Source organism: Benincasa hispida, chromosome 9 (genome assembly GCF_009727055.1).
Source record: "Benincasa hispida cultivar B227 chromosome 9, ASM972705v1, whole genome shotgun sequence".
NCBI classification, from domain to species: domain Eukaryota; kingdom Viridiplantae; phylum Streptophyta; class Magnoliopsida; order Cucurbitales; family Cucurbitaceae; genus Benincasa; species Benincasa hispida.
In genome coordinates, this window is record NC_052357.1 from 20,069,461 (window position 1) to 20,129,849 (window position 60,389).

Sequence of the window (60,389 nt, forward strand, 5' to 3'; positions counted from 1 at the left end):
TGGGCCCTTTGATGGTCTGAGTATATCTATAAAAGGTTGGGTTGGAATAGTGGAATGAATTTGACACGAAGACATCACAACTGGTGGGACGGGAGCAGGTGGGGTTGGAACATGGATGTAAGGTGTTGAAGAAGTATGTGGTCCTAAATATTGTCCATATCTATGTTCAGTATCAAAACAGTAAACATCTGGGTTCACTGTTGCGACCAAACTAAGCTTCACTTCGATCATCCCCCAAGGTACATGGCTCAATATGATCATTCAATGAAGACATGGTGTGAATATTACGTGTTAGAATGACTGCAAACCCAAAGTTTTGACTGGTTGAAATGGGTTGATTGGTTAGATCGTAATGTTGGTACATATCTTCTGTGCATTCCATGACTTTTGTAAGGTGTAACTGATACACATAATGGCATCCGGGATGCATCACTTCCTTCTAAAAAAAGCTAAGGTCTTCATCATCGATTATGTCAATCGGGGGAGCTGGGACCAATAAATTGTAACAACATTTGATGTGTATATCAAACATATCCGGATTTATATTTAGTCGGTGATGCATAATACTCACTAATTCACTAACTATTATATCATTTTTTTTACTTTCAGACCTTTCATATGACCTCCAACATAATTTCTTCCGAACTCATCCCAATTCTCACCAAATCATACAAAGATGCGAAGTAGCATCATTAATCTGCAATGAGATAAGCAAATTTTAAGCAATGTCCCATAGAAGTTTAAAAAATCGCCCAGTAATTGATAAGTGATTGCCCAACTATTTATAAGTGTTCACTTAGTATTGTATATGCGATCGTATATAAACTTTTGAACCATCGTTTATACAGTACTGTACGATCTTTTATTGATTACTACACGATCGTTTATAACTTCTACACGATCGTCTAGTAATTCATGAACGATCATTTATATTGTAATGAACGATTGTGTATGTTTACTATACGATCGTTCATTTAATGCTAAACTACACTTATTATGAAAGCGATCTGGGATAAGAAATATTGTAGAATATCACTTACATTCTCTTTGTTTTTGAATCTGACGATAAAAGCGATTGACAGGATGTTGAACTGAAACTCTAAGAGAACACTCCAAAAGAACAATGGGAGAATTTCGTGGGGAAGTTGGACAGAAAGTGAATACTGAGAGTGACCTTCCATTCTATTCATACGAATATTATTTGATGCTATTGGTAAAATATTAGTTGGGAATAAATGTTTTGGTGGAATGTTAGTATTGCATTGAATACATATTAAATGAATGCTTGAGAAATGGTTGAAGGAAGAAAATGAAAGACTTTGGTCTGAAGACTTTTTAAAATTGGAGGTAATTTTGAAATTTCGCAAGGGCAAAATGTCAATGGTAAAAGTTTTTAAGAAGAGGTTATCGGTAGAAAATTTTTTGGTTTTTGGGTCATTTTGTGAAATTTTTCATGAATCTCGTCGTTTTTAGCACACTGCCAATTGAGCTATGCTATGTTGACAACTTTTTAAATAAGTTGTTAGCGTAAAAATTACTTCTATATATGAAATATTTCTTTGTTTTATTATTTACTTGGAAGGAAACATCACCTTCAAAATCTGGGCCCCATTTTGAAAAAAAAACATTTTTGTTTTTTAAAATCCACGGTAAAATAAAAGTAGAAAAACAATCACAATTTTTTTTTTGAAAGGTATTGTAATTAAATTGGGTGTGGGGAAACTGAACCTCAAACTTCGAGATCGATAGTATGAACACTATGCCAGTTGAATTACACTCTTGTTGGCAAAACAATCAACAATCAATCAATTCAATTGAATTGGTCCTTGAAAACAATCACAAATCTCAAAAACAAAATAAGTAGTGATTTATTAAAAAGAGAAGAAAATAAAAAATAATTTAATGTTCATCCAATAACATGATTACGTTACAAGCACTAATTATTCATGTACTATTCTCCCTCCAGCGTCGTGCGAGCAATTATTCAAATCCAACTCATAAACTTGAACCTTTCTCTCTCTCTATAAAACCCTCAGAGAAATATAACACTATCCAGAGCAGCGCCAGAAATATTATAATATAAAGATAAAGAAAATATGGCTCTCGCGAGGCAGCTGATCTCTGCAATTCCGGTGCTGCTGCTGTGGCTGTTGGCTGCGGCTGCTGCCGTTTCTTCTGTGGCGGACTACGACTATCACTTTCCCGACGTCCAAGATTATGAAGGATTGCCAATCTACGAGAAATCGCTCCCGTCGTATGGAGGTGAAGTGACGGCGTCGCTCCTCATCGCTGTTGAAGGAGTTGTTTCTTGTAAAAATGGCACTAAATACCATCCTCTTAAAGGTAAACTCACTCATTCCGCAATTATTAGAAAAATTATTTTAAATAACAAAACTGTTAAAAATATCTATAAATAATAATAAAATATCACATTCTATTACATTAAATCTCGATAGATTGCGATAGATTATTATCTGTATATTATTTGTGTCTATACAAAGATAGTAATTTATCGCGATCTATCGTAGATAGACAGTGAACATTTGATATATTTATAAATATCATGGTTCATTTTTCTATATTTGAAAATATATTTAATTATTATTTGTTTTTTTCATATAAAAAAAGTATAACTCAACTTACATATATCATATAATTGACGATTAAAATATTCATGGTTTTAACTATTATCAAAAGACGTATGTGTTTTTTTTTTCTCTAAAACAGAACATAGTTGTTTTTATCTTAGAACTTGATTATGAATTAAGTTTTTTTTTTTTTTTTTTTTTAATGTGAAAATCACAGAAAACAAGTATGAATTTCAAAAACACAAAATTAAAAACGAAGTTGCTATTAGATGAGTCTTAAACTAATTTTTAGATTTTCAAATTTAACTTGGTTTTTAGAAGTAACCTTAATTTTTTTCAACCAAATAGTTATTAATAGTTTACATTTCATGCTTATTAATATATATAAAACCTAAACAATATAGTTAGGTGCCAACATGAGCACAACAATAATTTTGTCACATACTTTTTTCTTTTAAGGCGAGAGAAATCTCTCATGTTTCATGTCTAATTAGAGTTCAAATTCATACAAAAATAGTTTTTTTTTTAAACAATATGTGAATGCTTTTGTTAATTAGTTGAAAATATTTACTCATAGGTATTGTAGCAAGAATCACATGTATGGCTTTGAATGAAAATGGCAAAGAAATGGCTCCTTTTTCATTCTCAAGCCTCCCAAGTGATGACCATGGCTATTTCTTAGCCACATTGTCACCTTCCAAGCTCAAAGGCAAAGCCAAAGTGACACAATGCAAAGCCTTCCTTCCTCCTTATTCCCCATGTGAGGACTGCAAATACCTTACCAACGTTAACAATGGCGTTATCGGTGCTCTCTTTCGTTCTTTTCGCATTCTCACACACAAGAAGATGAAGTTGTACTCTCTTGGATCTTTCTTCTATTCCTCACAACCAACTATAGTGCCTTAGTTTTTTTTTTTTTTTTTTTATCTATATACAATTTCAATTCATGTTTATGTAACTTTGTTGTTGTTTTCTTGTTCTTTTCCCTTTGTTTTCTTTTTCGGGTTATTTGTTTTGTTTCATTTAGTTATTTCAATGGACATGGAGTGTGAAATTAGAAGAAATGGTTAGATGTAAGCTATTATGTATTCTCATTCTTATCAAGAAATTTATGTGTATTCTTTAAATTTCTCTCATTTTGAACAATTGTATTAACCATTATAATAAATAAATGGTATGAACTCTTAAGGAAGTAATAACTTTAGTTTGTAATGGTTCAATCCACTAATTTTATAATTGGTAGCAATTTAGTCTTTTATTGTGTTTAATTAATTCGAACTGGTATGTTGAGGTGGACTAGAGCGTATGTTGCTATGATGTATATGAAGGGTGGGACTCTGTTTTTTATACATGGAAGATTACATGCATTGTTCTGCCACTTACACCTTCTAGTGGTTTAGCTTTTCACCTCTTGGTGTGTTCGAGCTAAACAAGAACACATTTTCTTCAACGAGCAACATTTAAGTTGCTACTAAATTTTTTTTTTTTTTTTTTTTTTTTTTTTTTAAAAAAAAAAAAACAACAATAATATATATTTTTTAAATTATCACATGGCAATCATTGGGTGAAGGGCTACACAATAGATAGATGAAATAACCCCAATTTTTTTTTTCTTCCTCAACAATTGGACCACATGGCAAGTCTTAATGATTTGACTCCCTGACATATAAACTTCAACGATTAATAGGTTTATTTATCGATACTTAAAATTTTAATGAAAAATTTTATGATAATTTGTTATAAATTTTAAACTACAACCATCCATTTGTTACATACTATACTTTAGATACCAAACGGTTAGAAAATTGAAAATATGATTATTAAATCCTTATTTTTGAATGAGAAATTTTGGAACAATCACAAGTTGCCACGCCATTTACTAAATTAATGACAAAATTTCAAATCATTAAATTTGAGCTCAATTAGAAGTTGACATATATCCCAATAGAAGTTAAAGACAAATTTCGATAACGCCATGTGGTTTTATCATGACCGTTGAATCAGATAGGATTAATTTGGTTCAATTTGATATTATTATTTGGGTCAAAGTCCAACTAATTGGGCCCAAAGGCCAAGCCCATGGATCAACCAAGTCCAAGCCCAAGCCCACCTGTGAACTCTATAAATAGAGAAGCTCTTCCTCATTTGGAGGGGTGGCGATTCTATACTCCAGAGAGCTTGTAGGGAATTCTCTACAATCATAAGACTCCTGACTCTTAAGCTGACCATGCTTGAAGACCGAATTCCTTTGAAGATATAAGTTTTCTGAAGAGTGGAGTCCTTTGAAGATACAAGCAATTCTACATTCAAAGAGCCAGAGAGAATTCATCAACAAGCAAAAGACTCCAAGACTCCTAAAGCTGACTCCTAGAAGACAGAAGACCCTTGAAGACACAAAACTCTTCCAAGACTTCTACTTTATGAATGTTTGGTGTTTTCTTCTTCAAGTCAAGCACATCCACCCAACCGAGAGATAATCGGGGGATGAAGTCCTAAAGATCGAACCAACATCGCATCAAATCAACCTCAACCTCAACACCAACTCAAGTTTCAACCTCACGAAAACAAGTTCTCTGGAAAGCCTCGTGCGTAACACTAATCATCCAAGAAGATGATCAATAAGCCCAAAGGTCGATCGTCTAAAGAAGATCATCAAGCCAAAAGTCGATCATCCAAGAAGATCATTAAGCCCAAAGGTCGATCGTCTAAGAAGATCATCAAGCCCAAAAGTCGATCATCCAAGAAGATCAATAAGCTCAAAGGCTGATTATCCAAGAAAATCAACAAGCCCAAAGGCCAATCACTCAAGGAGATCAACAAGCCCAAGGGTCGAGAAGATCACCAGCTTAAAGATTATAATTTATTTTGAAAGCATCAAAATACCATGTATTAGAGATTGTACTCACTTTCCACAAAATTAATACAAATACAAAGTTCAAGTTCCACGAAATAAATTTCTCTTGAAATCTCGTGCGAACAAATTGGCACGCCTAGTGGGACCTCTCTACCTCTCATCTCTCTCTTGTCATCCAAGTTAACAAATCTACAAATGGCACCTAAGAAAGCTACATCCAAAGCTACCGTCATAAGCAACACTTACATAAGCTCTGTCATTATGGAGGAAATCTGGGACCAACTGATGGAATCTCCTAAAGCCGGGATTGTCATCAGAGAAAATCTCTTGTTCGACAACTATGCTTCTGCTACTAATCTATCAGAGAAAAAATCACATGTTGATGTAGTGCCTGTCATGATTCGTAACAACTGAGTCGACCATGGTAGAGATGGAGATAAAAATAAATCTCCTGATGAAAGCGGTAGAAGAGCGAGATCATGAAATCATTGCTTTAAGAGATGAAATACAGGCTCGAGAAATTGCTGAGTCGAGTCAATCTTTAGCTATGAAAGCCAATGACAAAGTAAAGACTATCTTGTAGGAAGACCACCCACAACAATCTACCTCTGTCGCCACCCTGTCAATTCAACAACTGCAGGATATGATTACAAACTCCTTAAGGGCTCAGTACGGAAGACCATCACAGTCCTTCTTTATGTACTCCAAGCCGTACACCAAGAGAATCGACAACCTGAGAATGCCAGTTGGGTATCAACCTCCAAAGTTCCAGCAGTTCAATGGAAAGGGCAATCCAACACAACATGTTGCAGACTTCATTGAAACCTGCGAAAATGCATGAACCAGAGGACACCAGCTAGTCAAGCAGTTCGTCCGTACCTTGAAAGAAAATGCTTTCGATTGGTATACTGATTTGGTGCCAGAAATTAGTGACAATTGGGAACAACTAGAAAGGGAGTTCCTGAACGGCTTCTACAGTACAAGGCACACCGCATGATGGAGCTGACGAACACAAAACAGTAGAAAGAAGAGTCGGTCATCGACTACATCAACTGATGGAGAGTTTTGAGTCTGGATTGTAAAGATAGACTTACTGAATTATCTACAGTGAAGATCTGCACTCAAGGCATGCACTAGAAGCTTCTGTACATCCTACAAGGGATAAAACCTCGTACGTCGGAGGAGTTGGCAACACATGCTCATGATATGAAGCTGAGCATCGCCAACAGGGGAACTAAAGATTTCCTAGCCCTGATGGGAGAAAATACAAAAATGAATCCAAGAGCACTGAAAAGACCGTGGATAGTGCCACAAAAGAATCTATGGTCGTTTATGTGACCTCGCTGAAATTTTTCTCCAAAGGAAAACAAACAAAATTTGAAAGAAAGCACAATGAGGGCGAGAAGCGTTGTATAACTCTTAAAGAAAGACAAGAGAAAGTTTATCCATTCCTTGACTCTGATGTGGCAGATATGTTGGAGCAACTGCTAGAGAAGCAACTTATTCAGCTACCGGAATGTAAGCGGCCAGAACAAATAGGAAAAGTAGATGATCCTAACTACTATAAGTATCATCGGGTCATTAGTCACCCAGTTGAAAGGTGCTTCGTGCTGAAGGAACGAATTCTGAAGTTGGCTTGTGAAAAGAAGATTGAGCTAGATTTGGATGAAGTAGCTCAGACAAATCACACTACAGTGCCGACGACTTTAAGTATTCCAACACTGTCTGTGTCCCATGCTCAAAGAAAAAGACTGATCAGTTTTGGAGCCTTCGAGCCTATAGTTGTTAGGTTCCAGCAAGAGATTCAAACAACAAATTCCAAAAAGAAAGATGAGTTCGTTGAAGATGACAACGAAGGGTGGATAGTTGTGACTCGTCGAAAAAGAACACAGCCAAACTCCACCCAAAAAGAGTCACATTCCTATTGAAGCTATAGAAGAAGGAACAAGACTCATAACAAGAAAGGCAAAAAGATGACATGGAAGCCTAAGCCTGCTAAGAAAGAAGACAAGAACTTCCCTCAATTTCGATGGCCAGAAACTTCGACAGAATTTCTCCCAATAAGCTTTCTCAATAATCATCCAGAGAAAGTATCAGAAGTTATTGCATGTCACACTGTCGGCATAGTGGAAGTCGACAACAATCATATAACTGTCGAAGAAGTCAAGGACTCAGAAGAAATGAAGCAAAGAACTTCTGTTTTCGATCGTATTAAGCCTTCAAGTGCTCGATATTTAGTCTTTCAAAGATTGAGTATGGCCACGGTAGGAGAAGAAGACCAATGTCCAACAACTACTTCTACTCGAACTTCAGCCTTCAAAAGGCTAAGTATATCCACATCAAAGAAAGATCGACCTTCAGCATCTGCTTTTGATTGTTTCAAGACAACAAGCAATCAACATAAAGGAAGGATGACAATCTTGAAGGCGACGTCATTCCATGAAGAAAAAATTCGCAGTCGTGTCTCTTCAGCATGAAGAGGAAATTTTCTGTTGACATAAGTACAGAAGGTTCCTTGATAGTGAAGCCAAAACTCATCATATTGACAAATCCTACAAATGAAGATGTTGATCAAAACCATGATGAAATAAGAGCTTTTGAAGTTTAAATGAAGAAGCGCCTCATCGCAAGAGCCTAAACTGCATGATGTCCTTAGCTCGCATGAGCTTAAAATGTGAATCCTCTCCCTTCTCCCCCTAATAAAAAAAAAAAAAAATCTTTTGTACGAACTACGTTACGGAACTTGATTTCTATCATTATGAAGGGTACGTAGGCAGCTTGAAGAAACTTCAAGTTCAGCCCCGTTAAAAAAAAATAAAAAAAACATTAAACTACGTTATGATTTGATCCCTTTCTTTAAGGGTACGAAGGAAATTTAAAGAAATTTAAAATTTTGTCCATCAGAAAGGGTACCATAACCACCTAAGTATGAATACTACAAGATTGATGTTGATCATTCCCAAAAAAGAATGACACTCCAGATTGAAAATTGTTCATCCCTATTGGTGGGCAACACAACAGATTGAAGAAGTTCATCTCTAGTAAGAAGCTAGCATAGTAATAAAAGGCACACACTTGGAATGCACTCTGCTTCCTCTTCGAAGTTCAAACTTGGATGCTCTTCCATCTTCCAAATGCAGAAGTTTCATCGGATACTTCATGTTCATGCTCAAGTCTAGAGCTTTGCAATGCCATCTTCATGCTCAAAGTCGTGAAGTCAGCTCAATGCAAATTCATTGATGCTTCGTCAAACTCAAGTGCGGAGGATTCGCCGATGCTTCAAGCTCAAGTGCGGAGAAGTCGCCGATACTTCATCAAGCTCAAATGCGGAAGATTCGTCGATAATCCAAACCCAAATGCAGTGGATTCACCGATTCTTTTAAGTGTAGAGGATTCGCCGATGCTTTGTCAAACTCAATTGCGGAGGATTTGCTGATGCTTTGTCAAACTCAAATGCGAAGGTCTAGTCGATGCTTCTCCATCTTCAAGTTCAGAGGCTCCATCGATGCTGCTCCATTTTCAAGTTCAAGATTGACATGCATGGCCCTACTTCCATTTTCAAGTCCAAGATTGGTGTGCATGGCTCTACTTCCATCTTCAAGTTTAAGATCGGTGTGCATGGATCCACTTCCATCTTCAAGTTTAAGGTCGGCGTGCATGGCTCCTCTCCATCTTCAAGTTCAGTATGCATGACTCCACTCCATCTTCAAGTTCAAAGTTGGTGTGCATGGCTCCACTTCATCTTCAAATTCATGGTCGGTTAGCATGACTCGACTCCATCTTCAATGTCTCCGTCTACAAAATCATGACGCGACTTCGCTTCATCTCTAAAGTCTGGCGTGGTTCACTTCATCTTCAAACTGATGGCATGGTTTCGTTTCATCTTCAAAAGCATGACTCACTTCATCTCCAAAGTCTAGCATGGCTCGCTTCATCTCCAAAGTCTGGCATGGCTTGTTTCATCTCCAAATTCTGGCGTGACTCGCTTCATCTCCAAAGTCTGGCGTGGCTCGCTTCATCTCCAAAGTCTGGCGTGGCTCACTTCATCTCCAAAGTCTAGTGTGGCTCACTTCATCTCCAAAATCTGGCGTGGCTTCGCTTTATCTCCATAAGTCTGGCGTGGCTTCGCTTTATCTCCACAAGTCTGGCGTGGATTCACTTCATCTCCACAAGTCTGGCATAAAGGCGACTTGACTTTATCTCCACAAGTCAAGTGCGGCTTCGCTTCATCTCCAAAAGTCAAGTGTGGCTTTGCTTCATCTCCAAAAGTCAAGTGTGACTTTGCTTCATCTCCAAAAGTCAAGTGTGGCTTCGCTTCATCTCCAAAATTCGAGTGTAATTTCGCTTGGAAGAAAAAAAAAGGAAGTAAAAAAAAATTAATAAAAATAAAACAGAAAAGATCAACAAACAAAAAAAGGAGAAAAAAAACTTTGAAAAAAATAGTGGAAAAAGAAAGAATGAAAAAAAAAAAAAACGTTGGAAGAAAAGAGGAAAAAGAGAGAAAGGAAAGATTAGAAGAAGAGGAGGGGGTGAGAATAATGAAGGGGTTTAGGGTAATAGAGGTTCCCTAGGTTCTATAACAAATTAGGAAATCCAAATTAAATAAAGATTTGATTTAAAATTTTAGATTTTTTTAGATTTCCTAATTTGATTATATGCTAATGTCAAATTAAATGAAACAAATTCCTTATCTAATTTGATTTTATTAGATTTTGTCCTTAAATTTACCTTTAACTAAGATTTGGACATATTCCAAATTTTATTCAATTTAAATTGTGGATAAAATCACCCAAATTTTATTCAAAATCAAATTGTTCAACATTGAGATTAAATTGTAAATAAAATCTCAAATTAAAATTTGGACATATTCCAAATTTTATCCCAAATCTAAATCACCAAATCATCCGACTTTTATCCTTAAACCAAATTATTAAGGATAAAATCTCAAATTAAAATTTGGGTATATTCCAAATTTTATCCTAAATCCAAATCATCAGACTTTTATCCTCAAGCCAAATTATTAAGGATAAAATCTCAAATTAAAATTTGGGTATATTCCAAATTTTATCCCAAATCCAAATCATAGACTTTTATCCTCAAGCTTAATTTGGGCATATTCCAAATTTTATCCCAAATCTAAATCATCAAACTTTTATCTTTAAGCCAAATTATTAAGATAAAATCTCAAATTAAAATTTGGGCATATTCAAAATTTATCCAAAATCTAAATCACCAAATCTTACTTTTATCTTCAAGCTAAATTAAAATTTGGGCAAATTCCAAATTTTATCCCAAATTTAAATCACCAAATTACCAGACTTTTATCCTCAAGCCAAATTAATAAGAACAAAATTTCAAATTAAAATTTGGGCATCTTCCAAATTTTATATCAAATTCATTCAAATTTAGGTTCTTATCTCTATTTCCAAATAAAGTTTTGGTAAAAATCTAAAATTCACCCCCACAAAATAAATTGCGGATAAGAAAAAAAAACTCAATTGATCTTGTATTGAAATATGGGTATATCCCAAATTTTATCTTAAATCCAAATCAAATTGGGGTAAAATCTCAAATTAAAATTTGATCATATTCCAAAATTTATTCCAAATTCAAGTTTTCTAACATTGAGTTATTTTTTATCTTCAAATAAATTGTGGATAAGAAAAAAAATCTCAATGGATCTTTTATTAAAATCTTGGCATATCCTAAATTGTATCTTAAACCCAAATCAAATTAAATTGGGACAAAGCTCAAATTTTTTTGTAAATTTGACAATATTCAAAATTTTATCCCAAATTCAAGTTAAACTTATGTACTAAATTCATAGTTTGACTGACACATCAATTGAAGTCAAATTCAATAACAAATATATTTGGATTTTGATTCCAACCTTATATTTTTCGAGATTTATCCACCATAAATCTCGAAAAGGGCATTTGTTGAATGAGAAATTTTGGAACAATCACAAGTTGCCACGTCATTTACTAAATTAATGACGAAATTCCAAATCATTAAATTTGGGCTCAATTAGAAGTTGACATATGTCCCGAATAGAAGTTGAAAACAAATTCCGATGACGCCACGTGGTTTTATCATGACCGTTGAATCAGATAGGATTAATTTGACACAATTTGATATTATTTTTTGGGTCAAAGTCCAACTAACTGGGCCCAAAGGTCGAACCCATAGATCAACCAAGCCAAACCCACCTGTGAACTCTATAGATAGAGAAGCTCTCTTCATTTGGAGGGGTCAACAAGTTTGTAGGGAATTCTCTACAATCAGAAGACTCCTTGACTCTTGAAGCTGACCATGCTTGAAGACTGAAGAAGACTCATTTGAAGATACAAGCATTCTGAAGAGTAGAGTCCTTTGAAGATACAAGCAATTATAAATTCAGAGAGCTAGAGAGAATTCATCAACAAGCAGAATACTCCCAAGACTCCTAAAGTTGCACTCATAGAAGACGAAAGACCCTTGAAGACACAAACACTCTTCCAAGACTTCTACTTCAACAACGTTTGGTGCTTTTTTTCTTCAAGTCAAACATATCCACCCAACTAAGAGAGAATCGGAGGATCAAATACTAGAGATCGAACCACATCACATCAAATCAACCTCAACCTCAACATCAACTCAAGTTCAATCCCATGAAACAAGTTTTTTCGGAAGCCTTGTGCAAACACTAATCATCCAACAAGATCAACAAGCCCAAAGGCCGATCGTCCATGAAGATTATCAAACCCAAGAGTCGATCATCCAAGAAGATCAATAAGCCCAAAGGCCGATCATCCAAGAAGATCAACAAGCCCAAAGGCCGATCACTCAAGGAGATCATCAAGCCCAAGGGTTGATCGTTCAAGAAGATGAACCAGCTTAAAGATTATAATTTATTTTGAAAGCATCAAAATACTATGTATTATAGATTATACTCATTTTCCACAAAATTAATACAAATACAAAGTTCAAGTTCCACGAAATAAATTTCTCTTAGAATTTCATGCGAACACTTATAAAATAAAATTCAGAGACTAAGTTGCCTTCATTATAGTGTAGAGACAATGTTTTCTAACCTAAAACTTACTATTGTGGGCTTTATTAATATTAAGTATTATTACCACTTTATCTATTTTTCTTTTAACTAGAGAGGTAGATAGATTTGACCTATAGACCTCTTGGTCACAAACATATTTACATGTTAGTTGAATAATGTCCATTTTAGCAGCAACCTAAACTAATTTAAAGCTCACAAATATATCTAAACACAAATAATAATTAAAAATCCATATGTATACAAGAATGAAAAAAATATGTATAAAAAAATGAAAAAAATATTTAGATACAATTGAATTTGTAACAAACATTTAAACAAATAGAAAGTTAATTAGAAAAAAATCAAATTTTATAATAAAAGATAAATTTAAATATAAATTGGAGAAAAAAATCAGGAAAATTTTGTTTATTGTGATTAACTAGATAAGCAATTAGATCAAATCTAATTTGATAATAAAATATAAATTTAAATGTAATTTGGGGGAGAGAAATCAGGAAAGAAGCTCATATATTTACAATTATACTATATTCGTAATTTTATTTTCATTTAAGATTCAACAATTACGCTGTATTTATAACACCATCAACCACAAAACCTACGAAAGAAGCCTAACATGTTGTAGAGGCATAACAAAAATAGCAAGATTGCAAAAGCGAATACTTATTTGTTTGTCAAAAAGACAAATTAATGGTATAACAATATAATAAGATGATAATGAATAAAAGGTGGTTAAAAGATACAAAAAAATGATAAATTTTAAATGAAATATATAGTTTGTTTGATGATAATTGTATAAAATATTACCTAAAATCCTAATCAAGATAAAAAAAATTTAATCCGAATTTAAAATAATAAAAACCAATAAAATAATGTAAAATTTAAAGATATATTATAAATTAAAATCAAAATGGTGATAAACAAATTAAAAATTGATTAATTCTAAATATTTTCAAAAAGTGGTTAAACCAAATCAAAACAGATATGAAACCTCCAATTCAAATTTTAAAATGGGAAAAAAATCGACACTTTTATCTCTTGAATCTATTAGATTGGTGTCTTATAACCGATGATTCCATTTACACGATATTTCTATTGAGAGTTGATATACAGTTTCATAATAGACGATTCCATTTACACTGTATTTCTATTGAAAATTTATATACAGTATAGCAATTTCGAAATAACTGTTAATCGACCATACTAGGGGAATTTTTGGGATTAAAAAAAATATATCATGTGTGCAGCATGCTTTTGTCAAATATCTTATTATTTTCATTTTTTTTGACAAAAATCAAAAGGTACCTTCGATTTTGCTATTTCTTCCAATTTTCCTTTTTTTTTTCTTTTTATTTCTTTTTAACAATAAAGATAGAGAGATTTGAATCATAGACCTCTTGATCACAAACACATTTATATGTAGTTGAACTATATCCGCAATAACAACACTTTTATCTAATAATGAGCCTAAACTAATTAAAAGCCCATAAGTATATCTAAACACAAATATTTAAAAATCCCCATAGTGAATGAGTGTTATATATATTATATTATATTATATTTAAAAAAAGCCCTATATTAAATCTTAAAAAGTTATTTTTATAATTATATGCACCAAACAAAGGCCATGAATTCAAAGAAAGAATTATACAATTGCGTCAAAGTTTTTTTTAATAATACTACCAATTCTTATAATAATAAATAAAAAAAAAAGGATTTGATATATTTTATTTGCATTAGCCCTCAACACTTGAGCCACTAAAGTCCCATAATGTTTGTTCCCATCGTGCATCCAATAAAGTTTTCAACCATAAAATATATAAAAATAAAAAATGTCATTATAAAATGTAGATACATGCAATAATGTAGCTCAACCATGCAACATATTATATATTTATATAATATTAAGATACAAATTTGATTTATAAAGCTAAGGCTTCTAAGGCTCAAACCCAAATCAATTCTTCCTTCTTCTGTTTCATCCTCTCCAATGAAAATGGCTTCTATACATGCAATTTTCTTGTCACTTTCGGTCATTATTGCTTCAGCTAATGGTGATGACAATGGTGGTAGGTCTAATTATGTTCTTATGACACCCAAAATTGGTAAGGAAGAAAGGCTTCTCTCTACCATGATTGGTATTGAAGGAATTATTCTTTATAAATTTGGCTCAACAATTGCCCCTCTTCCAGGTAACTTAGTGTTTGGTTTTTGACTTTTAAAAATTAAGTCTATTTTCTCTCATTTCTTATAGTAATTTACAACAGTTGATCCTCCCATTTCTTGTAGTAATTTACAACAGTTGATCAATCCTTAGCCAAATTTCAAAAACAAAAACAAGTTTTAAAAAACTATTTTTTCTTAGTTTTCAAAATCTGACTTAGTGTTTTAAACCATTTGGTAAAAACCATATAATAAAGAAAGAATTTTCGAGGAGGAAGTAATGTTTATAGGCTTAATTTTAAAAAATAAAAACAAAAAATAAATGGTTATCAAATGGGATCTAAATGATCATATGAATGAATATTAAAAGAGAATTAGTAGGGTTTGATTAAATTTTTAACGAGGAGATTTTTTAATCCATTAAGAGTATTTGACTTTTTTTTTAATTTCAAATTACTTTTCTCGAATACCTTGGATTTATTATTATTATTTTTTTAATATTTATGAGTGTATAGGTCAAACATATCACTTGACTACATGATGATTGAGATAAACTTATCATGGAGTATTTTTTTTATTGATTATCACTTAATGCATTTTGAATAATATATGAGAATATATTAAGTGAATGCACCATTGAATCATTTAAAAATACAACATACATATTTATCACTTTTGAAAATTAAGGTCTCGTTGGATAACACAATTTAGATCTTATTTTAAAATTATACTTTCTTCATTTGGGGCTCTCCTCTCGCCACTCCCTTGTTATCTCTCTTTTTTAGCTATCCAACAGTATCCTTTGTTCTTGATTGATCTAGGATATGATGATGGTGTTAAGAGTGTGTCAAATTTGGTTGAGCTATCCTTATGCACCTACTAACCCACTTATTTGTCGTATCTTTCTCTAGAAAAAAAGAAAAGAAAAAACAGTTTAATTTTTTTAACTAAATAAAGAAAGAAAAATTTAAAACAAAAAATAAGCCTAACTTAGCTGACATAAATTTGTACTATATATCAATCTCGATTTTTGAAGTTTAAATTCACTATCTCACATATTATAAAAAAAATATATATTTTTTTAAAAAAAAATTATGTGATTATCAAACGAGACATGCCAGATATGCAGGAAGAATGTTGAGTTCTAATTAGGGTTTGTTTCATATGTAGGAGGTTTAGCAAGAATCACATGTGAAGCAGTGGATGAATATGGCTATGAGGCAGCTTCTTACACATTTTTAAGTGATTCAAGTGATGCAAATGGCTACTTCTTGGCAACATTATCTCCTTCAGAGGTAGAAGACAAGAGGGAGTTGAAGGAATGCAAAGCTTTTTTAGAGGTCTCGCCATTAGAGAACTGTCAATCTCCTTCTGACCTCAACAATGGAGTCTCTGGTGCTCTTCTTCATTCTTACAAACTTTTGGTCCATAACAACATGAAACTCTTCTCTGTTGGGCCTTTCCTTTTCACTTGCCAAAGTTAAAAGACAGAAGATATATATAATAATTATGTAATAATTATCCAAAATTTGAGGTGTAATTTGATGGAGTTGAAAGTTGTGAAAATTCAACTTCACTGTGCATAGGTTACAATGAGATTAAATTTAATTTCCATCTATATTTTCATGTATTCATGAATTCGACATCGACATAAAAGATTAATGAGTAGTTTCATTATATTATAAAAAAATTATTGAAACATACCAAGAAGAAAAAAAACAAAAAAGTATCACTAATATATGAATATAATATAAGCAATAAAGATTTTGACCCTTTAATAAACCGTAAAATGTTTATTTGTTAAATTGAATATTTTTTTCCTTTATAATTTTTTTAAAAAATATTTATCGAGATTTCTATGGACATTTTCGTTTAATTGATATCTCATTTCTATCGACATCTACATTTTAGAGTTTTTTGTATGGATTGATGACATATTCTCGCCCTAAATAATTATTGACCTACCCAAAAAACAAATGAAAACCTCGTCAGAGCCCACTACTGCATTCAATACAGTATCATGTTAGGGATGACCATATCTATTGTTGTCCTAATGCAATAACCATGTCTATCACGATTTTCATTTTTCTCCCCTCCACTGTAATATTTGTGGGGCAAGCGTAATAAAGTGTAAGAAAAATGAAGATTGCGATAGATATGACCATTGCGTTAGGGCTATGATAGACATGATCATCCATTCTTAGCAGGATATTGTTTAAAACGTGGTAGTGCGCTTTAATGTAAACATAAAGTTAGATTTTAATTATTTTGAAGGATGTATTATTAATAATTTAGGGAGCTGGGAATGAGTCATCCATACAAAAGTGTCATATTTTAAACATTCTTTAATTTATTTCCAAAAGAAAAAAGAATGAAATTTTAGAATTGATGAAGTCGATTAGAAAATAATGGAAAATTGTCATTGTTCGCACGGGGTTTCCAAAAAAACTTGTTTCGTGGAGTTGAACTTGAGTTGGTGTTATTGTTGATGTTAATTTGATGCGATGTGGTTCGATCTTTAGTACTTGATCCTCATATTCTCTCTCAGTTGATTGCGGACGCTTGACTTGAAGAAGCAAAGCACGTGATTTACTTGAAATTGAAGTCTTGGAAAAGTCCTTGTATCTTCAGGAGACTTGTGTCTTCAAAACGTGTGCAACTTCAGGAGTCTAGGAGTCTTCTGATTGTTGGGAGAATTCTCTCTGGACTCTTTGAAAATATATAATCCTCCCCTCCAAATGAAGAGAGCTCCTTGGTTGATCCATGGGTTGGGCTTGGCCGATCCATGGGTCTGGCCCTTGAGCCCAATTAGTTAGACCACTACTATAGAAATTCGATTACTTGACGTTTTTCAGTGTTAAGTAAAGGATATACTTGACACTCATAAAAGCGTCAACTATTCGAGTGTCAAGTATATTGTGATAATTTGACTTCGAAAAAACGTCAAGTAATATGTTTCTTGATACAATTTTCGTGTCAAGTAAGATAATATACTTGACATTGGTGGTATGTTAAGTTTATTCGAGTGTTAAGTATAGTGTTATACTCTTTGACGTTTTTTATGTGTCAAGTATATGTCTTTTTGTTTTCAAATTAAATGCCCCAATCGATATTCTCATTTTCTACCTTGTATTCCAACAATACAATTACATCAAATAAATAAACATTATACATTTAAGATCTATCAACTCAATATATTCATTACAAATCCATATGTTCAACTATGAATACTCCTCACAAATTACAACAATATTTCTCTTTCACATGTACATGCACAAAATAAAATCTCAACTATTGCTTTTGTATACAAAACTCAACTTTTAATAAACACAAAAGTGACAAATTGTTTAATAAATAACATCTCAACAAAGTACATTATTTAATCTATACATTGAGCTTTGAAGTCTAAAGATCGAGAACTAAGGGTCAGGCAAGCCATGTTTAAGCAAGTCAACCTGCAAAATAGAATAAAAGGCGATAACATCAAATTTTAAAATATATAAATAAGTGTTAAAATACAACAACGTAATCCAATCTACGAAAAGTTCAATAATAATGGTTACAAAACGCAATTCCAGCAACTATGTAATAATTCCAAAAGAGTTTCAAGGCCTTAATACCTTTCAAAACGTCCAAACATCGTTAACTTTGTTGGATAGTGGCTCCAATTCCTTGAAATCTTTGAATTGAACATCAAAAATTGAAAATAAGTCAATTATTAGACCAATACTTCAATGGGTAACAAAGAACTATTAATACTAACCTCCAAACTTACCAAAACCTTGCCAAGATCAGTCTGAAACCTATTGGACAGCAACTCAATTCCTTCCAACACTTCCATCTAACACCAAAAAAGTGATAGGTATTACTAAGCTAATGTCAAAACTCATTGAGTGTTCAAAAATTTTCAAGTAAAACCATCAACAACGACCAAAATATTGTGGGCAACAATGGAATCAACCCAATATCCAACAACAAACAAAATATACTCATATACTTATCGAAAATCTTACCGAAATCAATATCAACCTGTTGGACAGCACATTAATGTTCTCCGAATCTTTAATCTAAAGCCAAATCACAAAGAGCATCAATCAATTTGGGTAAAAAATACTTATGGGTATTCAAAAATTTTCAAGAAACCCACTAAAGTAATCAAAACTCACCAAACTTACCAAAACCTTACCCAAAAATACAAGATTCCAACGAGATGGAGTATAGATCTGTGCGTGGCTGAAGCGACGGATGCAATTAGGACGTTCAGCTACAAATCTGGGTGGGGCTGAAAACTCGCGAACGACGTGCACAGCTGGCCGGCTGGTGTGGCTGAGCAAACGACGAGGGAGCTGAGCAGACAACGAGGGAGAGGGCTGGCGCGAGTGAGCAGAAGACGGAATGAAAAACTCAATAACAGTGGCGTGAACGAAGGCAGGGGAGAATGAAGGCTGACGACAGCTAGGGCTCTCAGGCACACAGAAGAAGAAAAAAAAATTGGGGGGAAGGGGAAGGTCATGAGTGAGACGGTGAAGGAGAAGAGAAAAAGTTTTTAATTTGAGAGAGAGAAATGAAAATGGGAGAGGGAAATATTATTTTATTTGATGATTTTGGTAGGAGGGAAACCAAATTTGAAGGGAAATGAAAATAGGAGAGGGAGGGAAACAAAAAATAAAGTCTCTACACGATCGTTGAGTAAAGTAAAGGAGGAGAGAAAGAGTTTTTAATTTGAAAAGGAAATGAAAAATAAAGTCTCTACACGATCGTTGAGTAAAAAATAAAGTCTCTACACAATCGTTGAGTAAAAAATAAAGTCTCTACACGATCGTTGAGCTCGACTACACGATCACTGAGTAACAAAATGCTATATGATCGCCTACTAAATGCTATACGATCGACAACCAAATGCTACACGATCACTGAGCTCGGCTACACAATCGCTGAGTAACAAAATGCTATACGATCGTCTACCAAATGCTACATGATCGCTGAGCTCGGCTATACGATCGCTTAGCTCTGCTACATGNCCAAATGCTACATGATCGCTGAGCTCGGCTATACGATCGCTTAGCTCTGCTACATGATCGCTGACTAACAAAATGCTATACGATCGCCTAACAAATGTTACATGATTGCTTAGCTCTGCTACACGATCGCTAAGTAACAAAATTTTATACGATCGCCTACCCAATGCTATATGATCGCCTACCAAATACTACACAATCTCCAAGCTCGGCTACACGATTGCTTAGCTTTGCTACACGATCGCTGAGCAACAAAATGCTATACGATCACCTACCCAATGTTATACAATTGCCTACCAAATTCTACACGATTGCTGATAAACACTAGATGACCGCCTATCAAATGCTACACGATTGTTGAGCTCGGCTACATGATCGCTTAGCTCTGCTACACGATCGCTAAGTAACAAAATACTACACGATCGCTGAGCTCGTCTACACGATCACTGAGTAAAACTAGATGATAGCCCATAAACACCCTGCGATCACTTACCCGGAACTACACGATCGCTTACAAAACATTACACGATCGCTTATCACTTTCTATACGATCGCCAACTAAATGCTATATGATCGCCTATCAAATTGGACGCCTATCAAATATCCGAAATATTCTGTCAATCTCCGCTTTTTTAACCCTTTTACTTGACAAGAAAAAAATGTCAAGTAAGAGCTTCTTATACTTGACACGTGAAACGTGCCAAGTAAGACTTTATATTACTTGACATGAAAATCATGTCAAGTAAAGGTTCGCGTGAAAATATCTGAAATATTCCATCAATCTCCATTTCCTTAACATTTTTACTTGATACGAAAAAAAATGTCAAGTAAGAGCTTCTTATACTTGACACGTGAAGCGTGTCAAGTAAGACCTTATATTTCTTGACACGAAAATTGTGTCAAGTAAAGGTTCGCGTGAAAATATCTGAAATATTCTGTTAATCACCACTTTTTTAACCCTTTTACTTGAAATTTTTTTGTCCAAAATCATATTACTTGACATTTTTTCCACAGAAACATCAAGTAATTAAAAACTACAAGTGTCAAGTAATGTAGATTTTGTAGTTGTGGACTTGGACTTGATTGATCCATGAGCCTGGCCTTTGGACTCAATTAGGTGGTTTTAGGTCTGATTTGACATTTGGGTCTAATTCAGTCTATTTTTGGGCTTAGTTAGACTTTAACCTAAATAATAATATCAAATTAGGTCAAATTAATTTTATCCAATTCAACGGTCATGATAAAAACACATGGTATCATCAGAATTTATCTTCAACTTCAATTTGGGACACATAACAACTCCTAATTGGTCCCAAATTTAATGATTTGGAATTTTGTTATTAATTTAATAACTGACGTGACAATTTGTTACTGGTCCAAAATTTTTCCTTCAACGAATGTCCCATTTTTTAGATTTATGCACGAATATCGGTGGATGAATCTCGAAAAGGGTGAAGTAGGAATCTGAATACAAGTAATTCATTCTTGAATTCGATATATCAAATTAATCAATGATGAAATTTAAAAATTGAGACGAAATTTGGAATATGGCCAAATTTTTAATTTAAGAAAAACTTAAGTTTTATCCCCCAATTTAATTTGATTTGGGGATAAAAATTTAAGAATTAAGATGAAATTTGGAATATGACCAATTTTTTAATTCTTGTAAAAGAAATTCAATTTTTATCTCTAATTTAATTTGACTTAGAGATAAAGACTTAAAAATTTCAAATTTCAATTGAAGTTTGGAATATTACCCTTTTTTAAATTTGAGATTTTAACCAAAATTTGAACTTGGTTTTGAATAAAATTTTGAATATGCTCGAATCTTGCTTAAAATTAAAACTTGGGGGTAGAACTGAATAAAATCAAATCCATCAGGGCCTTAAAAAATATATTGAATTTAATTCGAAATTAGGATGAAAATACAATTACAAAATCTAATCATTCAAATCAAATCTTGGATTTCCCTAATATGATCTTGGACTTGGCCGAATCCTCTATAAATAGAACTTGAAACCCCTGCAATTTCATCTCAATCAACCTACAAGGTAAAGAAAATAAATTATGTCTCCCTTTTGTTTTAGCCACCGAGCCGCCAGCCACGAAGCCGCCTACCCAAGCCGTGCACCCACGAAGCACGAGTCGAACCTGCCTGTGCCAGATTCTAGCTGCCTACCTTGCACAAAGCCTAGTCGAACCATCAGCCTAGCCTAGTCGCAAGCGACAGATCCTAGCCGCTAGCTGAGCCACGAGCGTTAGGTTTTAGCTAGCTAGTCGTGCCACGAGGCCGCGAGAGCTATGATGTCGATCTAATGTTGCTCGATCGATGTTGTCGCTCGTTCACCACTGAGTCGCGTCGATAGATCCTCGCTCGCTGCCGCTCGTCGTCGCTCTTGCTCACTGCCTGATGTCGCTCGCTGCTACTTGTGGTTGCTACTCGATGCCACTCGCTGCTACAGGTGCTCGCCATTGACGTCGCTCGCCACTGCACGTGCTGGCTGTTGACGCCACTTGGTACTCGTCAAAGCCTGTCAACGCTTGTCCACCGCCGTTCAGAGGTGAGAAAGGGAAGGCGGCCCTAAGGTTTCCTCCCCCTCTAAACTTTTCCCTTTTTTTCTCTGTTTTTTTCTTTCCTTTTTGTTTTTTCATTCTTTCTTTTTCTTTCTTTCTTTTTTTTTTTTTTCTTTTGTTCCCCTTTCTTCTTTCCTTTCCATTTTTTTTCGTTTCTTTTCTTTCTTTTCCTTTTTCTTTCTAGGGTCAATTCTTTAAGGTTTTTTCCCATCATTTGAAACCTTTTTTTTTTTTTTAAGAATTAAAGCTATTTGCAACTTGCACTCGAGGAGGGTAGCCTTTTTTTTTTTTTTTATCTCGCTAACTCATTATTATTTTATTATTTTTCAAAGGGTGAGGTATTATTTTTATTATTATTTTCCTTTGTTTGCAGCAATGCCCCGATACGTGATTGCCCCCCTAATTCACATAAGGATGACCCCGGAAAGGTCTAAGTAACCCTATTATGTCATCGCTTCTTAATTAATATGGGATGACCCCGAAAAGGTCTAACAACCTCATTTGATCAACATAGGGATGGCCTCGAAAAGGTCTAAACAACCTTATTGTAACGTGACTTCCTGATCAACATAGCGCTGACCCCAAAACGGTCTGACAACCCCATCTGACCAATGTAGAGATGACCTCTGAAAGGTCTAACAACCCCATTATGTTGTTGTTTCTTGACCAACATGGGATGACCTCTAATAACTTGTAGAAATACAAGTTATTGTGGCTCATAAGTTGGAACAATTAGGATTTTTAATGATAAAATCTCATCACTTTTAGAAGAAATGCATGGAATTACTCGAACATTATCAAACTCATGCAAAAGAATATTTATTGCTAAAGTACTGCGGCACTAACACATGACATTGCAGGATCTCAACAAGAGGCTAACGCATGATTAAAAAAAGTGTCGCAGGTAAAGTCTAACGCCTAGGCCATACGTCGGAGGGATTCAACGCAAGGAAGATTCATTGATTCAGGCTGTTTGTGTCAAATCACCACTTGCAAGCATGGGCATCTGCAGCGGGCGGCGTCTGAAAAGCATCTAAGTGTCAGGTGGCTGACCAGGGTATGGACTTTAATGCTGCCCATCATCAAGCTGGAGAAGACCGACGCCTATAAATAGAACAAATCCTACCAGAGTTCAAGGCTTAGAAGTTCCAAGTTCTCACTCTCAGTTTTAGTCTCAGTGTTAGATTAGTCTTATTTTTAGATCTTTAGAGCTGTGCTGTGGTGCCGAAAAGAGCAAGAGGGAAGAGAACCACCACCATCGTCGATCAAGAAGTGGAGGAAGCCGAGCTCGAGAGAGACACTTCTTTTAACTCTTACACAAGTGGTTGTACACAACTAGAATTGACCCAAAGAGGAGAAGAGATTGTACTCTGCGGCTTGACTCATTTCATCTTATTTATCGCTTTCATCCTTTCATCTGATTAAATATTGGTTTTGTAAAGACAATCAGTTTCTTTATAAATTCACATATTTGATCTATCATACTTTGCCATTGTTTATTTCTTGTTTATGTAAGATGCATTTATACTTCATGTAAAATTTCATTTCAAATGCTTAATCCAACTAAATCAATTGGTAAAAGCATCTTTAGCTTAAACTATTCGAGAGAATAAGTAAGCCAGCATCAAGTTAGAATGCCTAGTACATCTAGAGATAGACTCACTGTTGTTTTATTGCATCCAGTGTTTGACGCATACATCCTAAAGATAGGTATTGTATGATATTCGCATTGAGAAGTGTCAAATAGAGTCTAACGCATAAATGGAGATAAATAAATCATCTCATTTGCATCATATTCTTGTTCGTGTACATCCAACTTAGATCGACGCATATCACTTACATCAAAATCCATTTTCACACGACCCATCATTCTCTACTCAACCCTTTTGTATCTTTTTTCACACACACACACAGCACTTTAGTGTAAATAACTCATTTCTCCATACACTTAGGACATCCCTACAACAGTTACAACACATTGTCTACATTAGCTTTAAATCTGAATTCCTGAGTTCGACCCTGAACTTACCAGGAACCTAAGTTGGATTTATACTTAAACGTCAATAGAGAAGTGTCATATGTTCTGTTACACATCTCTAATGCATCAACGCGTTACTAACACATCAACGCATCAGCGCATCAACGCATCATTCATACGTAAAACTTATTTTTCCAAATTATTTTATACAATACACTCCTAAGCTCGAATCACAAAATAAACAGAACAAGTTTTTTGGCCGTTGTTTCCCTATCATATAATACAATCCTATCATAATGGCAAACAATAGTACGCGTCCCATGAGGGAGTTTGCGTCTCCTGTATTGTATAATTTCTCACCAAGGATCATATATCCAACGCCAGATGGGACAAGATTTGAGATGAAATCCGTGATGTTACAAATGCTCCAAACAACTAGACAATTTAGGGGTGCTCGGGGAGAAGATCCTCACACTCACATGAAATGTTTCCTGGAAACGTGCAACTCATTTGTGATTTCTAGAATCACCCCAGAAGCTATCAGGCTATCTTTATTCCCATATTCTCTGTGTGACGGCGCAAAACAATGGGTAAGTTCTTTGAAGCCTGGTGAGATCACAACCTGGGAAAAGTTGGTGGAGAAATTCATGCAGAAATACTTCCCACCCACCACTAACACACGGAGGCAGAGAGAGATCATGAACTTCGAGCAGAAAAAGGTGAAACCTTGAGCGACGCATGTGAGTGTTTCAAAGGATTAGTTAAGAATTGCCCCAATCATGAATTACCGTTAACTATCCAGATGAAGACTTTCTATGGTGAATTAAACAGAGCATCTTAAATGGCAGCCAACGCAGTTGCAGCTGGTGGTATCATGGAAAAATCTTATACTGAAGCTAAGGAAATATTGGACCGCATTGCCAAGCATAATATGGGATGGATGGATGATACTTAAGACCCAAGAGCAGAAAGGAAGAAGCGATCTCAAAATGTGAATTCTATTGATTCTAACGCAATAGCCATGCTCTCTGTACAAGTGGCTACTATGAAAAACCTTTTGCAGAACATGTCACTAGAGAACACATCAAATCAGCAAAAGGTAAATCAGGTAGAAACATTCGTACAACCCATGGTTAGCTGTGTGGGCTGTGGAGATCCCCATTCCTACTCCGATTGCCCACAAAATCCGCAATCAATATACTTCATTAAAAATAACCCATTCGAACATATATAATCCCAGATGGAGGAACCATCCAAATTTCTCTTGGACAGGTAATCAATAGGAGCCACACCACCCAGAGGTGAACCAGCAGCAAAGGCAAGGACCACCGCCTGGATTTCAGCCAATGCAGCAGCCGCACTAGCAACCCTTTAATCGAGGAGGCCATGCGTCGAGTTCAACATCTCTGCTTGAGAACCTCTTAAAGTAGTATATCGCCCAGAACGACACATTGCTAAAAAGTCAGGTGTTTTCCATCAGAACTCTGGAGATACAAGTGGGGCCGATTGCGAATGATTTGAAGAATCGGCAGCCTGGTGTCTTGCCCAGCAGCACGAAAACCCCGGGGAATACCAAAGGAGCAGTAGAGCTGACGCGGGAGGATGACACAAGTACGTTCAAGGTAAATGGGCAAGGAGTGAAGCCTTACTTTGAAGATGGTGTAGAACGATAAAAGTCATCCCTCGTATTACGCGAAGTCAACTGAGGCTTGCGTCAAAGAGATCCTACATTGACATCGACACATATTCCAGGGACGCTTCCTCTATCATTTCTTTTACATTATGTATGTTAGTACTGCATTTGTGTTTACTCATTGTTGCTTGTCTTTGCGTTTTAAGTTGATTGATGAATGTTATTTCTTTCTTAGTTAAGAGATTAATTTGTTTTAATTAATATATATATATATAAAAGATGCATACAATCGGAAGAAGCTTAGGATGGAAATAAAACGGACGTGTTGGACTAAAGTCTAACGCATGGCCTAAATCGAAAGGACGCATCTCGAAAACGCAAAACACTCAAGTGCTGGAAGCCCTAGGCACGTCCTTTCGTCTTCGTAATAAATGCGGACGTCAGGCGCCGCCTGACGTCACCACTCTCTCTCCCCAGACCTATAAAACGCGCAACCCTTAATTTTCTTTCTTCTTCCATCGCCTTCAAAGCTCTCTTCGAAAGAAAAAAAACCCTAGCGCCCGAAGCCTTTACCGCCGCTCGATCAAGCTTGTTACTCCGGTCATTCTTTGGCAGCAATGTCTTAAGCGTCCTACAGCCAAAACCAATCGATGAGCTACGGAGACATGTCGCCGGTTAGCTCTTTCTCTTCTTAGTCTGCTTCAATGTGACCTCCTCCAAACCCTCGCCAAACTTCAAAAACCCCTGTTCCGACCAAGCCTTTGCACTTGGGGCCTTCTTCTACTTCCCAGCGACTATCTCGGTCGAAACCCATCAAAACCACCACAAACCCTTCCTCTAAAACCCACAAAAAACCCAAAACCATTGCAAAACCAAAACCCAAAACTCCTACAAAACCAAGGCAGCAGCGCCCTTCTTCCTCCGCAGCTGCCAAGAAACCTTACACCAAGCTTGCCTCACCACCGTTCATTCCAAATATTACTCTGGTGGGTCCGACGCATGACTCTATCCCTGTTTATCTCCATAATGCGCCATCGCTCGCAGTGCGTCGACCTCCCCCACTATCCATCCAACCCTTAGCCACTATTTACTCTATTGAAGCAGGAGCCAGCCAACCGCCACGTTCACCATTATCATTTCATCCCCTGGGTCGCCACATATCCCATCCGGCACCCTACCAATCACTCCACCAAGGGCCAATTTTGATAGTCCTGTTTCAGAGCGAAACATCGAGGAACTAGCGGAATTGGCTCGAAGAGACGAGCAAGAAGTCTTCGGAGCAATCTTGGCAAGCTTGAATCAGGGCCAAGAAGAAGAACAAGTGATGCATCTTGACCCAACCAACACATCACTTGAAATCGATGAAGCGGAGCGCTATGCAATGATGCTTGAAACTGGGTTGGAAGAAGAAGAAGAAGATGAAGAAAGGGAAGTTGGCCCGGATGCGTCGCAACCTCACCAATCTGATGCGAATGAAGGGCCATCAAAAGCAAAGAGAGTGATGAGAAAAAGAAAATTAATATTGGAGGAAGAAGAAGAGCAGTTCGCATCCGGTCCTGAGGGTGCAACGCATGAGAGCTGCTCAAGGCATATAACTTTAGAAAAGGAATTGGAACAATATCAGCCCACAAGGTAAGGGCAAAGGAAGTTAGCTCTCCAAAGAGAATTGGAAAATGAATTAAGAAAGCTGGCGTGGGAAGCCAAGGCACATGAGGCAGACAAGCGCAAGGTAACTCACGCGTTACCTAAAAAGACCACAAGGAGAAAATGCCAGTTTAGTGACATTCTTACAGAGAAGGGCTTCTTCCCTGAACGCAACCCATTGTCGGCATACATAACTGAAACTGTGGAAGCAATGGGCTGGGGTCAGCTATGGTTGGGCATACAAGAATTTGGCCCAACCTTGTCCGCCAATTTTACATTAGTGAGTTCGACATGGAGAAAAGTACGGCATGTGTTGATGGTGTATTGGTGCGCTTCTCAACCTATAAGATTAATGAAGTGTTCAATATCACAAGTAACCCGGATGCAGAGGGAAATTGCATCTTGGAACATCCGACTTCGAGCCACGTAGAAGATATGTTAAGAGTAGTGGCCAAGCCTGGAAGCAAATGGCAAACATCAAAAAATTGAGTAAAGATGTTAGCTTCCAGGAACCTAAAGCCAGGCGCAAACTTATGGTATTATTTGATTAAGAAAAGCATCATGCCTACAACGCATGATGAGACATTATAAAGAGAACGCATCCTGGCCACTTATTGTATCATGCAGCGCATTCTTCTAGATGTAGGGAGGATAATAAGAGACCTGATCAAAGCCATTAAAACTAAACCACGAGGATAACTTTATTTCCCTTGGCTAATTTGCGCGCTGTGTGAACGTGGGGGCATCCCTCTGGGGGATGATTATGAGGAAATCAATGGTCTGATGGACATCAAGTTGATCAGGCATTTGCTTCGCAGTTTGCCGCACCAGCCTGCCCTACCTCGCAAAGAAGCGATAGCCAGACCTCGACCCTCCAAACACGCCCCCAAAAGAAGACGCGTCTGGGTGATTGAACACAGCGATAAAGCTTTGGAGAATGAAGATTATAAAGCGGAACATGCATTCACTGATGAAGAAGCGCGGCCAGACCTAAACATCACTCTCTAAAACTCACCATTGGCCCCGCAAGAAGGAAGTCTTGATCCAACGCACCAAGAGCCTACCGATGTAGATCAAGAAATCCCTAGTCCCCTTCTTTCGCCCTCACCAATTCCAATTCCAACTTTTGTGCCTCCTTCAGTCATTTTTGAACCAATTAGGTTAGAGTCAAGTAATTCAGAAAATATTAAAGACTCAGTTGGAAGAACTGAAGAGCCAACACCGCCACAACAACGCACTGATATTGACGAGTTGAAAACTTTTATTAGCGATCAACTTAGATCACTGGTCGCGTCCATTGAAAGTCTTCAACAACAAAACAGGGTTCTAACGGATTACTTGTGGCAACAAACAAGAAGAATGCAAGACCAATTTGTCTACACAACACAGTATATTAATCAGGTCTTGGTCGGAATGTTTGCGCTGCCACCACTACCTGCTCACCTTAGGAACCCTCTGCGATTTATGGATGAAGACCCTACAGAAGAACGCAGGGATGATGCGCTAGCACAATAAGTTTCGGTGTGTTGGTTATTTCGTATTTTGTTTTATTTGATAATCTTTTATATTTGTTTGCTTTTTTTTTTTATTCCATTAGTTATCCAATAAAAATGAATGAAAATTTCTCATTTTTTTTATCCTTGCGTTTGTCCTTAGCATACTTTTTTTGTTCTTTAGTTATTTTTCTAGTCTTGTGCATTGCTTTACCTCAATGATATTAGCAATATGAAATTTATAAGTACAGAGTAGGTGTTAGGAAAATCAACAAAGCCTGAACTTTTCTAAAACGACTACATGTTATCTTTCTAACGCATGCAAGCTTTAAATCAAAACTCCTTTCGAAACTCTCAAAGCCTTTTCGAATTTTTGTTTCTCTTTTAGTAATGAAGACTTAGCCTATTTCCAAATTTGGGGATGAGGGAAATCCGAGTTAAGACACATTAATCGATTACATCAAAAAGAAAGGAAAAAAATAGCAAAATGTTAAAAGCAACTTCTCTATCATTACTCTAAAAGAAAAACCTCAAAGTGGTATGAGTTAAAAAGTTGGAACAGGCACTTAGCCGTAGTTGGATGCTCGCATCACACTCGTGGGGGCAAGCCAAAATGAAGTTAAGTCTCCTAGACCAATGCGTCCTAAAAACTCCTCTATTTAATTTAAAGAAGTTGTATCTTGAAATGCATGAATGCTAGATATGAGTTTATTTGTAAAGGGCTCTCACCCATAGTTGGATGCTCGCATGACACCTGTGGGGGCAAGCCAAAACGAAAGTGGGACACCTGGAACAACGCACGGGTAATCGAAAATTTATACTTTTTCTTTTTAACTGACATCTATTTTAAAAAGCATCTAACGCATTGCTGGTTTAGAAAAACGGGAATGTTTTGAGAAACGAAAAAGAGTTGTTGACGAAAGGCTTGCTACACCTGAAATAAACCATTATTCCTTTTAGAAAAGAATCGACCTGCGTTACATTTTCCAAACTCTTGTCTCAAGCTTATAAGTGAATATGATGAAAGGTGAACACTGTACACTAAAGACAAGGGAGATAACAAAAAATTATTTATGGAATGCTTGAGGACAAGCATTGTTCAACCTCAGAAAGGTCTAAACAACCCTATTGTAACGTGGCTTGCTGATCCACATAAGGATGACCTCGGAAAGGTCTAACAACCCTATCTGACCAATGTAGGGATGACCCTAGAAAGGTCTAACACCCCTATTATGCTGCTTCTTGATCAACATGGGATGACCCCGAAAAGGTTTAACAACCCCATTTTGTCCACATAGTGATAACCCCATAAAGTTCTGAAGAACCCTATTATAATATGGCTTCCTGATCCACATAGGGATGACCACGGAAAGGTCTAACAACCCTATTTGACCAATGTAGGGATAACCCCTGAAAGGTTTAACACCCCTATTTGTTGCCATTTCTTGATCAACATGGGATGACCCTAGAAAGGTCTAACAACCCTATTTGGTTCATATAGGGATGACCCCAAAAGGTCTAAATAACCCTATTATAATGTGGCTTCCTGATCCACATAAGGATGACCTTGAAAAGGTCTAACAACCCTATCTGACCAATGTAGGGATGACCCTAGAAAGGTTTAACACCCTTATTTTTGCCACTTCTTAATCAACATAGGATGACCTCGAAAAGGTCTAACAAACCCATTTGATCAACATAGGGTTGACCTGGGAAAGGTCTAACAACCCAAATATGGCTTAAAGTATAATAATGTTTTATGGGGCTTTTTTTTACGGCTAACTGCATTTGGATCATGTTGTCGAAACTCATTCCTTTATGGTATTTTTTTTTCAAAACGATGGTTCACTTTATCGAACATATCTAGCCTGGTGAGAGGTACCTCGTGATTCTTGGAGACATAGGTCAACCAATAAAAGATGGCCTTAGCTTTCTTGTGGCAAAGACATTAGCTCGTCCCTTTGCATATCGTTGTCCAAGTTTAGACAACAACATGATCCTTCCCAAATTACCAATGGAAGCGCCTTTGACTCAGGGAGAATGTGTATGGGTTTTACAATCTTCCATTTATGATGAGGCCCGAACAAGTGTTAACTCTTGGACTTCGTATAATTGAGGGTCAGGTCCACTGGAATACCATAATGAAAATGCCTGGAGAATTTGGCCTTATTGATTACTACTGGGAGTGGCTTAAATTTTTAGTCGGCCGAAATGAGCAATTCCTTTATGATGTCAGTTAATTTGGCACAGTGATGGCTTCTCTATGCACGTATGATCATAATAGTGACATAGTTCGAGCCTTTTTTGATGCTTGGTATCCTTCAACCAACACTCTTCATACCATGGCAGGCAAATTATCAATTTCTTTATGGGACGTGGAATCCTGTGTGAATCAGCAAGGACCACCTTGCAAGGCTATGGTCATTTGGGGGTCTTCCAATCTGGGGAAGATTTTATGAGGAGGTGATTCCTTCCTTTAAAGAATTAACTGGCTATCGTGATAAGGAGAAATATTTGCCAAAAACCTGTGAACATCTTTTCCAGGCGTATTATTCAATAGTATGTTGCAGAGAGAAAATCACACGAAACCTTCTAAGAATGATTCCCTAGTGTCCATTAGCTCATGGATTTCTTTTTTGTTCATAGGGGCTCAGAGATACGATAAGCCTACTACACGGAAACAAAAGAAAACCTCTCACTCCAGGTCTATTCAAAATCCTCATGGTACAAAGATCGCGTTTCGAGAATGATTGAGTAGGAAAAATATGTTATGCACGAAACTTGAGATAAAAGATGACTTGAAGGATAAAACATATTTGGCTGCCTTTCTATCCTATTGGTTATGCCTTTTTGTGTTCTCGCAAAAGGGAGCTATCTTCGCCCTGGAGTCTTTAGAATTGCTAGCTTGATGGCTAACAGGACTGTCTATAGTCTTGTTGTTCCAGTTTTAGCCAACATATATCACGACTTAGAGTTGATAATAGAAGCTTCAAACCCAAATGGATGCATGGACTTTCACTTTTCCATGCACTATGTCCATGGTTAGCTGGCCCACTATTTTAATACGTAATATCCACTTCTGTAGCCGTGCGGGGTCCAAAGATGTCCAACTTTTCTGGAGAAGGTGGCTCAATCTATTTTGACGAGTACGAGGCGTAGGAACTGATCCATAACAGCGCTATCATTTAATGGCACGTGAAAATTTAGAACATAAGTAGGCATGAATGCTGACTGATGGCAGAGATCTATCATTCCTAAGGTCCAGTTATTTTTCTAGCATGCGATCAGGCTACCTATCTTCCAATGTGGCAATGATCAGACTATAGAATCATACAGTCCCTTTAACTTTGGCCGACAATTCGACTTTTACCAGAACATTCTTAATCATATAGGGGGAATACTGCTTGGCCTCACACCGAGTAATGTGTTATATAACTAGAGAGTGTGCACGAGACGTAAGACATTATCTTAAGTATTCCTATTGACCCGCACATTAGACCCACACAAGCATATTTCTCCATGGTTTAGGGATTGGTGGCTGACAAAGCACGAAAATTACTTTGAAGAGAATCGACCTCATTTAGTGACCAATGCAATTCCTCCTCCGACACAACCCAAACTACCCAAATTTAAAGGGGCCATCCAAGAAGGCAAATAGATTCATTTGATTGAAGAGACAATGACGATCTTACAAAAAGTTGCTTCAAACCCAATTGGAGAGGATAGTCATAGTAGCACCGGTGATTGTCATTGGAGAAGACCCTCAAAGAAGCAGAAGGCAATGGATAATGACTTTTTTAAAAGGGATCAAAACGACCCAGCGGTTCCTAATGCCCTCAACTTACTGGTATATCGACCCTTCCTTTTTTCTAATATTCTCATCTCATTTATTTGACTATATGGTTTACGTCCTTGTTTTCTCTTTTTTTATTTTTGTAATAATCCTTGAACAATTCTCTTCAAATACTTTTGGCGCTGGGAAGCGAAGAATCTGTAATGTGGCCTTTTGCTATTGATTCAATTGCTGAAAAAATTGGTACTTCTAAAGCATTGCCAATGAATCCCGTCAAACAATCTTATCAACTTTATGCTATTCTTGATGACACCCATCATGCCAAGGAGACAATAGATGTTGGGAACGTTACAGTTTCAGATCCTCTAGTCAAAGAAATTGGTTGCTCTTATGTGTCTTTAATAGACGAAGTCTTACAACCCAGGGAGACTTCAAAAGCCTTGGCGAGTCCAGGTGGTTGTGAACCTGCATTTGTCCGTACTGGTAGTTTTGGGGCCTCTATTAGCACAATTTCGACTGTTGGCTCATCTTCTTATGACCAAGAAGCTTCTAAGACATGTGAATAAAATAGCACCTCTGGCTACTTCTGAGGTATCCGAATTTTGTGGTGTCGATTAGTTTCTGATGTTCGACGTCAAACGGTCTTAGCCTTGTGGGAGACTATACATAAGAAAACCATGCGTACTCCTTTTGAAAAGGTACTTTGTCTAGAAAAAGAAACTCACGAGATATTCGAAGCCATTTCCAACATTTGTGGTGCCAAACTTCCCCCTCTCATAAAACTCGTAGATGATTCCTTTTGAAATGTAGAGAAGTATAATAAGTTCCAATCATTATTTTCTTCTCAATTGACTCAGACAAGTAAAAGCCAACGTTTAGAGGAGGCCAAGTTTAATCTGGATAAGATATTGTATGTCGAAAGTAGTGCCCTTGCTAAGAGAAAAGCACAACTAGAGCATGATTCTCAAGCCTTGCAAGAAGAGGAAGAATTAGCGAAGCTGGAAGCTATATGAACCGAACGAGCCAAAATATCCAAGTTAATCTCCGAGAATGAAAATATTTTGAATCAACATAAGCTTCACACCTCAGAAATGCGGGGGATCATAAAAGATATTGAGACCACTTCAGTTCTTTCTGATAAAGACATCAAGGCTTTGGATGTACTACGTCAGATGTTAGAAGTCATATAGCAGGAGCTGGAGAACTACAACTAAGTACCATGATTTGACGTTATCCACCTTACTTAGCTACACATATGCCGGTCGTTAGTGGCTTAAGCATTCTTGTAACTCTGAGCTCTTTTAGTTGTTGGATTTGTTTACTGTAGTGCTAAGAAACTCTTTCTTATATGAAGCCACTTTTTTTCTATTCTTTAAAAATTCCAATGCTTGAAGTTTCATTTAAGTTTCTACTTATGCAACTGAACTTTTTTTTTTTTTTTTATCATGTGATTGAACTTAAATTTCTTTAAGCTGTCTACATACCCTTTATAATAACAGGGACCAAGTCATAACTTAGTTCAAAAGATTTTTTTTAATGAGTCGTTCACCTGTTAAGTTCATGCAGGTCAGAAGCAACATGCAGTTTATACTTTTATAATAAGGAGTTGTTTTTATTTATTTATTCATTTTTTTGTTACACTTATCAAGTTTAAAATTTCTTAAGAAACTCGTCGTTGATTAGGCCAATTCATAATCCATCTTAATCAACGATCTTGTATGCTCAATTTGTGTAGACCTCTTTGACGATGTAGGATCCATCCCATTTAGGTGAACTTATTTTCCATATGTCTTATCATGATAATGGGTCTTCTTACAGCAAGCACTAGTTCACCGACTTGAAAAGATCGAGGCTTCACGTGCTTATCAAAGGCTTTAGACATTCGCATTTAGTAACTGATGACGGGAAATTAGAAGTCAAATTATTCAACAACTAAAATCCCTTGGACACGGTATGCGATGCATGTTCTTAAGATATGTGTTGATAGTCATGCGTCGATGGTCATGCGTTGGAATGAATATGCGCCAACAAATATATGCGATGACCATGCATTCTATCACAAGTTTTCTTGCGCTCACGCCAAGTATAATGTGAACGCAAGTTTCTTGGGTGATCCGAGGTCGAACACAGGGACTTGTAGCAAAATGAATGCGGTAATGTGCATGCAGCGGTTTAAATAAAAGAATTGAAGGGAGGTTGCTAAGTTAATACTACTCCTACTTCTATCTAACAGACAACTCAATGGGAATATGCATGAGAGGTAGAGATACGAAAACACTTGACATGAAATAAATGAATGGGAAAATAGATAAAATGCAGAGATGTTTTCATTGCAATCCTTAAGAGTGACCGCAAGAGCAACCTTAGTCAACGCAAGCCATGCAATCATGCTACACACATGTGAACCTAACTCTAGGACGTATGCGGTATATCTGCGATATTATCGAGAAGCCTATGCTTGCCTAGACCTCCATAACCAGCTCACTAGCTCTCGCCGCATGAACGTGGCTACTGCATAACCCCTTATCCTATTTCCTGGACGCATGCAAATCCAATCTGTAGGGTGCATACACTGTGTGAAGCAAATAGAGCTTATCTCTAAGATCCCCATTCTTGCCTATGCATTCCAATCCACTCTCCCGAGTCTTAGATTTATGTTTTGGATTACTCTCCCAAGTATGCCTAAATGATGAATGAAGCGCTCATAGGACAAGGTGACCACATAAACTTTTCTAACCTAAGATTGTTACTATCCCTAGTGAACAATGCATACATTACTTAATGCAACCAACCACTTACCCTCCCTGGCAGTTGATTGTTGTTGACTTTACTCATAGACAAGCAATGCGTTAGCCTATAGACAGGCGTTGCCGCAACTTCACACTAAGAAAATAAGGTTACTCACACACTCACACAACGCACACCTCTCGATAGGTTGCTACATGCTTCATATCCCTAATCCACATGACTAAGTATGCAAATACCCAAGCAATCTCACTAAGTTTGCAATGAAAGTAAAGATGCTAAGAAAAGAAGATAAATATGGAGTCGAAGGAAACAGAGAAATGCATTGAAAACAAATTGTATAAATTCCTTAATCACAAAATGTCATACAATACAATATAAGAAAAGAAAGGGAAATGAAATGATCGGCTGAAAGCAAAGACTTGCTTCCATCGGATGTGCGTCAAGGCTGCCGGGGGTGCCATGGATGGGCAAAGGAGTTGACTCTCTCGAGATCTAGCTCGGTCGAAGGCTCCGGTCGTCACTCGGAATGGATGAAGGAGGTGAAGAACTTTCAGCATCCTCTCACACATTTTGTCTGGATCACAAGGATCCACCCTAGGCGAACCTCAGGCAAAAACCTTGAATAACTTGAATTTTCGCTCATCGGCTTCTATTTATAGAGCTTAGATCGCTGACAGCATTAATGGACTACTTTGAGTCTGACATTCGGCGTGTTATTCCTTTTCTGAACCTCTACCGCTAACGGCGTGGTAGGTGAAATGTCAGCATCATCTTTTGGTTTTTTCTCGAGGTAGATGCGTTGATGCATTCATTCCACCAACCTTGTATTGATCCCATTAGTATGCGTTGTTGCGTAGCCACAATCATTTAATGACCGCATTAGCTTAATATTGCAACTCTACACGATGACCGCAATCGATAGGCGAGCGCAACTTCTATGTGATGGATGCATACGACTGATTACCGCAACAGCCATGCGTTGATCGACGCATTCGACCTTGCGATGGAGTGTTTCTTCGCATGCGGTCGTCTATGTGTGGTTTGGTTTCCGCGTTTGTGTCCATTTCCTGTTTTTGCTACAAAAATAAAACTTTGAACACGTAAAACGCAAACTAACGGGTTAGCTGAGATTCAACATGCTGATCGACGCAAGCTCATTTTCTCATGAATTCCTATCATGATTGCCACATATTCTGCTTAACAACCTTCATAATTCTAAGTAAAAGGCCTAAGATGACATGTATTTCTACATGTCATCAGTAACACTCCAATGCTTGCTGAGCTTCCAGTCGTCTTTCATCAAGTGCTTCTAACTCTTGAAGATGTAGCTTGACATTGTCTTTTGTAGTCAATCCCTCTGGTACCACCATTCTTAGTGATAGAATTTGTCTTTCAAAAGGAAGAACAACCTTCACTCCATAAATAAGAGAGTATGGCGTGACTTCTGTAGGGGTATGATGAGTGGTTCGATAAGCCCAGTATGCCTCCCTGATCTCTTCTTGCCAATCTCTTATTGACTTGGAGAAACTTTTCTTCAGCAGGTTGCACAACGTTTTATTGAATGCCTCTTCCAACCCATTTGTAGCAGTGTTGTACATAGATGACTTGAACTACTTTAACTTGAACTTCTCACACAACCTGTCCATCAAACTATTAGAGAACTGTCTCCCATTATCTGTCATAATTCAATGGGGGATACCATACCGATAAATGATGTGAGTGCGGATAAAGTCCACCATGTTTTCCTTCTTAACTTCTCTCAAGGTGATGGCCTTAGCCCACCTTGAAAAGTAATAAGTGGCTGTGAGGATGTAAGAATGTCCTGTTGACGACTTAGATGTACAAAATCGAGTCCTCACGCTTCGAAAGGCCATGAAGCAATAGCTGGATGTAGAGGTTCTAGAGGTTGATGTATAAACTTTGCATGGTATTGATAGGCTACACACTTCCTTGCGTACTCCATCAAATAATGGATCAACCTTGGCCAGTACTAACCCATCCTTTTCAGTAATAACTGAAGCTTTGGTCTAGATTGATGCGCATTGCAAACACCTGAATGCGCTTCTTCCGAAGCCTTCATTGATTTGTACTTTCCAGGGAATCAAAGATAGAGCCCTTCAAGAGAGTGGCGATATAAAACCCCTTTGTAATAAATGAAGTGTGTAGCCCTCCTTCGAATCTTGGTCTTGTGGAAGGGGTTGTTTGGAAGCCTTCCATGCTCAACGTAATCTATAATGAGTTGTCGTCGGTCTTCCTCATCAGTTAAGAAGACTGATATTGCATTCATTTCTTTTAGTCATTTTGCCTTCAAGGCAAGACTTACACACATGTAAAGAATTTTCTTCTAACTCACTTAGAAGTTTATTCTTCACCAATCTCTCAATCCTATTGAGATTGATATGTCCTAGTCTTAGATGCCAAAGTTGGGTATTTTCTTTAGGAGAAATTTTAAGTCTTTTATATTGAGTTACTGCAGTCTTAAACATTTCAGTGTTATGGAGTGCCTTAATAGCTAACGATCTTAGCACAAAAAGGTTGTTTTCCAGCTTTGCAGAATAAATATCAACACCAATTTTGGAAATAAACACTTTATTAACAATGAAGTTAATAGCATAACATTGTTCAAGCAAACACTTTACAGAAACTAAGTTTCTTTTTAAACCAGGAACTATATATACATTTTCTAAAATAAGAAATTTGTTTTGTAAAGTCAACTGGAGACCTTCCACTACCACAACCGAGACGACGTGCCCACTTTCTACCTACATCGTCATCTCACTAGCATCTAGTTCTCATCAGGAACTAATTCCCTGAAATGAAGAATAAACGTGGTTAGTGGCCCCAGAATAGATACTTAAGACAGAATCATCATTTTCACTAAGCAGGTTTCCAATACAAGTAAATCATATTTACCTTACTTGACCTTCTTCTCTTCTGCTAAGTATTTGGGGGCAAGTCCTCTTCCAATGCCCATCTTGGTTGCAATGAAAACAAATTCCCTTTGTAATCCTGATTGGCCTTTTGCCCCTTTGAGCAGAAACTATAGGGTTAACTTTCCCTATCCTACCCTTCTTCTTCTACCCCTTTTTGGTGCAGGAGGAAGATGGTACAGACTTTGTCTCAGAGGTCGAACCTCTGTAGAACTTCTTTGAGGATGAAGCAACATTTGCCTCACCCTTGTGTTCCTTGCTTTTCATCAAGGATTGGAAAGTTTGTAGCTCATTGAGCAGAGTGGTCAGGTTGTAGTCAATCCTATTCAAAATAGCATTGCTACGAAAGTGGAAGAAACTTTCAATTAAAAATTCCAAAATAAAGCTAACCTAACTGACTTCATCGATGCTAGACCCATTCATCTCTGCCACGTTGAAGTAGACCATAATGCTAAGAACATATTCTCGAACAGATGCCTCTTCTTGCACACGGACATTGAAGATGTATTTTAGAGCGTCATGCCTGAGCTATGTAGACAGTTGTCGAACATTCCCCACAGGGACTCCATGATCTCATGGGTCATGAGCATGGGTTAATGCTTTTTGGATAAGAATTCGTTAAAACTTGCCAAGATGTATGCTTGGGCCTTATCGTTTACTCGTATGCCTCTCGAACATTTCGAGGAGCATTGGGAGTAGGAATGGGAGGACAGTTCTCCATAAGGACAAAACGTAAGTCATCGATGATTAAAATTGTGTTGATCGTGTTTTCTCATGAAGCATAGTTTTTTCCAGTTAATTTATCAGCGACAAGCAAGTTTAGAGTTGTGGTATCCATTGTAATAAAAATTTCTGAAACTATACAAATTATTAATTAGTCTACTTGCATTAAACCACTAAGAGAACCAATCAGTTTTTAGCAAAATAGTCTAATGTACTCTAAGTGACATCTATTTTGCAATGATGTTTCAGTGAGGCAGGAAAAAAGTCATCGTAGGGTGATCAAGTTTCCCTTCACTAAAATGAAACACTCTCAACCATTAAACAGAAACAATACCTTTTCACTGTAACTAACAATCACCATTGTTCGGTCTATAGTTTGTTAACTTGCTTAACAATTCTCGTAAGTTTAACCCCTCATTTTAGGTTCTAGAGTTCTGTCCCAATGAGCCAACCATAGGAAAAAAACCGATTGGGACATGAAACTAAAGCAACCCTATCCATTTCTGGAGATTAAATAAAGCGTCATGCAAAACTGCCATCCTTTAGGGGGACACCCACGATGCTAGAGGCGATGCATGAAACTTTACTTCAATCTAATGAGAGAGACCAAGGGATGTGTTGTCACACGTCCCACACCCACATACTATAAACACTCTCTCCATTCACCTTGATATTGATCTATACAAATACCACTCGTAGGGGGACATCCATGGTGCCTCGAGGCTGAGTATAAATCTCATGGTGTGAACTTTAAGGGAGAAACATGAAAAGGATAAAATAAAGTATCATATACCCCATTTTCCTTCCACTTAGTGTTTTACCTAGGGTTAATTAACTTAGAAAATTTCAAATACTGATTTTTAACTAAGTGACTGTTTAATTTGCCCAAAACAAATATTTGTCTTTGGATAGTTAAACAATTTTGATTAAGGTCTATTAAACTCTTTAATAGACTTCAATCAAACTTGCATGCATGTAACAAATTTATCTAATTCACCTTTCCAGGTAGGTTCCTAGGTAGGGGTGCGACGTTTCCGTCATCTTAAGTACCCCAGCCTAGACAGAACCCGCCTTAGACAAAAGGTTCTTTATAGATACATTTATCACATATTTAATATTTTACTAAGAATCAATTTAATCCTATTAAAATGATTAAAAGATTAAACTAAGATTTTTAATCTTATTAGAAATGCGATCTTAGGTCTATCTCAATCATGTTTTAAAACAATTTTAAAAGATGATTATAACCTAAGGTTTGCGTGCAACTCTTAATTATTGATTTTAATTCTAATTTCATTTAGTTATAAAGATTATAAATAAATAAAATAATTAAAACATTCATCGCATGCTTGATATACTTTAATTAATCATAACATTTATAAATTAACCTAAGGTAGTGTCATGCTTCATGCAATCTCAATTCATTACTAACATATATAACAATTATATAATAATGTAATGAACCATAGTATAGCATACATCCATACATTCATTCAACGATATACTATAACAATCACAATATAAATTATGTATGGATATGCTATAAATACATGCATACATATACTATAACATTTATGCTATATGATGCATGAGCATGTTATATAATTTAAATCATGCATATACATACATTATAACACTTATAATATAAAATGATGCATGAATATAAATACATAACCTATGGTGGGTTTTAAAATTATATGACATACAATATGACATATAAGAAAAAAACATACATCACATGTATATTTAAAAGCTAATTATTACAAGAATAAGAGTCAACCAGTTCAAATACAAGCGAACTGGGCCTTGAACCACCCGAATCATACCAACCAGCCACTGAACCAAACCCAAACCGCCTGAAAGGATTGAATCGCGGCTGAACTAGGTGAACCATGAATCGAACCGGACCAAAACTAATTGGTTCTTTCTGCATCGCAGTGTTGCAATGCTGAGAAAGAACACAACGTTGTTCTTCGTCATAGCATTGCAATGCTAGGGCACAACGTTGCAATGCTGCGAGATAGTCCCTTCTAGGCAGTATCGATCTCCATCGAAAATTTGTCGAAAAAAGTCCCATTTTCTCCATATCTGCATCGGAAAAGCCACGAACGATACAAGGACATTCAAATACAGACTCTATTTCTCATAATTATGCACAAAACAGGGACCTTTACAAACCAATTTGTAAAAGAATAAGTCATCAAACTAAGTATCCTATCCAGAAACATCCATTAACAAAATCACATTCATCACAAGGCTATTCATCAGATGAATCATGGACAAAATGCAGAAAGAAAAAACCCACAACACTGTAAAATTTAATTAAAAGAAAAAAATAATTTGGGATCATAACCAATGGCTCTGATACCAATTGAAGGGTCCCATTGAAGGGCCCTTGAGCGGAAGCAGGATCGTCCAAAATCCCATTTTTATAGAGAGAGAAAGTTTATAGAAAAAATCAAACAGATTATGCATCTTAACAAATAAATACAACATGCTCAATAAAAAAAAAGGTTTTAGGGTTTCATGAAACCATACCTTTGACGACTTTCTTCATACAGGAAATCCCTCGATCTGAAAATCACGTACAGAAAGGAAGATGGCTAATTGGACACGACCTTTTGGAGTCTTCGGTATTCTCTGGTGAGAATCCAGGGGGAGTGGACTCTGATAAGTTTGGATTGAGGGAAGGAATGAGAGTTTTGGGATGAAGAGAATGCGGAGAATTCAGAGAATTTTTCTGTCAAAAAACACAACCTTCTCAGTATTTCTGTCTTTCACAGGTTGAAGAAGATCAAATTCCTGAAACCATAAAACCACCCACTTAGGGGAAAGAGTTACAATTCAAATTAAATTAATTTTAAAAAATAAAATTAATTTATTTAAATTATCATTTAATGTATATATAAATATGATAACTAACTTATCATATAATATATATATTAAACTATATGTTATATTAAATATTGTTGTAAATAATTAATTAAACTCTTTAATTAAATTATTCACCATCCGTTAATTGTTGGGCATTTTACTAAAGATCAACAGCTGCACTCTTCGTACTGTAGATATATTTCTATATCCATTGGATATAACCAATCAACAGTATGATGATCCTTCACAAATTGCTCGTAAGTACAACTAGGCCAAAATTATTGTTTTGCCCCTGTAGTTACATTTAACTTGTTAAGTATAATTAATCCCTCTAATGAACAATCGATCATAGTGTAACTATGACTAAACCCCTCTCAGGCCAGGAGAGGGGGTGGCGCCACATTGTTCAAGCCTCGAAATCAGCCCTTAAGGGAGCAATTTATCTACTTACCCCGACCTCAAGGAAGGAGCAAATTCCTTCTTGTGTAGCTATGTTCCCAACTCCCCAATTCGACGAATCCCCAAAATGGTACGCTTATTGAGTTGGCAATCTGGCTAGTCTCTCTCATATAAATCAAAGGACCATCCTCATAGGCAGGAATTCACAACTCACTTAGGATTCAGGTCATGTTACCTATGGTCATCCTTGTGAAATGTAAGTCTCTATTATGAACGACATTATACAATGAGACTAAACATTTTGTGGTCCAATGTTATACAAACTTCTTTGTGTAGAATATCCCCACTCACATATCTACATATGAATGAACAGGATCAGATCATTTGTAGCACTTTACAACAATTATAACACCTACAAAGCAAGTCATACTCGTAGTGTCACCAAGATAAAGTACCCAACCTTATCCATCTACTACAGACCATTTAGGTTATCACTTAAACATGATCTACTCGTATGTCTCTACATACATGTTTAAACTACAAGATAACCTTGAATGTTAGTTTATTGGTTTGTGGTTAATGCAACTAATTTTGAAATAAAACATCATATATTTTATTAAATAGATAATAAGTTTGTACAATATAATTCAAACTATAGAACCCTACAAGATTTAGGACATCAATCCCAACATCTATGACATTAAACAATGCAACCTTCCAGTCGCCAATAAGAAGTTCTAAGTGTATCATGCCTATCGCTTTTGGATACCTTGATTGTACCTTTGAGTTACCAACTTTATTTTTAACAATTCTTCGATGAGGATGCCCAATTGTTTCATAGTCGTCTAGGGCATTATATTGACGGTTGATCCATTGTCGTTGAGAATTTGACAAACTCTCTGTTCTCGAATATATCTCGAGATATACAAAGGTCTATTGTGAAGCTTTGATTCTAGCAATAGATCTTCATTTGAGAAACCTATGGACGTACAACACGAGGCATACACATGCACTATAGAGGTCAGTGCAATAGATTTGTTGAATTCTAGCAATGTGTCGATGAGAGTTGTCTGGGCTACTTGAGGGAGCGATAATAGGTCATCCACACTGAACAATGGTGAGTCTTTTAATTCTTCCCTCGTTTTTTTATAAACTTAGAGGAGTATCCTCTTCTCCTGTCATGTTGACAGCGTGACATGCAATAACCTCTGGCGTTTTCCTCGAATCGCGGCCATAAAAGTTCTCCGGAAGGAAATCTGCTAACGTCACCTGTCGCCTAGGTTGATAGAAGTCCTCATCTTCCTTTTCAATGAGCTTGGGCTTCCTATCTTTCTTTTTTTTTCTTCCTTTTTTGAGTCTTATCCTTCTTCTGTAACTCCGATAGGAGCGCGACTCTTTTTGGGAAGGACTCAGATTTCTCTTCTTTCAACGCGTTACGAGGACCCATCCTTCATCATCGTCACTATCAACGTATTCTTCTCTATTTTGTAAATCTGTCATTTGGATCTCTTGCTGAAATCATACAACCATAGGTTCGAGGGTTCCAAACTGGACTAAACTATCTTTTTCATCATAACATATAATCGATGTTGGAGTGTTCCGAGTTACTGCCACTAGACGTGATTTTTTTGAGCAACCTTGTCTAGATCTAGCTCAATCTTCCTCTCACGAGCCAACCTTAGGATCAACTCCTTTAGCACAAAACATTTTTCTATTGGGTGGCTAATCGCCTAGTGATACTTGTAGTAGTTAGGATCGTCTACCTTCCCTGCTTGTTCTGGTCATTTGCATTCTAGAAGCTAGACAAGTTGCCTTTCTAACAGCTGCTCAAGCATATCTGCAACATCAGAGTCAGGAAATGGATAAAATTTTTCCTTCCTTTCCTTCAAAGTTAGGCAACGTCGCTCGCCTCTATCATCTTTCTTCTCAATTTTCTTCTCTTTTCCTTTCGAAGAAAATTTCAACGAGGTCGTATTAATGACCATTGATTCCTTTACAGTGCCCTTCACAACTGTCGCCCTTTATCTCTTTCTTGTCTTTCTTCATTCAAGGATTAAGAAATCCTTCATTCCCCTATTCGTGATGCTCAACTCCATATCGTGGGCGCGAGTTACCAATTCTTTGAACGTATGGGGCTTTATTCCCTACAAAATGTAGAGAAGTCCCTATTACATACCTTGGGTGCACATTTCTACAACAGATAGTTCAGTGAGTCGGTCTTTATAGTCCAAACTCAAAGCTATCCATCACTTGATATAGTTGATAACTGGCTCCCCTTTTCTTGCTTGGAATTTATCAAATCCATCATGTTGACAGTGCGTTTGGTATTGTAGAAGTGGTTCAGGAATTCTCATTCAAGCTACTCCCAATTGTCGATCACTTCAGGCTCTAAGTCAATGTACCAGTCACCTTTGAGGGTTCTGACAAATTGCTTGATTAGCAGTTCTATTCTAGTTCTTGCATTCTCGTATGTTTCCACAAAGTGGGAATGTGTTGCTTTAGGTTGCCCTTTCCATCGAATTGTTGGAACTTTGGGGGTTGGTATCCATCAGGCATTCTCAAGATGTTAATACTCTAGGTGTATGGCTTGTAATACATAAAAGAAGTTTGAAACAGGGCTCCATACTAAGCCCTTATAGAGGTCATGATCATATCTTGCAGGTTGTTGGACTGACAGAGAGGCAATTGAAGTTGATTGTTGCAATTGATTTTCCTACAACGCGGTCTTTGACGTGGTCTTCCCTTTGTCGTTTTCCTTGACAGTAGGAATTTGGCTTGATTCAGCAGCTTCTCGAGACTACATCTGTTCTCTTAAGGCAACGATCTCGTGATCTCGCTCCTCAATAGCTTTCATCAGAAAATTTATCTTCCTTTCCATTTCTGCCATGACCGCCTCAACTATTACGTCCACCATCATGACAGAAATCACATCTGGGTGTGATCCTCTTTTTTGACTTGGAGGCAGAAGTAGAGTTGTCAAACAAGGGATTTTCCTTGATGACAATCCCGCCTTTAGGAGACGCTGTCATCTATCTTAAGATGTTGTATGCGATGACGGGACCTTACTTTTTCTCTTGGATTACTTCCTTTGAACGACTACAGGTGATAGGTCCCGTGTAGGAGTCGCTTGTAGCAATTGCCTTGAATGCAACTTTCTTTGGTGTCATTGATTTGTTTGGATGTTGAGAGAGAGATGAGAGGTAGAGATGTCCCCCCGGGCGTGCCAATTTGGTCACATGAGATTTCTGAAGAAACTTGTTTCGTGGAGTTGAACTTGAGTTGGTGTTGGTATTGATGTTGATTTGATGCGACGTGGTTCGATCTCTAGTACTTGATCCTCTGATTCTCTCTCAGTTAATTATGTACGCTTGACTTGAAGAAGTAGAGCATGTGATTTTCTTGAAGTTGAAGTCTTGGGAAAGTCCTTGTATCTTTAGGATACTTATGTCTTCAAGGAGTGTGGAATGTAGAATCCTCCCCTCCAAATTAAGGGAGCTCCTCTATTTAAAGAATTCTCTGGTGGGCTTCATGGGCTTGGACTTGGCTGATCCATGGGCCTAGCTCTTGGGCCCAATTAGTTGGACTTACTCATGGTTGATCCATGGGTCTGGCCTTTAGGCCCAATTAGTTGGTTTGAGCATGATTTGATATTTGGGTCCAATTCAACCTATTTTTGGGCTTAGTTGGACTTTAACTCAAATAATAATATCAATTTGGGTCAAATTAATTTTATCAGGTTCAACGATCATGATGAAAACACGTGGTGTCATCGGAATTTGTCTTCAACTTCAATTTGGAACACATGTCAATTCCTAATTGGTACACATGTCAATTCCTAATTGGTCCCAAATTTAATGATTTGGAATTTCGTCATTTATTTAGTAAATGACGTGGCAATTTGCTACTGGTCCAAGCCACAGTCATAAATAGCCTCCTCAAGTTTTCATATTTCAAAACTAGCATATGTTTTGAAAATTCGTTACTATAGTTTTTCTCGGTCCATCTTGTTTGAGATCAACCACCGAGATTTACATAAAATTTTAACTTTTTCTAACTTATTTTTGGCTCTGTTAGTGAAATCTTGAGCACTTAATACCGAGATTTTATCAATTTTCCTAAATATTATGTATTCTTTCTAAATTTTATATCAAATCTTATCTAATTTTTCAAATCTTTCTGCAGAAAACTAAATTTTTCTAAAAATGAGTCAGATTTGGGAGATATAAAGAATTTCGGTATATCTTGAGCAAAATTAACAGTGAAATTATATATATTTGGGATCTCTTGGTAAAATCTCGGGTAGATTAACATCGAGATTCTTTATTTTTTTTTCCCAAATCTTATTTTTTTTATTTACAAAATTTAAAAATCACAATATACTTAAGATCCATATGAAAAATCATAATTGGTAAATTCATTTGGAAATTTGGGAATTCATATGAAAACAAAAATTATGGGTAAAGGTTTGAAAAATTAGGTAAAAATTTGATATAAGATTTGGTAAAAATAATCGAATATAGAGAAAACGGTCCAAAATTATGAAAATAAAATCTTGTTGTTAAACTGTCCAAAATTTCATGGAAAAGACTCAAAACCATTGATAAGCTAGAAAAAATTATTTTTTTTTTAATTAAATTCGTAAATTAGTTTAACGAATTCCTAAAAAGGGTACTAATTTTGAAATATGAAGTTAATAGTGTTATATAACTGGAAAGAGAACTGAGCGCTAAAATCCTTCCCCGACTTAAGCGATAGATATCTGCATAGCGTCACCAAAATCTCCACCATTTTCGCGAACTCAGGTACTCCTACCCTTCTATCCGCCTCTCTTTTCTCTGTTCTTGTATAGTTCTTTCCATTTTCTATGTTGCGCATCTGGACTTTCTTGCCAATGTAATTTTCAGATTGGGTCGCAACCTGTTTGAAGAAATGCCTAACCGAATTACCCAATTAACTTGTTCATACTTTAAACTGACCTAGTTTCTCTGATGTTCTTGTAGAATGGGATTGTTTTCGACTTCATAAGCTGGTTAGTTTGAATAATCTGCAGAGCCTGCTTGTGTAGCTAGAAATTCCCTTATCCAATTTCTATGTGCAGTATTTAAGATGTCAGCCACATTCCCCACATCATCCGTCGTTTCATCTTCTCATTCCAACGAATTTATTAAGGTTTTCTACTTGAAATCAAAAGGGAATGTTTCTTTTGATTCGCACTGCCGAGTTCCATGGAAATTTATGAGAAATATTCAGCCAAGCTTGGGTGACTCATGTATTATGCTGAAATCTACTTCCATAAAGTGTGTGAAACCTACTTATCAATCCCTTTTTGAGGACAATTCCATAATTACTGATTGGGAGGATAAAGGAGACATCGAGGAGATGGGCTCACCTTGGGAAGGAGCAGTTATTTACAAGAGGAACTCATCAGTTTCTCATGTGGAGTATTGCACAACATTAGAGAGGCTTGGATTAGAGAAGCTTTCGACTGATGTCTCGAAATCTAGAGCATCAGCAATGGGTCTTCGCGTAAGGAAGGTTGTGAAAGATTATCCTTTTGGAACTCCTGTTCAAATCTCTGTTGATGTTACAAGGAAAGAAAAGAAGTTGAGGCTTGATGGGATAGTTAAGACTGTGATCACTCTCAATTGTTATAGGTATTCTGATTACAAATTAGCTCCCTTATCACATTTCTATTTTTTTTCTTTTCAATCAGCTAGAGCATACTATACACTGAAATGCTAATCAGTTTTGTTCTCTCAACAGGAATTTTAGTGAATAAGGAAGTTTCTTCTATTCTTGTTTTACATTTGTTTACTACTCGCTTGCTGAACCCTTCTTTCCATAGCTGATTGTTGGTTGGATGGTCAGGTCACTAAGCATTTTTTCTGTATATGCCAAAAACAAGATATATTATTATTCACATCTCTTTTCCTTGACAATTTGTGCTTTAAAAGAAAGACTACATTACAAAAAATATCCTTGAAATTTGTCATTTGTTTAAGACAAACCCTTATTCTTTCAATAGTTGCATTGCTTGACCTTTCCTAAACATTTCAAACCATCCTAAGAAGAGAAATCTTTTAAAATTTCATACAGAAGTTTGAGACCTAGGTCACTTCCACCTGTTTTAGGTCCCAACTTTTGTCCAAAATGTTATAAGATTTCTACTCCAATAGCAGTTTTGAAAGAAAAGATCAAGGTTAATATTGCAACTTTTGAACGAGTAGAGGTACTTTTGAAACAAAGGACAAGGTTTAGGGGTGTTTTTCTATAATTTAACTACAAAAATGGCAACTATACGACCTACTCGAGCTACTCAATGACTGCATTAGATTGCCTTCTAATCGATTTCAACAGTTGACTTGTCACTTACAAGCAAGCCTATCTCACATCAACTGGGTTGAAGTATTTGCTTTCTCAATTTTCCCCTCTTACACCTCCACATCAATCTACTTCTTTGCTTAGCATGTCCATGTAGTTTATCATGGGAAAAACGAATAAAAAACCACATCCGGTGAACATGATGACTGTATGCTCATAAATTTGTTCTGTACCATTTATGCTAATATCAATGAGGTTCGTAATATGCTAATCACTTTGTGTTGCAGGTGTTGTGAACTTGCTCCAGAATGCATTTTCTCAAATTTCTCCATCATACTAAGCGAAGAACCGATCGAAGAACCTGATGTCATAAATATGGGAATCATTAGCGGGCAGGATATGTTCAAGACATATGATGGGAATAGTGATGAAGATGATGAAGAGTTAGTTGATTTGGATGATCAACTCTATTTTCCTCTTATAGAGAAAGAAATAGATATATCAAAGAACATCAGAGACATCTTGCATCTGGAAATTACTATGAATGCGATATGTGATCCAGGATGCAAAGGTATGTGTCTGAATTGTGGTATAAATTTGAATACTGGAAGCTGTAACTGCAGTAAGCAGGCTGTAAAGAAGAATGATTTTGGTCCTCTAGGAAATTTGAAAAAGCAAATGCAGAAAAATTCTAAGATTTGAATGCAAGATCATGTGTTCTATTTGATCAAACCCTTTCTTTCTGAAAAGTCTCTTATCTTGGCTGAGCTCTTTTACCAACCATCTCTTTGTTATCTTATTCGTTTTGCATTTTTAACGTTGGTTAAGTTAGAGCACCTGCAAGATATGTCTATTATTACTCAACCCCCCAAATCTCCACTTTCTATTGGAGTATCTTAATTTTGATTGAATGCATGAATCCTGCACAATGGGAATGAGAGCCAAATTGAGACTTAAAGTATGACTGGAATTCTAGCATGGCTGCTTCTATTAACAACTTTTGTCCTTTAGAATAGGAAGGAATACTGTCATTACAGATTTACAGCTTGAGTTTTCATGGAGATTCACATATGATCCTTATTGCAGTACTATTTTGTTTCAGTGATGAGTACTAAGCCTGTTTACTTACCTTTGAAAATGTAGTTAGCAAGAAGAAATTATTGGTTTTGGAGTTCGGAAATGAGAAGATGGTTCTGGGTATTGGGAGACGACCAATTGAGCCAACAAATACAAAAACATTCAATTAATTTAGATAAGATTACGTACTTTCATATCATAACAAAAAGCTTTGTGGTAATCAATTATGCTATTTGCCACTAAGGATTAGAATATTTGGACAACTACACATACAAAAATTTCTAATGGATAATATGCCATATTAATAATGGGACATCAATAAATGAATAATTTAGTTAACACATAAAAATATAAAAATGGAAATACCAAGAAAAAAAAATGAAAATAGAAATGATGATCGTGAATGAGAGAGAGAAAAAGACACACTATATAATTTATATTATATAATATATAACAAAAAAAACTTGAACATGAAAAAAAAAAAGGGGGTGTGGTTTGTGAAAACAGAGATTGGAAAAAAAAATTATAAAATAATTATGAAATGCCTTGAGTAATAACCGAAATCGTAATTTTACGAAAGTTAACCTAACCGTCCACCAACATGGCAAGTAGCGTACTTCGATAATGAATTCGAGATGCACAAAAATATGGGCAATAAATCAAAATATCGTCAATATTTTCGATATATCTCGATTTTTTGATGGTTTTATATAAAAACAATGTTAACCCTTAATTTCTCTATTTGTATGTCCATTTTGACAATATTTCAATGACAATTCAGCGATTTTCTCATCCTTACTGATAAATGTTTATAAGTGTATATAAATATTTATCACTGATATGACGTTTTGCTATATTTATAAATTTGGTTTATTTTACTATATTTGAAAATAATCTAAATAATATGAATTTACATGCATGATGACCTAAAAACTAATATTTAGATGAAATGTGATGAGTTTTTCCAATTGATTTTTTTTTTCTAACCTTTTGTTGGTGTGACCAAATCTTATTATTTTTTTTACAATTTTTTTTTTCTCTTTTCTCTAGCTCCCACTCTCCTCCCTCTTGCTCCCTCACCCATCACACTCCAAAATGAATATTGAAAAATGTTTGCTGTTTCCTCTTTGTTTTGGTCAATTGTTAATAATTTGGGATCTTGACCTAGATATGTTATTGGCATTTCCATTAACATTTCTATAAAATAGAGACTTTAGCATTTCAGTATTTTAAATCTTGGTGTAGAATGCTTATGAAACACTATTTTGTGAAAGTTTTGAATTTTCTTCTAAATATGTAATTTTGTTCTTCTTTATCACATCTTCAACCCATATTATATTAGGTTAAAATTCAAAATAATTAAAGGAAAATTATTTTAAATGACAAAACTGTTAAAAATATTTACAATCAATAGCAAAATATCACAGTATATCCGTGATAGACCGCAATAGACTACTATTTGTGTCTATCTGTGTTATGATAGACATAGATAGTAGTTTATCATTGTCTATTGCGGTTTATCACAGATAGACGGTGATATTTTGCTATTATTCGTACATACGTTGGGTTCATTTTCCTATATTTGAGAACAACCCATAATTAAACATAATTTATTAATTAAATGCAACGACAAAGATATTAAAGTAATATTGTATTTTACATTTTATTAAGTGAAGAAATTAAAATAGAGATTTTGAAAATACAAAAACCAGACATAATTGAAAGTACATGTTAAATATCATCCAAAATTATCCTTCTAACGCTTGCCTGTGGTAAATATCATCCAAAATATCATCCATAATTGAAAGTACATGTTAAATATCCCCCAAGCCCCATTCATCGTTGGTATCATTGTAGTGTCTCAAATTAACATGTGCTATAAATTATAGAGTAACAAAAGAAGCTTTGTTAGTTTGGAATGAGGTCATCTTCAAGCCACAATAGTAATGTAATCTCAATCACATTTTTTAGCTGGGATGTTCGATTAGCTTGGTTCTCAAAAAATCGAACTTTCGGACAATGTTCAATTTTCTTGAAACAACACACAAAGTTCATGTCGGTCTCAGCTCAAAACCAATCCGAAGTCAAACTGATTAGGCTCTCTAGGATGGGGAAAATTTTCTTTCATTAGGAATTTCAAGTTCTTACATTCTTTGCCTTTTGGAACCAAAGAGGCTAAGCTAAGAACATCAATTACATATACAGAACAAAAGAACAAAAATGTTTCTCTGAAGCATTGTCATCAAGATTCAGCTGACCTGTTGAGAAAGGAGGACAAGCAGCCCTTGGGGACCGAGCAATATCTCGTTGAGGAAACTAACCAATCCAAACCACACGACAGGTGTTACGTCAACTCCGCCGAGAGGAGGTATCACCTTCCTTGTTGCAATTAGAAGTGGTTCAGTGGGGGCATAAGCTATAACATATGGAAACTTCCCCACAGGCAACTTAGGATACCAAGACATTACTATTCTCGCAATAAACAAAAATGAAAACGCCGAGAGAAACGGCCCCAGAAAGCCGATGGCAAGCTTTGCCATTCCTGGGTCGAGGTCGGCCAAGGCCACATTGTTCATGAAATCAGAGGCAGACATTGATGCATCTTGCAAGGCAAAGGGGATAGTCCTTGCAGCTTCATATGCAGCAGCTGGCTTTAATGGAGCAGTGGCATAGGCCAGTGACAGATGAAGCTTGGAAGTGGTGAAAGAATCCAACATAGATGAGCTACATTTGGTTGCTTGGAATCTGCAGTTTGGATTTCTTTGAGGATGGTACTTGAAACCTCTCTGTCCAAAGAAACAAAGTAATAAATCTAAACATTTGAGCATTCAATGCAATCGACAACATGGATTGGACAGAGACCAAATACTAAATCAAAAGCTTGTAATAATGTGTTTTGAACGACTTTTTAAGTGCTTAAAAAAGAGATTTTAAGCACTTGCAAAGTAATTTCAAATACACGTGATTCTGAAAACTTTTTACTTAAACAATGATACAACACTAACTAGAACTAATGAGTTCTGATTTAACACGAGGAGAATAGGCCAACGATACGGTGAAAAAGTTCGACAGAATGAGTGGAATACAGCTTAAAATAAAGGCCAACAACATGGGGAGAAGGGTCGCTTTTTATGACTTGATGGGGTGTGTGCGATCTTATGAGCTTTGGTGGGGTGAGTGGACTTCTAGGATTTTTAGAGAAGAGGAAATTGACCCTAGTAAGGTTTGGTATCTTGTTTGCTTTCATGTTTTTTTGTGGGCTTCAATTTTGAAAATCTTTTGTAACTAATCTATAGGCGTTATTTTGCATATCTGGAGTCTCTTTCTACAAAGGGAGTCCTTTTTGTGACTTGTTTCCAATAAAAAACATTCTATGTTTAAAAAAGTAGTTTTAAGTGCAAAAAAAAGTGTTTTTTTATAAAAATTTTAAGGACTTGGAAAGGCAAAACAAGACCTAAATCTTTTTCATCCATCCACCATTGTTTTATTTAGCTAGCTCATTCGTTATGCTGGAATCGTATAGTAATGGTCTTAATCACAAGAAGTAAGAACATAATTTGAATTTGCTAAACTATAAAATATACCCTTGAATTTTGCCGTTTGTTCTAAATATACCTTTCTTTCAAATGTTGCAATATTAACCTTAACCTTTAATAAATATTTCAAACTATCGTTGGAGCAGAAATTCAAAAGAAGTTTGGATGCAAATTAGGACCTATAACATGTGTGACAATGAACTGAAACGGTGTGATTCAAGTCCAGTATACTCCTACAACGTTCCAGGTCTCAATCATCGTTCAACATTGTAAGAAAAATTTTAAGAGATGCTTGTCCAACTGAACAAATCAGAACCCTCCATTCAAAAACCACAAACAGAGAGTAGTAAAGGAAAAAGAAATGAACAGAAACAACAAAATCGAGAGCAGAGGAGACAGTGTAGGAGGTGAATACATACAGAGAAGCTTGAATTTCCATAGTTGGGAATCAAAGGGGACGATCCTATACTTAAATCACAAGGATTAAGTAAAAACTAAAAAAAAACCCCATTTCAACGGGAAATGGAATCGTAATAAAACAAGGAGAAAGAAAGAAGAACCTATTACTCGAATGCAGCTGAGAGAGGAGCAGGCGGCGGCGGTGTCGGCGGCCATGGCTTTCGCAGAGGAGCTCCGGTGGAGGAAGAAGGAGAAGGTTATCCCTTTATCATCAATGGGCCAAATTGGGTTTGGGAAGGAGATTTGAAAATGAAAATGAAACTCGGACACCCATTAAAATGGAGGATTCATGATTCGATTGTCACGGTTGTCGTTGGCCGGTTCAACCCGGTTTAATTGATGCCGGCCTAATCTCTCTCTTTTTTTTTCTTTTTTTAATTATTTTTATTATTTTCATTATTATTATTATTATTATTATTATTATTATTATTATTATCAAATTCAACAAGTTCATGAGTTTTGTTTAATTTGTTGGATTAATTTTTGAGATAGGAGAAGTATTTGAGATGCAATTAAAAATTTAATAACTTGAATGAGAGAAATTCTAATACTCTACTTTCTTTTTATCTTAAATGGTATTTTCATTACTTATATCTTGTGATATTGTTTCGTAGTTTCTTTTGCTACTTTGTCTAAAGAAAAAGATTACGTGACAAAAGTAAAGGTTCGAATGAAATTTAGGAATAAAATAGTTTAAGATAGATTTTTATTGTATTACTTTCTGGCTATTTTTATTATTGAGCTTTTAGGATAATATATGTTTTCATATAAATTAAAAGTGAGGAAAATATGAAATGAAGAATTATTTATATTTAAGATAAATGATAACAATTTTACGTAGACATATATATCTATTCGATAAATCTTTGAGAAGGGGAAGAATTTATTAAATGTAGGTTGACCAAATAATATTTAGGATCTTTTGTTACCTCAAAATGTAGTTCGTGGTTGAGTCATTTCACATGTTTGGAGTAGAAAACTTGACCTAAATAAGAGCAAGAACTCTCAAGTTGCTAGCAATAACAACAAACCAAATATAATGAACAATTATTTGAAGAGATGTAAGTTCAAGCAAGACTTTCTTTGAGAGAGATTTGTGGAGATATATGACCATAACTCAAGATCGATTAGATAGAAAAATAAACTTTAGTAAATAAATGAGAACGATACCTATTCAAGTATCATAATCAATAATCTTTCAAAAGTTCAAATGTCTCACTCTGTATTAAAAATTTGGTTAAATTATAAAAACGTCCCGAACTTTACACTTTATGCTAACAATGCCTTTGAAGTTTCAAAAGTTTCAAAAATACCTCTAAATTTTCAAAAAGAGTTAAAAAAAAAAAACTATCATTGCTGTTAGTTTTGGATGGAAACCGTTAAATTAAGTTTCCTGAACTTTCAAAAGGTTTAAAAAATACTCTTAATTTAGTAAAAATTCAAAAATACCTATACCATTAGTATTTGAATAAAAACCGTTAATTCCTCGTGACAATAATGACTTTAAAAATTAAAAACAAAAAACAAAAAATAAAAAATAAAAATAAAAAGTTCGAAAAGAAATTTTTTTAAAATAAATTATATAGACATCCTCAATTTTTTTTTTCATATAGGTACTCTCATATTTCTCTTAATTTTCTAATTCCTAGCCTACACGAATTTTCTCAATAACCAAAATAAAAACTAAAATTTTAGGTTAAAATATAAAGTACCACAAAATTTCACAAAATTCCAAAATTAAAATCTCCTCTTGAAACATACCAAAATAGCAAAGAGTCAAATAAAAAAAAGTATTTGACTATTTATCGTATATATAGATACTCTCATTTTTCTTAAATTTTCAATTCTTAGCTTATACCAATTTTCTCAATAACCAAAACATACCAAAACGTTGTGATGTTGAAGGCCCCCTCACGAAGTGTCTTGGAGAGAAAATTAGAAGGATGTCTCTTCATGTGCGCGTATCAAATGGAGAACGTTGCGGCACTACAGGGGGGCAACACTACAACACTTACTTAGCCGACTATCTCTGTGAATGGTACGAGGCACAGGTGTTGTAGCGCTTGCGTAACGTCGTGCCTCCCCTTGCTTGATTTCACCGTTTTGTCTATCTCGTTACTTGTTAATTGCTCTATTTAAGCCCGAATTACATCCAAAACATCCCGACAAGCTTCTTTTGCAAGATAGTCTATCTAGGAACTAAAATAAATATTAAATTCCTAAGAACCAACACAATTTAGGCTGATGGTTTTTTTATTTAACTATTTATCATTTTGGTATGTTTCAAGAGGAGATTTTGATTTTGGAATTTTGTGAAATTTTGTGAAATTTTGTGGTACTTTAGGTTTTAGATTAAAATTTTGGTTTTTATTTTAGTTGTTGAGAAAATTGGTGTAAGCTAAGAATTGAAAAATTAAGAGAAATATGAGACTACCTATATGAACAAAATGAGGGTATCTATATAATTTATTTTAAAATTGATTCTTTTTCGAACATAAGAAAACTTTAAACAAATTGATCATTAGAAGTATTTTTTTATTTTTAAAAAAAATTTTAAAGTCATTTTTGTCATGGGGAATTAACAATTTTTTTTGTTCAAATACTAATGGTGGAGGTATTTTTGAACTTTTATTAAGTTAAGGGTATTTTTGAAACGTTTTGAAAGTACAAGGGTATTTTTGAAACTTTTTGAAAGTACAAGGGTATTTTGAAACAAAACTTTAACGGTTTTAATTCAAAACTAACGACAATGATATTTTGTAAACTCTTTTTTGAAAGTTTAAGAGTATTTTTGAAACTTTAGGTGCATTTTTTCCCAAAGTGTAAAGTTTATGGACATTTTTTTATAATTTAACCTAAAAAAAAAATTCTTCTAAAGTCTCATTTGATTAAGCATTTGCTATTTAAAAAGTGTGCCTGTTTACAAAAATAAGTCGTTGAAAATTACTTTTTTTTTTTTTTTTTTTTTTTTTTTTAACATTTGGATTGGTTTCTAAAACATTCCAAAAAAGTTAATAACAAACCAAGAAATCAATGGATAAAAGTAGTATTTATAACTTTTAATTTAGAGTATTTCTCATTTTCTAAATACCCTTTTAAAAAGTCTTCAAATGTACTAGAAACCTTGCTTTGTAAATGGGCATGATCACTTTACAAGCAACGAACTTGATACACTTTTGAGAACCTTCAAAGTTTATTTTTTTAAAAGATCTCCAATTTAAGCTCCCAGGGGACATCAACTACCTCCTCACTTCTCCTTGCCTAACGGCCAACCGATCATATCAATGTCATCCGACCAAGAAAAATCAAGCTTTCACCCCAAGATACCAGCAACCAACAAGAAGCACATCATAACGCGTATCATCGAAAACGACGGCGTACCGCGGATGGCTGCGTGGGGTGGAGCCTTCGCTTTCGCTTGTTCACTCGTATTAGCTTCTACATTCAAGAGGAGCAAGAAGATCATATCCCCGAAAAGGCCGAGTCAAGACGGTGATTCGGATCTTGATGTCGGTGATGACGATAAAGCTCGACGAATGGAAGGACTGCAACTTCTTCTTCAGTCTTCATCAACTGATATCATCAATCGTTCATGGTTAGAACTACAAGCTCCATATTTCCTTTGTTGTGTGAAATGTGTGTACATTTCTTCCCTTTAACTCAAACTTTTTAGAATGTTGGAAGAGTTAGATAATTAACATCCTACTTATATTTTATTTAGTTATTTAATATATTTTGGGGAAATTTTGATTTATATACTTTATACTTTGTGGGTTAAATCAATTAAAGCCCATCTAAATTAATAATTGTATGTGATACTTCATAAATGTTTTCACTTTATTTCATTGAAAATAAACTACATAAAAAAATATTTAATTTTCTTCGCCCAAAATCCAACCAAAGTAAAAAAGAAAAAAAAAATGATGTAATTCTATGAAAAGACTACTCTTATGCTTAATATTCACTTATTTCTAGTATTAATTCCATCTTAGAGAAGTTTTAAACATGTGTGAGAATTATACATGCATAAAGAAATACTAATAGAGGATCATCCAAATTGATTTTATTTATGGTAGTTTATGGTTTAATTGATATATAACTTTTTTTAGTATAACTTGGGATGAGAGGATTTGAATCACGAATCTCTTGATATTCAACACATATAGATGTCAATTAAGAATTAAGCTCTGGTTGGCAATTGACATATAACTATTAGTTTGGTATTTTGATTTTTTTCGTATAATAAAGTTGGGAAGATCCAAACCGCAGATCTCTTGATATCTTAATTGATTTTTTTTTTTTTGACAATATTAATTGATTCAACTTTAGGGCCTTAATTAAATAGATTTTTATTTCTCATATTTTTTTAGTTCAACAGTTTGGAGGGAGTGGTTTAAACTTTACTTTTTTCTAGCTAGCAAATTCTATTAGTTCATAACTTTATAAGTAACTATCCGTTAGAGCATATAATAATTTGGTGGGTAACTAAACTTTTACTATGATGGTTGAATCTCATGTTACCTTATAATTGTCGAACTATATAAACAATATCTATATTGTAATAATAATCATTCATTTTTATTGTTACTTATGTATGATATTATTTTGTAGCCACACAACGTCGAATATGTCAGTGAAATATACTTCAATAGAAGACTCGAAAGAAGAAAATCGACCTCTAATGACGGAACACATCTTAGAAAAGAAAAAGGAAGAAAATATTGTAGTTGTTATTTATGAAGAAGGAGAGTACCCAAATTCAGAAGAATTTATAGAAAACGAAATCCAAAAATATGAAGAAAGCTCAAAAGTTACAAAAAGTTTTCCATCTGCAGAATTTGATGATACTTGGCTCGAAGAGTGGACGTATAGACCATCAACATCATCTTCTTCGTCTTCGTCCTCGTCATCGTCAGAGGAAACTTCATTTAGTATTGGAGTTTTTTCACAAGAGATCGATGGAGATGACAAAAGTATGGATATCGTTATATATATTGATGACGACAATGAGAATGGTGAAGACGAACAATTTCAGAGGGTTTGATATATTGAAGAATCTTGATTCAAATTTGTGTTCATATGTAAAAGATACTATTTTGATCTCGTTTTTATATTGGTTTGTTTTAGTTCATTTTAGTTTTTATATTTTGAAAATATTCAAATTTAAATAATTTAGTCCCTATAATATTTTCAATGAATCTTAATAACCGTGATCCTACCAGTAGGAAAAGATTGATGAAATAAATACCAAAAGTTTACTTTTATTTTTGGTACAACAATGGATACAGAAATTCGAACCGCAAACCTCTTGAAGGTCACTAATACATCCATATGGTTTAACTTAGGAGATGTTTGACTCACTAACATGAGTTGATTTGAGTTGGTATTATATAATACCAACTCAATGTTCCCCACCAACTCTAAATGTTGGTGGAGTTGAGTTGGTATATTTTACCAACTCACTCCAACTCTTCCTTCTTCCAATATTTTCAATGGTTCCATCCATCAGCCACTATCGATGACTATTACTATCACGCCCCGAGAACTAACTCCGGACTTCGACAATCACCTCGGATGATAACTCCAACGACCAACTTTAGACTCCGATAACTACATCTGATGACAACTTCGTGCTAGGATTTATGTCCTAAATCTTACAGTCTGTGTAAATTTGAAAACAAATTATTAATAAATAAATAAAGTGTTTATTTAATTAATAAAGTATTCTTACTTTATTTTGCATTATTCAAAATTTCATAAACTAAGATCCAAAGTTATTCATTGTAACTTAAACAGTCTGTAGTTGACATACAATTAGATCGACTTCAAGGAATAACCTGAAAGGTCTATAGTATATGGATAAGGTTGGGTACCTTATCCTGGTAACACCACAGATACGACTCACTTTGTAAATGTTATAACAGTTGTAAGTGCTACAGACGATTTGATTCAAATCACTCATGTGATGACATGCAAGTGGAGTATCCTATACAATGAATCTATATAAGATTGACCCACGAAATATAATCTCTATTTGTAGCACCGTTAATCGAATAGATTTATATTTCAAATGATAACCATATAACTCGATCTTAATTCTGAGTCAGTTATGAACTCCTATTCTTTGATTTGTATGGGTGAGAGTGACCTTAGCCGACTAAATATGCCTACCATTTTGAGAATGATATCGAGTGAGGAGTTGAGAACGTAGATTCACGAGATGAAATTCACTCTTTTCCGACTTTAGGGAAAGTAGACATATTGCTCCCTTAAGTGCTAACTCCAAGGCTTATATTAAAACTATATGTTATTAAAACTTTGTGTCTATTTGATATGAATAAGATTTATATTAAAACTATATGTTATGTGAGAAATGTTAGAATATGGTTGAAAATAATTCAATTAAATATTGGATATTTAATTAACTGGTTGTAATTTAATTTAATTTAATTAATAATTTAATTCATTTTCACCCCCGGTATGGTGTACATAGGTTGGGTTGTAATAGATATCATATAGATATGTAAGAATTG

General features: G+C 35.6%; 6 protein-coding genes and 1 non-coding gene across 8 annotated transcripts; 4 read left to right on the top strand and 3 right to left on the bottom strand.

Moving 5' to 3' along the window:
- The first annotated feature begins 2,096 nt into the window (after positions 1–2,096).
- On the top strand, positions 2,097–3,494 carry LOC120084597 (proline-rich protein 3-like). Its single transcript, XM_039040405.1, has 2 exons — positions 2,097–2,343; positions 3,166–3,494. The coding sequence occupies exons 1-2, from the start codon at positions 2,097–2,099 to the stop codon at positions 3,492–3,494; spliced, it is 576 nt and encodes a 191-aa protein (XP_038896333.1).
- Positions 3,495–14,489: 10,995 nt separating this feature from the next.
- On the top strand, positions 14,490–16,140 carry LOC120084598 (proline-rich protein 3-like). The gene is made up of 2 exons (XM_039040406.1): positions 14,490–14,685; positions 15,827–16,140. Exons 1-2 carry the CDS (start codon positions 14,490–14,492, stop codon positions 16,138–16,140), a joined length of 510 nt encoding a protein of 169 aa, XP_038896334.1.
- An 8,767-nt stretch (positions 16,141–24,907) lies between these two features.
- On the bottom strand, positions 24,908–25,012 carry LOC120087456. Its single transcript, XR_005484597.1, has one exon. It is a non-coding gene; the product is annotated as a small nucleolar RNA R71 (small nucleolar RNA).
- Positions 25,013–36,793: 11,781 nt separating this feature from the next.
- Positions 36,794–37,135, bottom strand: LOC120084599. Its single transcript, XM_039040407.1, has one exon. It carries the CDS (start codon positions 37,133–37,135, stop codon positions 36,794–36,796), a length of 342 nt encoding a protein of 113 aa, XP_038896335.1.
- Positions 37,136–47,136: 10,001 nt separating this feature from the next.
- On the top strand, positions 47,137–49,492 carry LOC120085192 (large ribosomal RNA subunit accumulation protein YCED homolog 1, chloroplastic-like). Its single transcript, XM_039041080.1, has 3 exons — positions 47,137–47,265; positions 47,464–48,117; positions 49,072–49,492. Exons 2-3 carry the CDS (start codon positions 47,570–47,572, stop codon positions 49,484–49,486), a joined length of 963 nt encoding a protein of 320 aa, XP_038897008.1. The 5' UTR covers positions 47,137–47,265; positions 47,464–47,569; the 3' UTR covers positions 49,487–49,492.
- Positions 49,493–51,969: 2,477 nt separating this feature from the next.
- LOC120084469 (protein COFACTOR ASSEMBLY OF COMPLEX C SUBUNIT B CCB3, chloroplastic) lies at positions 51,970–54,108 on the bottom strand. 2 transcript variants are annotated; one of them, XM_039040254.1, is made up of 3 exons: positions 53,958–54,095; positions 53,817–53,860; positions 51,970–52,647 (listed from the first exon to the last, which is right to left on the bottom strand). In XM_039040254.1, exons 1-3 carry the CDS (start codon positions 54,010–54,012, stop codon positions 52,111–52,113), a joined length of 636 nt encoding a protein of 211 aa, XP_038896182.1. In that variant the 5' UTR covers positions 54,013–54,095; the 3' UTR covers positions 51,970–52,110. The 2 variants fall into 2 exon arrangements, with proteins under 2 accessions (XP_038896182.1, XP_038896183.1); XM_039040255.1 differs by lacking the exon at positions 53,817–53,860 and having other exon boundaries at positions 53,965–54,108.
- Positions 54,109–57,090: 2,982 nt separating this feature from the next.
- On the top strand, positions 57,091–59,143 carry LOC120086891 (uncharacterized G-patch domain protein DDB_G0278987-like). The gene is made up of 2 exons (XM_039043706.1): positions 57,091–57,451; positions 58,468–59,143. The coding sequence occupies exons 1-2, from the start codon at positions 57,141–57,143 to the stop codon at positions 58,898–58,900; spliced, it is 744 nt and encodes a 247-aa protein (XP_038899634.1). The 5' UTR covers positions 57,091–57,140; the 3' UTR covers positions 58,901–59,143.
- Positions 59,144–60,389: the final 1,246 nt, after the last annotated feature.

Coding starts and splice junctions, on each gene's coding strand:
- LOC120084597 (XM_039040405.1), top strand. CDS start 2,097: ATGGCTCTCGCGAGGCAGCTGATCTCTGCAATTCCGGTGCTGCTGCTG. Junction 2,344..3,165: donor TAAATACCATCCTCTTAAAG/GTAAACTCACTC, acceptor ATTTACTCATAG/GTATTGTAGCAAGAATCACA.
- LOC120084598 (XM_039040406.1), top strand. CDS start 14,490: ATGGCTTCTATACATGCAATTTTCTTGTCACTTTCGGTCATTATTGCT. Junction 14,686..15,826: donor AACAATTGCCCCTCTTCCAG/GTAACTTAGTGT, acceptor TTTCATATGTAG/GAGGTTTAGCAAGAATCACA.
- LOC120084599 (XM_039040407.1), bottom strand. CDS start 37,135: ATGTACAACACTGCTACAAATGGGTTGGAAGAGGCATTCAATAAAACG.
- LOC120085192 (XM_039041080.1), top strand. CDS start 47,570: ATGTCAGCCACATTCCCCACATCATCCGTCGTTTCATCTTCTCATTCC. Junction 48,118..49,071: donor ATCACTCTCAATTGTTATAG/GTATTCTGATTA, acceptor TTTGTGTTGCAG/GTGTTGTGAACTTGCTCCAG.
- LOC120084469 (XM_039040254.1), bottom strand. CDS start 54,012: ATGGCCGCCGACACCGCCGCCGCCTGCTCCTCTCTCAGCTGCATTCGA. Junction 53,861..53,957: donor CAGCTGCATTCGAGTAATAG/GTTCTTCTTTCT, acceptor ATTTAAGTATAG/GATCGTCCCCTTTGATTCCC. Junction 52,648..53,816: donor ATGGAAATTCAAGCTTCTCT/GTATGTATTCAC, acceptor TTCTTTGGACAG/AGAGGTTTCAAGTACCATCC.
- LOC120086891 (XM_039043706.1), top strand. CDS start 57,141: ATGTCATCCGACCAAGAAAAATCAAGCTTTCACCCCAAGATACCAGCA. Junction 57,452..58,467: donor GATATCATCAATCGTTCATG/GTTAGAACTACA, acceptor ATTATTTTGTAG/CCACACAACGTCGAATATGT.